At 38.9% G+C, this 72089-nt stretch overlaps 1 protein-coding gene and 1 pseudogene across 1 annotated transcript; one reads left to right on the top strand and one right to left on the bottom strand.

Annotated features, from left to right (window-relative positions):
• Window positions 1-26480: 26480 nt before the first annotated feature.
• LOC100582974 lies at window positions 26481-43408 on the bottom strand (annotated as a pseudogene).
• Window positions 43133-64064, top strand: LOC100583856 (zinc finger protein 658). The gene is given in 9 exon segments (XM_030804300.1): window positions 43133-43193; window positions 45909-45935; window positions 50636-50762; window positions 51044-51061; window positions 51064-51138; window positions 60189-60294; window positions 60296-62351; window positions 62434-63022; window positions 63201-64064. Coding segments are annotated over 8 exon segments (3174 nt in total). The 5' UTR covers window positions 43133-43193; window positions 45909-45920; the 3' UTR covers window positions 63389-64064.
• Window positions 64065-72089: the final 8025 nt, after the last annotated feature.

Raw genomic sequence — 72089 nt, 5'->3', positions numbered from 1 at the left:
AACACTGTTTTGTTCTAAATGTTAAATTTGCTTTAAGTAATTGCTTATTGTTTTTCTTCTAAAATACCATATTCCCAGGGTGTTCTAGGAACTTCTGTTTGGCAAAAGTGAAATCCTTATCACATGAAGAACCTGCACAGTAGGAAAGAAAATTATCTTAAATTTTAAGTTGTCAGTGAATTTGAATAGTAATTCCCAACTTGAACTCATGAGAAGTAGTTAACATTTTAAATTAGAGTTCTGATGAGTTTTTAATATAAGCAATAAATCCCTAATTATTATTACAGAAAGCACAAATTAGGGAAAAATTACAGTCCTCAAAGGCATGGCTAAATCTAAACTCTTAGGTGCCTGGAAATTATTTACTGATAGAAGTAATTAGAGAAGAATCCTGGTGCTTTGTTCCACTAGAGTGATAGCTGTTGGGAAGAAGACACCTCTCGGATGCACACACCTCAGGGAGCAGTGTCTGGAGCTGGGTTCTTGTTTTCTGAGACGGAGTCTTGCTCTGTCGCCCAGGCTGGAGTGCAGTGGTGTGATCTCCGCTCATTGCAACCTCTGCCTCCCAGGTTGAAGCGATTCTCCTGCCTCAGCCTCCTGACTAGCTGGGATTACAGGTGCCTGCCAGCACGCCCAGCTAGTTTTTGTATTTTTAGTAGAGATGGGGTTTCACCGTCTTGGCCAGGCTGGTCTGGAACTCCTGACCTCAGGTGATCCACCTGCCTCAGCTTCCCAAAGTGCTGGGGTTACAGGTGTGAGCCACCGCGCCTGGCCTGGAGCCGGTTCTTAAGACCCATCCAATTGCAGGGAGAGGTAGTAGGTCAGGGTGGCACATGAACACAGTTTGGAAAAGTCAACACAATTTCAGGCAGCTGAAAGTTGAGGTAAAAGGCCAAAATTAAACCAGTCTATTCCACAGAAGAAATGTTCCTGTTGATATTTGAAGTGCACCCAAAAAGTACAAAGTTGCAAATGATTCACTAAATTTACTTCATTCTGCTCCAAGTACCTAAGGGTACAAGGAATTGGAATCTTCTGCCTTCCTTTTTAGGGATGAGAAATAGAGAAAGAGAAGCCTCTGAGAACAGGGGGGTAGAAGGGAGAGCAAAGGGTCTGTTATAAGGGGTGTGGGAGAGAGAGCAGACTTGGAAGCAGGGTACGTCCAGCCCTCTCTGGCCTTCTTGGACGAGCCTCTCTCCTCCCATCTTTGGGACTACAATGGGGATTACCTCATTTTTGTTTTTTTGAAGAAAGCCTGGTTACATTTGTCTTATATAATTTTTAATTTATATGAATTTATGGGTTACAAGTGCAATTTTGTTACATGTGTAGTGGTCAAGGCAGAGCTTTTAGGGTATCCATCACCCAAATGCTATACGTTGTACTCATTAGTAATTTCTCATCATCCCCTCACAATTCTGAGTCTCCACCGCCTATCATTCCACTGTTTACACCCATGCGGACACTTTTTTTAGCACTCACTTATTAGCGATATTTTTCTATATCTGGCTTATTTCGCTTAAGATAATGACCTCCGGTTTCAACCATGTTGCTGCAAAATACATGCTTTCATTCTTTTTGTGGCTGAATAGAATTCTGTCAGGTATATATACCACATGTTCTTTATCCAGTCATCCACTGGTGGACCCTTAGGTTGATTCCGTATCTCTTCTATTGTGAATAGTGCTGCAAGAAACATGAGTGCAGGTACCTCTTTGATATATTGATTGATTTTCCTTTAAGTAGATACCCAGTAGTGAAATTGTGGGATCAAACAGTCGTTCTAGTTTTAGTTATTTGGGAAATCTCCGACTATTTTCGATAAAGGTTGTACTAATTTACATTCCCATCAACAGAGTATAAACATTCCCTTTTCTCCATATCCTCACCAACATAACAGATGGGACATTTTCTCTTTTTAATAATAGCCATTTTGACCAAGATGATATGTTATTATGGTTTTAATTTACATTTCTCTGATGATTAGTGTTGAGCATTTTTTTATATGCCCATGCTCGCCATTTGTGTATCTTCTTTTGAAAAATGTCTATTTATATCCTTTGATCACTTTTAAAGACCATTATTTGTTCTTTTTCTTTTAGACAGAGTTTCTCTCTGTCGCCCAGGCTGGAGTGCAATGTGGAGTGCAATGGTGCGACCTTGGCTCACTGCAACCTCCCCCTCCCAGATTCAAGGGATTCTTGCCTCTCAGCCTCCCGAATAGCTGGGATTCACCATGCCCGGCTAATTTTTGTCGTTTTAGTAGAGACGGGCTATTGCTATGTTGGCCAGGCAGGTCTCAAACTCCTTAAGTGGTCCAGCCGTCCTGGCCTCTGAAAGTGCTGGGATTATAAACGTGAGCCACGGTGCCTGGCCTTATTTGTTCTTTTTGTTGTTGTTGAGTTGTTTGAGCTTCTTCTATATTCCAGATAGTAGTCCCCTATGGGATAAATAGTTTTCAAATATTTTCTCCTATTCTGTGGGTTGTCTGTTTACACCTGGTTATTTCTTTCGCTGTGCAGAAGCTTTTTAGTTTAATTGTCCCATTTGTCTAATTTTGGTTTTGTTCCCTGTCCTTTTAGGTCTTAAGTCATAAATTATTTGCCTAGACCAATGTCCAGAAGAATTTTCTCTAGGTTTTTAGTATTTTGATAGTTTTGGGTCTTATATTTAAGTCTTTAATAGATCTTAAGTTGATTTTTTTATATGGTGAGAGATAAGGGTCTGTGTCCAGATTTGGTTCCTGCCGGTGGGTTGGTGGTCTCGCTGACTTCAAGAATGAAGTCACAGACCTTCACTTCACATGAGTGTTACAGCTTTTAAAGGTGGCACAGACCCAAAGAGTGAGCAGCAGCAAGATTCACTGTGAAGAGCGAAAGAACACAGCTTCCACCGCATGGAAGGTGACCCAAGCAGATTGCCACTGCTGGCTGAGGTGGCCAGCTTTTATTCCCTTATTTGTCCCTGCCCATATTCGGTTTTTGTCCTATCAGAGTGCCCTTTTTTCAATCCTCCCTGTGATTGGCTACTTTTAGCTACTGCTGATTGGTGCGTTTTACAGAGCACTGATTGGTGCATTTTACAATCTTCTTGCTAGCTACAGAGTGCTGATTGGTGCATTTTATGATCCTCTTATAAGACAGAGAGATTCTTCAAGTCCCCACTCGACCCAGGAAGTCTAGCTGGCTTCACCTCTCAGGTTCTGTTTTATTTTTCTGCATATGGATATCTAATTTCCCGGCAGTATTTATTGAAAAGGATGTCCTTTCTTCAGTGTCTCTTCCTGTTAGTTTTGTCAAAGATCAGTTGGCTGTAACTACCTGGCTTTATTTCTGGGTTCTGTATTTTGTTTCATTGATCTATGTGTCTGTTTTTATAGAAGTATTACACTGTTTTGGTTACCATAGCCTTGTAACATAATTTCATATCAGATAATGTGATGCCTCCAGTTTTGTTCTTTTTGCTTAGAATTGATTTTGCTATTTGGGTTCTTTTTTTGGTTCCATAAGGATTTAACATTGTTTTTTCTAATTCTGTGAAAAATGACATTGGTATTTTGATAGGGGTTGCATTTCATCTATAGATTGCTTTGGGCATTATGGTCATTTTTTTTTTTTTTTTTGAGGCAGAGTCTTGCTCTGTTGCCCAGGCTGGAGTGCGGTGGCACGATCTTGGCTCACTGCAAGCTCTGCCTCCCAGGTTCATGCCATTCTCCTGCCTCAGCCTCCCAAGTAGCTGGGACTACAGGCACCCACCACCACACCCAGCTAACTTTTTTTTTGTATTTTTAGTAGAGACAGGGTTTCACTGTGTTAGCCAGGATGGTCTCGATCTCCTGACCTCGTGATCTGCCCACCTCGGCCTCCCAAAGTGGGTCATTTTAACAATATTAACTTTTCTGATCCATGAGCATGGAATATTTTTCCACTCATTTGTCTCATTGACAATTTCTTTCATCAATGTTTTATAGTTTTCCTTGTAGAGATCTTTCACCTCCTTGCTTAAATGTATTCCTAGGTAGTTTATTTTTTGTAGCTCTTGTAAATAAGATTTCCTTCTCAGCTAGTTTGTTATTGGTGTATAGAAATGCAACTGATTTTTGTATATTACTTTTGTATCAATTTTACTAAATAACCTTACTAAATTCATTTATCAAATCCAAGAGTGTTTTGGTGGAGTCTCTAGGTTTTTCTAGACATGTAATCCTATCATCAGCAAACAGAAATAATTTGATTTTCTCTTTTCCAATTTGAATGTCTTTTAATTCTTTCTCTTACCTGATTGCTGTGGCTAGGACTTCTAATACTATATCAAACAGGAGTGGTGAAAGTGGGAATCTTTGTTTTGTTCCAGTTCTTGAGAAAATGCTTTCAACCTTTCCCACATTCAGTATGATGTTGGTTGTGGGTTTGTCATATAAGCCTTTTATTATTTGAGGTATGTTACTTCAATGTCTAGTTATCTGAGGGTTATTTTTAATCATGAAGGGATGCTGAATTTTATCAAATGATTTTTCTGCATCTGTTGAGGTTTTTAATCCTTCATTCTGTTTTCGTGATGTATCACATTTATTAATTTGCATATGTTGAACTATCCTTCCATTCCTTATGTAAAACCCACTTGATCATGGTGTATTACCTTTTTGATGTGCTCTTGAATTCCAGTTGCTAGTATTTTGTTGAGGATTTTTGTGTCTATGTTTATCAGAAATATTGGCATGTAGTTTTCTTTTTTTGTTTCGTTTTGTCTTTGTCTGGTTTTAGTATCAGAGTGATACTGGCCTTGTTACATGAGGAATGAAGAAGTCCCTCCTCCCAGATTATTTGGAACAGTTTCAGGAAGATTTGTATTCGTTCTTCTTTGTACATTTTATGGAATTCAGCTATGAATCCATCAGGTCCTGGACTTTTTTTTCATGGGGGATTTATTTATTACTGATTCAATCCTGCTACTCATTATTTGTCTATTCAGATTTTCGGTTTCTTCCTTCTTCATTCTTAGGAGGTTGTATGTTTCCAGGAATTTAGCCGTTTCCAGGAATTTAGCCATTTCCTCGGGATTTTTTTGGTTTGCGAGCATGTAGTTGTTCATAATAGTCACAGTGAAATTTTGTTTTTCTGTGGTATCACTTGTAAGTCTTCTTTCCATTTCTGATTTTGTCTCTTCTCTTTTCTTGGTTGCTAGCAGTTTATCAATTTTGTTTCTCTTTTCAAAGAACCAACTTTTTGTTTAATTGATCCTTTGAATGTTATTCTTACATAGATGCTATGATAATATGTCCTATAGGCTTTAGAAGAATCTTAGTGCATTGTCAAAGAAACATTTTTAGTTGAGCACATACATTATGAGCAAAGGAGTGGCATTAGATCTTCGTAGTAGAGACAGTTATAATGTTTCTAATACATGAGTTTCTTAGAGAGAATCTAACAACATTGAAAGGGTCTACTCACAAAGGCCACTGTGCAGATAACAGGAAACTCCCCAAAAGCTTATCTTCAAGTTAGCCACATCAAGTCCTGTGGTGCTTGAAAATCTCTCCATTAATACTGACTTGAAGACTAGAGGGAGACCAACAGACTAGACTGTAGGATTAATATGCTTCATCACGATAATCTATAATATTAAGAAATAATTTAAAATTGTTGAACAAATATGTCATGGTGTATGTCCCAAAGGTTCATTATGGGCTACTGAATTAATAACTTTATAAATCTGTTCACATATTACATAAGACATCAAATTATTTTGAAAAGAAACAGTAGAATTTGATATACAAACATCTTAGAACTCGAATTGCCTTGTAAAGACGTCCACATACGATTGGGAAAGAAGGCAGACCTTTCCAGAGGGAGTGAGTAAAGCATCATCAGCAAATAATATAAAAGCTTATTGTTAGGTTTGTAATGTTTGTGACAATATTATAGGAAATATTGCACATAAAATGTTGTATGGAGTATAAACTCAAATGTAACAGAATCATATTTTGAAAATAGTAAATATGTTTAATATTCTTCTTCTTAGTAAATCATGTTCCCTAGCCATCATTTTACCTTATTGCAATACCAATCCAAAAAGAGGAGAATAAGAGGCCTGGTAGTTCCACATCAGCCCAGAAAAGGTGTCCCCTCTTTCTGGTCATGACAGATCATGAGAATGAAAAGGGGATGAAGGCACAAAGTTCAGGAGGTGAGACATGTATCTAAACTCCTCTATCAGAGCTAAAGTCCCAGAAGTCAAGTCTTCTTAGCTACACTGAGGAACAAATGAAGAAGAGATGATGACTTTAATTTAGCTTCCTATTGAGTTTTTGAAAGGAGATCACTTGGCAGGTACTTGTGGTAGCCATTAGTGCTGTTCAGCAAATGTTTCCGGTTCTTTTCCCTTTCAGATACACAGCATAATTGTAATTCCTGTCCACTTGAGGTAGGGTGGAACCATGTAACTAATTCTGCCCAATGACTTGTGAGTGGAAGTGGAAGCATTTGATTACCAGAGCGAGACCATCCAGAGCTCTTCTTTTCCCTCTGGCACAGAGTTTTTCACATCTTTCAAGACAACACATATATTAGCTGAGAATCTGGGTACAGATTAACAGAGGAAATGATCAGGAAGTTAATTGAGTCTGTAGTCAAGGGCAGCAAAGCTACTCAATGCCAGCAATCAGGTAGGCCTCACAATCAGAGTTTGGAGTGCCTGTAGCATCCGCAGAAATGATGTGGCACCCATCAGCAAAGGGCGATGTACTTGTTTCTGGGAGTATGGCCTATGCCAAGTGAATAGCCAGTGGGATGTAGCAACCACAGACTTTGGAAGTTGTGTTAAAAAAACACCTGGGATTAAGTATAGATTAACTATACCTTGGTGATGTCATCTAAGGACCTAAGGACTGAAGGACCTGATCAGTGGAGACCAACACAGATACTCATATGTCCCAAGAAACTCTCTCCACCCACCCAATGCCATGAATTTACATGAGCCCTCATATGCCCAAATTCCACCTTGGAAAACGTCAGTGAGAGGACATGAAAATCTGGAAGACAACACTTACTGGAAAAGATCTCATCTAAAATAGGCTATTCAACCCATTAGAGATTAGGCCACTGACTTATATTTGGGTTTTTCCAAATCTAGGCAAATACTTCTGTATTAGTTTCGACTAAAAATGGAATTACAAGCAGGTAGTTATTTCCTATAACATCTCCAATACTAGAGATTGTTGACGATTCTGAAAAGAAAAATGATTAATTCATTTTCATGACTATTTTCTAGGCTCTAAAGCAGGGATCTTAAAAATCAGAGCAGCCAAACGCTTCTACTCTGTAGGATTAATCTATGGCAACATCTTAATGAGTCTTTTGCTTATCTGGTGCCTATCTTCACACATGTTGCCACCTATACATATTGGGTAAATTATGATATGATAAAGCTAAAAGTGCTGGTCATAGGTAATGATAAATGTCATTTGCACAAACAGATTAATTCACTCAGAATTGACATATCTGACTCCTTGGCCACATTTACCATTGATGCTGTTATGTTTGGCTGCATATATCAGATTCATTTGACATTCAAAATGTCATTTAATACAACTCAGAGGAAAGGGTGAAATAAAAATAAAGGGTCTATTGGTTCTCATGTTTCCAGTAACTATTAGAAGAAGTAGTAAACAGAAGTTCATATCTCATGGCTACAAGCAGAACGTTTCCCTGTACAGTCATACAACTTTATCAATGCTGTATTCCAAATGCCTTTTTATTACATTTGAGTCACTGCACTTAAGATCTGGGAACATTTGACCAGCTCCATCTGGCTGGCCTTTGTATCTGTGAACAAAGTAGAGAAATACACAAGGGTTATAAATTTTTTTGGGGGGGAAGCTGAGAAAAAAGGGTCACTATTATGAAGTTTGAGCCCAAACTTTTTGGATATGTTAACATTAAATACAACATGTATCAGTAAACATTTAGATTTTATTCTATTTTGAGATATTGCATTCTAATAAATAGTGGTGAGTTCATATGGCTAAAAGTGTCATAAATAAATGCTTCGGGGTGAACTTTCCTATTGTAAGTATTTTCCTTGTGTTTTGTAATCTGATTTTAACCTATGGTGATCAATTGTGCACTAATAATTGTATTTCTCGAAGGAAGAAATAGTATAATATAAAAAGTATTTCATAAAGTGCTCAGAATTAATACTTTTTTTTTTTTTGAGACAGAGTCTCTCTCTGTCACCCAGGCTGGAGTGCAGTGGCACCATCTCCACTCACTGCAAGCTCCGCCTCCCAGGTTCACGCCATTCTCCTGCCTCAGCCTCCCAAATGGCTGGGACTACAGGCGCCCGCCACCACGCCCAGCTAATTTTTTGTATTTTTAGTAGAGACAGGGTTTCACCGTGTTAGCCATGATGGTCTCGATCTTCTGACCTCGTCGTGATCCGCCAGCCTCAGCTTCCCAAAACGCTGGGATTACAGGCGTGAGCCACAGCGCCTGGACAAAATTAATTCTTTTATGTGGACACATTAGGGCATTTTTCTGGTTCTACCAACATAAACGGTAACTAGTGTTTTGAGAAAGCATTACTAAGTAGATCAGGATTCCAATGCCGGAGAAATATGAGGAGAAATAATAATAAGTCGTGTTTAGTCTTTCTACCGCTTTTCTGTTTGCAATAAAAAAGATTGTCTTCTAAATGATCCTTTTGACAAAGTTAAATGTTAATAAAACTATCACATCTATTATTTAATTCATTGGACTTTCTATTTGAATGTTTCACTGGCAGCAGGGAGTATACTGCTCTACCAACTTTCAATGAGGAAAATATATTGCTCTACCAAGTCATTAATAAAGGAGTGTTTTGGCAGGCAATGAGAGTTAATTTGAACATTTTCTGGCAAGAGAGAAAAAGAGGGCAAAACAAATACCTATGTCCAATTCGACTATATCAAATCTCTTTGGACCATTCTGTGAATCTCATTGCCACCCCTGTTTACTCACTTCGCACCCTTAGAGAAGAATATTGTGGTTATAACCTTATAGGACATGTAACTGAGAAAGTTCAATGAATGATTAAGATTAGAGACAGAATAATTCCAAGAACAGACTACTGTTTTGACAAAGTGGAGAGTCAGTGTAGTTTACCGTAAACTGTGTGCGTGCACGAGCGTGTGTGTGTGTGTGTATAATCTTGTTTTCTCAGTCTTGTGTGTGAATAATCTTGGAGAAAAGAGTTTTCTTTAGGAGATAATTGGGAAGAAAAAATAGTTTAATTTTATTAGCATTTTCTTCTTTGGATTATATTTCAGATTTTAGTAATCTGGCTTTTTATTGAATGATATTTAGAAATTACAATTTTAGGTTAAATATTAAAGCAATATTTTTGAAAACAAAATAGTCAAATCCTAATTTTGAGAGCTTTACTTTTTTATGGACTTTGCCTTTTTGGAATGTGCTTATCAAACATTTACAAGCCTATCTATCTATTTTGCAAAACTGCATATGCATGCAATTTGAAATGCAGCATATTTACAGTTGTATGGCCGTTTTACTAAATTTATTATCTGGAACTCAACCTTAACCTGGAAGACCCATATGTAAGGATTTAATAATAAATTATTGTAAATCAAGAGTATTTGAATCATACTTTTTGGGTCGAATTTTTATAATGATGTAAAATTCATGTAACATAAAATTAACCATTAACCATTGTAAGTGTATAATTCAGTGGCATTTAGCACATTAACATTGCTGTGCAACTATCACTTCCAGCTAGTTCCAAGGTATTATCATCACCCCCAAAGGAAACCACATATCCTTTAAGCACTTACTCCCTATTTCTGCCTTGCCCAGCTCCTGGCAGCCACTAGTCTGTTCTCCATTTCCGTAGACTTACCTTTTCTGGGTGTTTCGTATAAATGAGATCAAGCAATATGTGACCTTTTGTGTCTCGCTTCTTTCACTTAGCATAATGTTTTTGAAGTTCATCCATATTATAGCATGTATCAGTACTTCTTTTTTTTAGAGTGGAATAATATTGTATTATATGAATAGACCTCATTTTGCTTATCCCATTCTTTCATTGATGGATATTTGGGTTGCCTCTGATTCTTGGTTATTGAAAATAGTACTGCTATGAAATCAGTGTGCAAATATCTCTTTGAGACCCTGTATTCAGTACCTTTGGTTATATACTGTACTAATCTAGGTTATCCAGTTAATATAAGGAATTGGCTTATGTGATTATGGAGGCTGAGAAGCTGAAGATCAAAAGTCGACAATCTGGAGACCCAGGAGAGATGATGGTATAGTTATGGTCTAAGTTTCAAGGCTTCAGACCCAGGAGAGCCAATGGTATAAGTTTCAGTCTAAAGGCAGGAGAAGAACAATGTGTCAGCTCAAAGACAGGAAGAAAGAAGGAATTCTTTTTTGGTCAGCTTCTTATTCTATTCTGGCCTTCATAGATTGCACGAGGCCCACACACATTGCAAATGGCAATCTGATTTACTCAGTTTATCAGTTCAAATGTTAATTTCATGCAGAAACATCCTCATGGGCACATCTAGAAACATTTAACCAGATATCTGAGTACTCCATAGCACAGTGTAGCTGACATATAAAATTAACCGTAAGAAGTGGGATTGTTAGATCATATGGCAGTTCTGTTTTTAATTTTTTGAGGAACTGGCATACTGTTTTCCATAGCAGTTATCATTTTATTTGCATTGGTTTTATTTGCATTCCTCTAATGATTAGTGATATTGAGCATCTTTTTATATGCTTGTTGGCCATTTGTATATCATCTTAGGAGAAATGTCTCCTGAAGCCCCTTTCTCCATTTTTTAATGAGGTTATTTGATTTTTTTTCTTGTTTAATTGTAGTTCTTTAGATTGTCTGAATATTAACCCTAATATATATATATATATAATGCAAATATTCTCTCCCATGTCATAAATTACTTTTATATTCTGTTGATAGTGCCATTGGTACAGAAAACCTTTTAAGTTTGATTTAATCTCATTTGTCTATTTTCACTTTTGTTGCTTGTGATTTTGGAGGCATATCCAAGAAATCATTGCCGAATCTAATATTGTGAAGATTTTCTTCCATGTTTCCTTCTGGGAGTTGTATAGATTTGCATCCTACACTTAGGCTTTTAATCCATCTGAGTTAACTTTTGTATATGGTGTAAGATAATCCCCTACCTTTACTCATTTGCATGCAGATATTCTGTATTTTCCAACACCGTTTTTAAAGAGACTGCCCTTTCCCCATCGAGTGATTTTGGTATCCTTATCTGACATCATCAAATATTTGATTGTTTCTTTCCAGGCCCTCTGTTTTACTACATTGGTCTATATACCTGTCTTTATGCCAGAAATATATTGGTTTTGATTTCTGTAGTTTTATAACATATTATAAAGTCAAGAAAGTGTGAGTCCTTTAACTTTGTTCTTCAAGATTGTCTTAGCTATTTTGGGTCCTTGAAATTTCACATGAATTTTAGAATGGACTTTTCTATTTCTGTAAAAAACATGCCATTAGGATTTTTATAGGGATTGCTTAAATCTATAGATTACTTTGAGAAGTATTGACATGTCAACAATATTAAGTATTTTAATCCATGACCATAGAAGGCCTAAATCATACTCGTTGAGAGATGGTGCTTTTAAGTCATCATTTGTTTTTGTCTGATAATTAGCTTAATCATTACTGTCACTTTACAATTGCTGCCCATTTCTTTGAGGAATCTGAGAGAAAAATTACAGGAAAGTTTGGCTGGAAAACCAGAGATCACAACCAAAGTTCTGTTTATGGAGCCTCGTTTCCTCCACCGGCTCTCGGTGACACTGCCTTCTCCAGGTCCTTGTGCCAGGCCTGCCTCTGACCAGACTTGCTCAATTTTCTTTCTATATCTCTGTCTCTGCTGTGGTAACTACTTCTTTATAATATAGTTTTTCTTAATTTTCATCATTTTTGAGAGTCTGAAACTTAGTGTGCAGTCTAACAAATATTTTCTAGTAGTTAAATTAATGAAGTACCTTAAAATCACAAAAGTAACTAAAATTTAAACTGTTATTCAAGAGTAAGAAAGTGGTTGACGTTATATTTACCAAAACCCCAGACTTATTTATTGAATTTCATCATCACTTTTCTGAACTATGAAGGAGATAGTGATGTTAATTACATATGAAATTCTTGGTTCAGGTTATGATATTTCAAAATTTTCTAATTCTTAGTAAAATTTCTGCAAGTGTAATAAACTCTGGTATATTTTTTCCCACAGTTCATATATTTGAAAGGATTCACCAGATTACACAAAGTGTACATTTCTAAAAAAAAAATGCAAATTATGTGATACAGGAAGAGAAAGAAAAAGCAAGCAAACATTGGGAGTCCAAGAGACATTTTGACACCCCAACTCTCCAGGGCCACCTTCTTTTCACACACAGGACCAGGCTGTGTCTCTAATTTGAACCTCTAAGATCTGGACCAGGAATTTTGGCTTTGTGTGAGTTCAGAGAAGCCCTTATAGGAGTGTTGTAAGTCCCTACAGTCATATAAGCAAGCCATGCTTTTCACCTGGTTATGTCAGTGGCAAACCATTAGTAAAGAAAGTAAGTATCAAAGTCTCCAGGTCAGAACTTAAACAGAATTACATAAATCTTACTGACCCTAGCTTAGCCAAGAGTAAAATACCAGACATCCAGGTGTTTCCAGATTCAAAGAGAGAGGTTTTTCAGCCCAGCTACAAATCCATTTTATCTACATACACATCTTGAAAACCTAAGAAAGTAGGAGGGTCTGTAGTAAAGATTTTTTTTTTTTGACAAGTTCTCACTCTGTCACCCAGGCTGGAGTGTAGCAGCATGATCAGAGCTCGCTGCAGCCTCAACCTCCTGGACTCAAGGGACCCTCTTGCCTCAACCTCCTGAATAGCTGGGAAAATAGGCATATGCCACCACGAGATAATTTTTTATTTTTTTGTAGAAATGGGGCCTATGTTGCCCAAGCTAGTCTTGCCTAAAGAAAGGGCTGGGTTTTACCCTTGGCTTCTTGGAGGTAATCTCTAGCTCTTGGAATATCATGCCTGATAGGAACATCTTTGCTTTCCTGGGGACCTTCAGCCAGCAAGATATTAACAATGTGATTTAGAGTGGGGTTGGAGCTTTGAGTCACAGGCTACCAATTACACGTCCTGTAGGTCTGAAAACTTAAGACAGCCACATGCACAGTCAACTGTCTAGTAATGGATAACACTCTGGACGTCAAGGCTTGGGTGAGCATCCCTGCTTGGCAATACTACCTAAGCAGTGTCACACACTGATGCCAGGAAATGCTATCCTGATTCCACAGGGAGAGAACAATAGGAAGCTTCACATTTGGTACTGTCTTGGGCTTTTCTCTATGCTTCCCTTTTCTTGACTGACATTAATCTGTATTCTTTCACTGTAATAAATCATAACCACGAGTCTAACACCTTTCAGTGAGTTCTGTGAGCCCTTCTAGTGAATTATCAAACCTGAAACTAGTTTTGGGCATCCCTTGAACTTGCAACTGGTGTTAGAAGTGAGAGTGGTCTTGTAGACTGTGCTCCCTTTAACTTTCACAGGAGGTAAAAGAGGTCTTCTTTAAATCCCCCACGTTCTGTATTTTATAAGAACACGGGATTGTTATCCTATATGATAGGCCAACATAGAGATTTCAGCAGGATATGCCGGGGAAGCGTTGGAAGTACAGATTGGATGAATAAGAAATCATAGAATTGGCTCCAATCATGAAAGCTAAGGATAGAAGACTGAAGAGTACAGATGTTTGTTCTTTACCAAACAACTTAATCATTTAGAAGAGTAAAATATCAAAAATATTTACATGATATAAAGTACCTTTGGCAACTTGAAAGAGGAGATCTAAATGCATATAGAAAGTGAATCAAAGAAGAGGATGTTTGAAAAATAAAGACAATTCCAGGGTTTCAAGCCTGAGTGATAACGGGGCAATTATGAGTACGAGAGGAGCAGGTTTTAGAGATTTGCTGCCTAGAAGAGTTTTGTGCTTCTTGAGCTTGAGGTAATCTGTAAGATACCCACATATAGGCTGGGTGTGATGGCTGATGCCTATAATCCAAGCACTTTGGGAGGCCGAGGTGGGTGGATCATTTGAGGTCAGGAGTTCGAGACCAGCTTGGCCAACATGGTGAGACCCCCATCTCTACTAACAATACAAAAATTAGCCAGGCATAGTGGCAGGCACCTGTAATCCCAGCTACTCAAGAGGCTGAGACAGGAGAATCACTTAAAATTGTGAGGCGGAGGTTGCACTGAGCCAAGATCACATCATTGCACTCCAGCCTGGGTGAGAGAGTGAGACTCCATCACACACACACACACACACACACACACACACACAAAGATACCCACATATAAATAATCCACAGTAGCGTCTATTCTGGAGCTAAGAAGAGAAATTGAGCATGAACACATAGCAGCGATAGTTACTTAAACCTGGTAAAATGGATAGAGTTGCCAAGTAGACGATGGAAATGAGAAGTAAAGAAGATAGGGGTAGGATTTTATGAACACCTACATCAGAAATTAGGCAAAGGAGGAGAACTGGGGAGGAGCAGGTGTTAGAGCTGTCATAAAGCCCAGCATAGCAACCTACAAAAGGGAGTCTTAGAGAGGGGTGGCAGAAAATCAACTTAGCATTCTTTTTAAAACTGCATACTTATAAATGCACATTTTTGTTATCATTGGGCTTTTGTTTACTTCTTGAACAAGTTTGAGTCAATAGAGCCTCATGACCCCTTTTATATGCCAGCACGTTTTTCTCTAAAAATCTCTCACAGTACTACTTACAAGTTGTATTATTTGGTTGCCTTCTTCTTTTATAGATTGTAAATTTATTGAGGAAGGGCCCAGATACACAAGTAGCCCATAATTAGTGCTCCAGTTCAAAACATTCCTGTCATAGTTCAGTAGTTACAAAAAAAAAAAAAAAAACTTCCAGTAAAAGGAAGTACAGTTTCTCTGACCAAAAGCAAATCTCTGTGTCCCTTGAGTTACCTATTTTTATTACTAGAATATTTATTTTCAAAGTGTAATTTTCAGAAATTAAAAATATGATGCAGGCCAGGCACGGTGGCTTACGCCTGTAATCCCAGCACTTTGGGAGGCTGAGGCGGGTGGATCACCTGAGGCCAGGTGTTCGAGACCAGCCTGACCAACATGGAGAAACCCCGTCTCTACTAAAAATACACAATTAGCTGGGTGTGGTGGCACAGGCCTGTAATCCTAGCTACTCGGGAGGCTGAGGCAGGAGAATTGCTTGAACATGGAGAAACCCCATCTCTACTAAAAATACAAAATTAGCCAGGCGTGGTGGTGCATGCCTGTAATCTCAGCTACTAGGGAGGCTGAGACAGGAGAATTGCTTGAACCTGGGAGACGGAGGTTGCAGTGAGCTGAGATCGCACCATTGCACTCCAGCCTGGGAAACCAGAGTGAAACTCCATCTCAAAAAAAAAAAAAAAAGTTCTGCTATGTTGCACTCATGAAATGAGTTTGGTTTATATTGTGAGGACTCACTTTACAATCAACAAAGATAAAACTATTATAGAAATGCCAAACTATTAATAACTTGTTTAATTTCATTAGAAGAAAATATGGCTTATCCTTGAAAATAATTTGTAAAATGTGGTGGCAACATTTTGAACTATTCTTGTTTGAGTACACAGATTGTTTACCAAATACTTTCAACAAATTAAACAAAATGTGAAATTGCAATTTGACCTCTGCAACTGTCTTTCTCATCTATGATTTTATCACTTTTATAAGATCCTTGATAAGATTTCTCATGGAGCATGTGGATCAGCAAAGAACATTCTTGTTTTTTCCACTTCCTTGTTTTTTTCCACTTTGTCATAGATTATTTCACTTTCTTTAAGCTATGTCCTCTAGCAGGCACAGCATTGGGGTCACCGCTGAGCCTGTTGGCATCTGTTAACATGGCTGTGGGATGTGATGAGTTGTGGATTGTCCTGGGCATTACACAGTCCATTGACTTTGGATACAATAATATGTTCTTGTTTTATGTTGGCCGTACTGTGATATTACTAAAAGGAAGGTGTTCCTTTCTTTATTCCAATAAATAAATTTCATTTCCATTTTGTGAGATCTATCTTTGTAGTTCTTTGCCTCCTTTCTCTTCCCATGGTTCTCCTTCATATTCTAGACTTTTTTTTATTTTTTATTTTTTTATTTTTAGCCTGAGGCGGAAGGACACTTCTTTGTGGAAAATAAGTAAATGACATAACACATTAAGTAATTCAAACTTGGCTCAGTTGAAGTGTTTACAGTCACAGAGTCTTGTACTATCCTTAACCAGAGTAATTTAAATTATACCCATGTTAGTATTTAAGTAACTAAAATATTACTCCCTTTGTGAACATCAAATCAACATTTTACCTGAATTCTGAGATTATCAGGATACAAAGCATTTCAGACATGTTACAGGTTATTTTTTTAGCAATCTCATAAGTCTTTTTCCTACTCCAAAATTTGACAGTATAAGAGAAGCCTTTTTCTGTGAGATTCTTTAAGATCAAATATATGTCAAACTCTCAGATAATATCTTCTAGCTAGAAATAACAAACATTACAGATCAGTACAATATAACCTTAGCTGTTGGTGAGACAATGTCTTTGATATTGAGAAAGTTTGAAAGTATGTCATACATCAGTGTAAGAATAGATGCTCCCTGGTAAGGAGTAGTAGAATTCTGGGTAAATTGTACTTCTAATAGGTTTTTGTGATATTTTTAGCGTTCTCTACATGTATGATCATATAATCTGAGAAGAGAGATGATTTAACTTTCCCCTTTCCATTTTGGACATCTTTCTGAATTTCCTTTTCTTGCCTAATTGTTCTGGTTAAGGACTTTACGTGCTATGTTGAATAGACTGGCAAATGTGGACATCCTTGCCTTGTTCTTGATCTTAGAGAAAACCCTTTCAGTCTTTCAACACTGAGTGTGATGTAAACGGGGGGCTTTTTTTTTTTTTTTTTTTGAGACAGATTCTCGCTCTGTTGCCCAGGCTGGAGTGCAGTGGCGCAATCTCGACTCACTGCAAGCTCTGCCTCCCAGGTTCACGCCATTCTCCTGCCTCAGCCTCCCGAGCAGCTGGGACTACGGGCGCCCGCCACCACGCCTGGCTAATTTTTTGTATTTTTGGTAGAGACGGGGTTTCACCATGTTAGCCAAGATGGTCTCGATCTCCTGACCTCGTGATCCACCCGTCTCGGCCTCCTTAAGTGCTGGGATTACAGGTGTCAGCCACCGCGCTCGGCCCCTGAGCTTCCTCCTTTTTCACAGTTGTTCTAGCTAAAGGCTTGACAATTCTGTTCATGTTTTACATAATCAACCCTATGTTTCACTAATTTCTCTATTGTTTTTCTAGTCTCAATTTTGTTTATCTCTGCTGTAATCTTTATTGTATCTTTTTGTGTGCTAGATGTGTGAAGTTTCTTCTTTTTCTACTTCCTTAAGGAATAAAGGTAGGTTGTTGATTTAGTTCTTTTATAGTATAAACATCTACAGCTATAAAATTCCTTCTTAGTATTACTTTTTCAGCATCTCACAAGTTTTAGTATACTGTGTTTACATTTTTATTTCTCTCAATATATTTTCTAATTTTCCTTGTGTTTTTTTCTTTGATCCATTGGTTACTTAAGGATTTGTTGTTTAATTTCCACATATTTGTAGACTTTCTAGTTTTCCTCCTGCTATTGATTTCTAGTTTCATTCCATCATAATAAAAAAAGGTACCTTAATGATTTTAATCTTTTAACTATATTAAGACTTTTTTGGGGGCTTAGCATATGGTCTACCCTAAATTATGCTCCATGTATACTTCAGAAAAAAATGTGTATTCTATTGTTGTTGGGTGAAGTGTTTTGTATATGTCTGTCAGTTTCAATTGGTCTATAATGTTTTTCAAGTCCTCTATTTCTTTATTGATCTTTTCTCTGGATGTTCAATTATTGAAATGTGATATTAAAGTCCCTATAATTCTTGTACATCAGTATTTTCCTCCTTTCAATTATGTCAACGTCGGTTTCATAAATTCAGGAGCTCTGATGCTTAGTGTGTGTGTGTATATATATATAATAATATATATATTTATAAATGTTATATCTTCTTGTTGAATTGACCCTTTTATCATTACATAGTGTCCTTCTTTCTCTCTTGTGACAGCTTTCAACTTAATATCTCTTTTATCCAATATCAATATAGCCACTTGCTGCTCTTCTTTTAATATTTGCGTGAATTATCTTTTTTCCGTTCCTTTCCCTTCCGCAGTGCATGTCCTCGGATTTATAACAAGTCTTGTGTAGACAGTATATAGTTGCATCTTGCTTTTTTACCCATTCTGCCAAAATATATCTTATGATTAGAGATTTACTATTGCCATTTTGCTAATTTTTTCCTCTATGTTTTATCATTTTTTTCCCCTTATTTCCTCGCTTACTGCCTTCCTTTATGTTCAGTTGATTTTTTAGTGACATTTATTTGATTTTCTTCTTATTTCTCTTTGTGTACATTCTCTGGATATATCTTTTGTGTTACCATGGAGATTACATAAAACAGTTAAGTTAGAAAAATCAATTTTAAACTGATAGCAACTTCAATCACATACAAAAACTCTACCCCTTTATAACTCTCTTCACACTTCCACTTTATGTTATGTCACAAATTATCTTTCTATATTGTGTACCCATTAATATAGATTTATACTTATGCTTTTTAAACTTTAAATCCTGTTAAATAATTAAAAGTGGCATTACAAATGAAAATTATAATAACACAATTTTTAAATATTTGTCCACACATGTATCTTTACCAAAGAACTTTATATTTTTACAGGGCTTGAAGTTACTGTGTAGTGTCCTTTGTTGTAAGTTGAAGGACTTTCTTTAACATTTCTAATAGGAATGGTGTATGGTTACTATCAAGCAATTGACATCAGTTGTCTATCACCAGGAGTGAAAACCCTGACACTTCTGCCTACTGCATCTTGGTATTGGAGTTGCCAAGGAAAACACAGTACGGCCAATTGCTGAATAGATTAATGCTTTACTCACATAGGGTAGAGGCAGAGCATGACCAGCTCCACTAGTGGTCATGGGTCTCCCATGGCCAGCAGGTCCTGCCCAGCAGCTGACACAGGACAATTTGTCTGTACATGCCTCTCTTGTGCTACAGAAGGACCCTTCCCCTCCCTGCAGGGGGCAACTATAGTGTCAGGTTTGGCTAGGTGCCATAATATGTGCAATTTTAAGCCAAACAAAGGAATACACACTGAGTCTGAAACAGGCTAAAATATTCCCACACAAGTGATAATCCCAGTACAGGATATGAAGGTTTTCTCAAGATAAAGAAGTGGTCCAGACCCTAGGCCCATTGTCACATGGCCAAGTGAGGGTCAAAAGATTGCATGCACAAGACTGCCTTTTCCAGCAGTAACAAACTCCTCAGTTTTTATCTAGAAATGTCTTACTTCTCTTCATTTTTTTGAAAAACAGATTTACTGAATATAGTATTCTCAGTAGATAGGATTTAAAAAAATCAGTTAAATATATCATCCCACTGCCTTTTGGCCTGCAAATTTTCTGATGAGAAATTCACTGTTAATATTATAGATTTTCTTGTACATACTAAGTCACCTATCTCTTGCTGCTTTCGAGATTCTCTTTGACTTTTGACAATTTGATTATACTATGTCTTAGTGTGGATCTTTGTGGATCCATCCGATTTAAACTTCACTGAGCTTCTTGTATTTGTATTTTTTTTTTTTTTTTTTTTTTGAGATAGTCTCACTCTGTCACCCAGGCTGGAGTGCAGTGGTGTGATCTCGACTCACTGCAACCCCTGACTGCCAGGTTCAAACGACTCTTGTGCTTCAGCCTCTCGAGTAGCTGGGACTACAGACACACACCACCACACACGGCTAACTTTTTTTTGTATTTTTAGTAGAGACGGGGTTTCACCATGTTGGCCAGGCTGATCTCGAACTCCTGACCTCAGGTGATCCACCTGCCTTGGCCTTCCAAAGTGCTGGGATTACAGGCATGAACCACTGCGCCCAGCCTGTGTATTCATTTCTTTCCTCATACTTGGGAACTTTTCATCCATTGTTTCTTCAGATAAGCTCCCTGTCTCTTTATCTCTTCTTCTTATGGTAATTCCATAATGCGTATGGTTCACTGGACAATGTCCCATATGTCCCTTAAGCTCTGTTCACTTTTACTCATTCTTTTTTCTTTTTGCTCCTCAGATTCAACAATGACAAATATCTTTAAGTTTACTGATTCTTTCTTCTGCCTGATCAAGTCTCCCTATAGTAAATTTTTCAACTGAGTTATTCTGTTTCTCAGGTTCAGAATATTTGTTTGTTTTCTGTGATTTTAAAATTATCTCTTTGTTAATATTCTCCTGTTGTTCATAAAATATCTTCCTGAGTTTGCTTGTATGTCTGTTCATGTTCTCCTTCAGCTCATTTAGCATACTTTAGACATCTTTATTGTTTGAACATCTTTATCAAATAAGCCCAAGCTCTGCTGTTCTTCAAGATCAGTTACTGGAGATTTATTTTGTTCCTTTGAAGGGGCTAGGTTTTCCTGTTCCTTTGTATGTCTTGTGATCTTTTGTTGAAAATTGAGCATTTGAAAAACGTAGCTTTGTCTCCTAGCTTTTTGTGGACTGGCTCTGTGCAGGGGAAGACCTTTACTAATCATCCTGGCATAAAGGTACAAGCTCCTTTCATACCTTTACTGGAGATGTGTCTTTCCTTGCCTTGTGTGTATGCTTTTGTTCCAGTTCCCCATATACAAGGCTGCTTTAATTGTCTTAATTTCCCCAAGAGGCATATTGCTGCTGCTTCTTAGAGGTCAGGGAATTTTTATTGTATTCCTTTGTCTATAATCTGTGCCACCAGGGGTCTTCTGACTGCTTGTGGCTCTTAGTCACCATGGTGCCTGTCTGTTTTAAATGACCTTGAACCTGCTATTCAAACTATGCCACCATTTCCATCAGCTTTTTAAATCAGGCAAGATAGAAATAGTCTTCCAGTCAATCTCCAGATAAGCTCCTCTCTTATTCTTCCAGCTTGAGGCCGGAACTTGGATTGGGCAAATTCCTCCTGATCCTATCACACTACGTGGAAGAGGAGGTGGGTTAAGGGCAAGAAAAATGCCATGAAATTTCATACTGTTTCCAATGTGGCCTTTTTTTCAGTTAAGCATTTGCTTTGTTTCTTAGCTAATTTTAAGAGTTCTTACAAAGTGACTTTGGTCTATATATTTTTTATTTGGCATTTTTATGGGAAAATATGGCCCTGCAGCTTCCTAGTCTGCCACTTGCTGATATATCTTTAATGAATGAAATAAATTAATAAAATCAGAAATAGAACATATTTTATAATATAAATATACAATATCTTAAGAAGAACAATTTGGATGATGGCATGAATGTTAATCCTTCTCTTTTAGCAAAAATGTTTCCACATTATTAATAGTGCTCCCTCTCTCAGGGAGTGCCAAAGTAGTGTTCTTTTAGTATTGGAGACCCAGCTCTTAGTGTTTAGGTTTATGTACACCTGCTCTGCTTCTGAACAGTACGTTACTTCAGAGTTAATCATTTATTACCTACTTCTAAAAGAAGCAGTAGCTTCTAGTTGGTGTAGTTGTCAACTGCATACATTTAAAATAATACAATGTAATCGACTGTCTGACTGTGATAAATGCCTGTGAGATTTGCCTCCAGATGCAGGCATTGGTACCCCCTTGATCGGCATCCTCCTCTCATACCCTGTTCTCCAAAGACCCTCAAACCTTTTCTCCCCATGGAGGAGTATATTAGTCTGTTTTCACACTGCTGATAAAGACATACCCGAGACTGGGTAATTCATAAAGGAAAGAGGTTTAATTGACCCACAGTTCCACATGGCTGAGGAGACCTCAGAATTATGGCGGAAGAGCAAAGGATGCCTTACCCAGGCAAAGAGAGAAAGAGAACCAAGTGAAAGGGGTTTCCCCTTATAAAACCATCAGATCTCGTGAGACTTATTCACTGCCACAAGAACAGTATGGGGGGAACCGCCCCCATGATTCGATTATCTCCCACTGAGTCCCTCCCACAATATGCGGGAATTATGGGAGCTACAATTCAAGATGAGATTTGAGTGGGGACACAGCCAAACCCTAGCAAGGCATTCTTGTAAAGGAGTGGCATCAGATCCTCCTTACTTGCTCATTGTCATGATCCTGCATTTAATTGATGGGGCAATTGCACATAGTACAGCATCCCTGTAACTTTGCAATTCCCCTGAATATAAGAGCATCCAGGTGAAACTGTAACAAGTCTCCATTAAAAGAAGAAGACAAAATAACAATTTTAAAAGTGTAAGAATGAAAATTTTTGTTTTCTCAGCCATCATATAAGCATTTGTATTATATAAACTTGTAGTCAAATATTATGGAGTCATGTTTGTTAGAGATTTAAAACATGATATAATCATAATGTATCATACTTAAGCAAGTAAGTGATTCTGTACCAGCTACTTGAATTGGACATATTTGATTTTTTAATGCTAAGTTGTAAATAATTTATACATTTTATAAATATGTAGTATCAGTTTCAACTCAAATTCTTTGAGAACAATTCCCTAAATAGAAACATTAAAAATCATGGAATGCAATAAAAAGGAAATTACCAAAAACACCTACAAAACATAAAGATGAAATTCAAGTGGTCCAATGGATAGGAAAATGTCCTGGAGTTGAGAAAATTAAGGACCTTAAAAAATTATTGATCAAGTGGCTTCATCCAAGATTACCACTTTTTAAAAAACAGGATATGAGAAGATTTAAATGGTGTAGTTCAGAACCCTTAGAAATGTATCTCATGGCCTTAAACAGGATAGACTCTTAAAAATAAATGGTCAGATTAACACCTGATGCTGTCCTGAATCCTACTGAAATGGGATTTCAAGCATTTATGAGCACACCATGGTAGTAAGAAATTGGAAGAAACTGCAACCTTTAACATGAGGATGTTTGCAAAATGGTGCAAAGTTGGAAGAGGAATAGAAATTTCAGAAACATCTCTCTATAGCATTATAATTGCTAAATGTGTATATTTAGCACTTGATTTTATAGATGAAAAATTGAAACTTAATTTAAGAATAAATGTCTTTATTATTTCTATTTATAGATAGAGAACAGGAATGGAGAATTCAAATGACTCACCAAAGTCACATGATAATTTTAAGTGTTGAAAATGTGACCCAGATCGGACTCCAATTTTGCGGGTCTCCTTATCTATGTTCTGCCTTTCAGAATCAGCAATAGTCCCTATTGACTCTCAGTAAAAGTGGTGAAAATGCTAAAATACAAGGTCCTTAATGTAGATTTGAGATTTCCTAAATAAGTTACCTTTTTTTTTTAGAAATAATTTGACAAAAGTGACATTCATTTTTTTCAACAGATGTTATTTGAGTGCTTATTTTGTGTCCCTGGGTCTGAATATTTTCTTCGTAGTTATTTAAAGTAATGAATTAACAGAAGCAGATATAGATTACCAATTTACATAAAGTAATGTGTTTGTTAATGGGTGTACCTCTAAATTCATATACTGGATTCTTTCAGATAAATATCATTTCACTGTTTTAATAGATAAACAGATGAACTCTCTTAGAGGTTAAATAATATTGCCAACGTCATACAGCAAATAGTTGACCCAGACTTGGAACCCAAGTCAGCAAAGATTGTGAATCCCTTAATTTTCAGTGATGTCACACTAAGTGATAGGACCTCACAGTTTCACTAACAGAAAAGTTGTTGACTTATGTAAACTCTAAATTTAATTGTTCATAAAAAACTAACAATTTACATGGATTTGAAATGAATCAGGCATCTAGAAATAAAATGTACTTAAATATGCAATGATGGTCATTTTGAGGACAAAGTAAATTTAGTGGCTTACCAGCCACTAAAAATGGGTTTCTGCTGTCTAGAGATGAGACTCAGCCGTGGAATGGGCAGGAAGATTTTAAATGAATGTTCCCCATCCTGTGCATTGAACGCGAGACCAGAGCACTTCAGGCAGTTGCATAATCCGTTACCCCTGGCCACTCACACAGATGAAGTTATGAAGGGACAAAAAAGTGTGGTATAGAGAATATGGTTTCTGTACTCAGAGACATCTGGATATGAATTCCATTTCCCCCACTCACCCACTGTTTCTTTGAGTAAGTAATGCTAATCCTTATTTTCCTAACTTGTAAAATTTGGATAGTAAGAGCTAGGCCATAGTGTTATAAAATAATATATATGAAAGTCCTACACAGAGCCCAACACACCATAGGCACTCAGTCCAAAACCCATACCCACGGTGTTCCAGATGCTTAGCTCACTCATTTCCTTACAGGCATCTGGAGATGGAGAGCCCCTCATAATAAAAGCTGACTTTTTTTTTTTTTTTGAGACAGAGTCCAGTTCTGGAGTCACCCAGGCTGGAGTGCAATGGCGTGATCTCGGCTCACAGCAACCTCCACCACCCGGATTCAAACGATTCTCTTGCCACAGCCTCCCGAGTAGCTGGGATTACAGGCATGGGCCACCACGCCCAGCTAATTTTCTATGTTTAGTAGAGACAGGGTTCTCCACGTTGGTCAGGCTGGACTCTAACTCCCAATCTCAGGCGATCCGCCCACCTCGGCCTCCCAAAGTGCTGGGATTACAGGCATGAGCCACTGGGCGCAGCTGGCAAAAGCTGACTTCTATTAAGGGCTTAGGTTCTCCAGAAAAGTTTTTATAGTTTCAGGAATGGCATCTCAAAGGAAAGATAATTCTATGAGCTTACCACAGTTTGTTTAACCATTCACTATAGGAAAACATTTGGGTTATTTCCAGCTTTTGGTTAATACAAATAAAGCCACTAAGAACAACTGTACACATGTTTTCATGTGAACAGAAGTGTTCATTTCTCTGTAATACTGTAATGCCTAAAACTTTTATTGCTGGGCTATATGATTGATGTGTGTTTAGTTTTATTTAAAAAACCACATAATTTTATGAAAGCACCATCTATTTTATAAACACCACCTAGTCTTAAGTCTTGAAGACTTTCTCCTATGTTTATGTTTCTAAAATATTTGTAGTTTTAGGCCGGGTGCGGTGGCTCACACCTGTAATCCTAGCACTTTGGGAGGCTGAGGAGGGTGGATCACCTGAGGTCAGGAATTACCAAGACCAGCCTTGCCAACATGGTGAAACGCCGTCTCTAGTAAAGATGCAAAGATTAGCCGGGCGTGATGGTGGGCGCCGGTAATCCCAGCTGCTCGGGAGGCTGAGGCAGGATAATTGCTTGAACCCAGGGGGTAGAGGTGGCAGTGAGCCAAGATGGCGCCACTGCACTCCAGCCGGGGAGAATTTGAGATCCATTTTTAGTTCATTTTTGGTAAGATGTGAGGTTGAATGTAAAGTTCATTATTTTATCCATGGATGCATAATAATTGTCCCAACACAATTTATTGAAAGGTTATCCTTCCTCCATTTAATTGTTTTTACAGATTCATTGGGCATAATTGTGTGGGTCTATTTTTGGATTTTCTACTCTGTTCCTGTGTTCTAGGCATCTCTGCCTGTGCCAGCAATACATTGCATTGTTTTCTGTAGACATATAGCAACACCAGGCACAGGGATTCCTCTCACTTTACTCTTTTTGAAAATTGTTTTCACTATTTTCAGTCCTGTGTCTTTCCATATGCGTTTTAGAATAAACTTGTTTATGTCTACAAAACACTTTGTTGGGACTTTGATAAAAATTGCACTAAATGTATAAATCAACTTTTGAAGTATTGACATCTTTAATATGTTGAAATTTCCAATTCATGAACATGATATATATCCACTTATTTAGGTCTTCTTTGATTCCTTTCATCAGCTTTTGTAAATTGTAAGATACAGATCTTTTATGTATTTTGTTAAACTTTGTACATAATTTTGTACTTAAATATTTCCTTTTCTATGAAATAATTTTAAATCATATTGTGTTTTAAAGTCCATCTCCACATGTCTGTCATTAGTATGTTTTTGTGTGTTGATCTTATATCCTAAAAACTTGCTGAATTCACTTCACTAGTTATACTCAGAAAATCATGTCATCTACAAACTGGGAGTGTTTTAATTTTTTCTTCTTTCTTTTTTTTTTTTTAAATAGAGAACCTACAGTTTAGTTTTATTAAGAGGAAAAAAAAAGAAACTTTCAATCATACTAGAAGAAACTTAGCCGTACACTTGGAAACTACTCAGATTGCTCATGCAATGACGACAATATTCTGCTAACAGAATTTATTTGCTGCTGGATTTGTCTAACGTTAGCAACTGTAAACAGAGCAGTACAACTAGTGTTTGGAACTGTCTTTATAGTGTTACAGTGTCAGACACATTTTGCTTCTCATCACACCACAGTTCTCTTAGTGCACCTCGGCTTCCTTCTCTTCCATAAAGTCATTTTGATATTGAAGGACTTGTCAGTTTCCTTAGGAGTTTTCCCCTTGATCATATTGGCAAGAGTGTTGTATGTAACATCAAGGAAACTTTTGATGTCTAAGTAGTCTGCAGCCAGAATAAGTTTAAAAAGTGCTCCTTGGTCAACTTTAAGGAATTCCTGATCCCAGACAGTAGTATGGTCTGTTCCCCTTTCTTTGTTCTCATCACCCTGGGGAGGAGGAGGGTCATCCTTGTGGTGAGTGCACCACCGAATGACACTTTAAATATTGCTGCATTAACATTTGGTAGAGGAACTAAGTCATTATCTCCATCATTCATCATCCACTCAAAATCTTCCAACATGGTCTTGATAATCACAGATTGTTTGTCAATTTCCATATCAACTTCAAATATCTCTCCATCAGAACTCCGCATCACGAATAGGGCAACTTTTTTCTTTTTTGTTTGTTTGTTTGTTTGTTTGAGACGACGTCTCGCTCTGTCGCCCAGGCTAGGGTGCAGTGGCACGATCTCGGCTCACTGCAAGCTCCACCTCCCGGGTTCACGCCATTCTCCTGCTTCAGCCTCCTGAGTAGCCGGGACTACAGGCGCCCGCCACCGCGCCCGGCTAATTTTTGTATTTTTAGTAGAGACGGGGTTTCACCGTGTTAACCAGGATGGTCTCGATCTCCTGACCTCGTGATCTGCCCGCCTCGGCCTCCCAAAGTGCTGGGATTACAGGCGTGAGCCACAGTGCCCGGCCACGAATGGAGCAATTTTCCAGAAGCTGCAACTTCTGTATCAGGAACATACTGTTCTTTGTAAAAGGCGACAGTTTTTTCTTTGCCAGGGGGATCCAGTGATGTGATTCTACCTACATTGTTTCAAGAAATGTTACAAGAAAAATCAAAGCAACACCCTCAAATTTTGGGGGCTTATCAGTTATTCCTGCTGATGTGCAGCCAAGGACCCTAATAAAGATTTTTAACTTGCAACTAACAAGACATCACTCCTACAGCATAACATTTGACTGTTAGAGGGATTTTAAAAAATACTTTGTAAGCACTTACAGTTCAACCATACAACATATTATTCCAGTTACACATTTTTACAACAATATATGCAGTGAGTCAGCTCAGAGCCTCATTCACAAAATAATTTACCCTCTTACTCCTTTAGGATAAATTTTACCTAAACCTTTGTTAGACATTTTTTAACAGAAACACTAACCAAGCACTTCATACAGGCGCTTCAGGAGCTACTCAGTAGCTGCTAGAACATCCTTTCTACTCAGCTAGAAGCTAAGGGGTTGTTGGGAGAAGTGACGTGGTGGGAGGCAGATAGAAAGAGGAAGCAGCTCCTACCTGTCAACAAAGCATTGTATTTACTTTCAGTTTTAAGTGGCCATTTTCTAGGTCTCACCAAATGCACTTTTTTTTTTTTTTTTGAGACTGAGTCTCGCTCTGTCACCCAGGCTGGAGTGCAGTGGCGCAATCTCGGCTCACTGCAAGCTCCGCCTCCCGGGTTCACGCCATTCTCCTGCCTCAGCCTCTCCGAGTAGCTGGGACTACAGGCGCCCGCCACCACGCCCGGCTAATTTTTTTTTGTATTTTTTTTTTTTAGTAGAGACGGGGTTTCACCGTGGTCTTGATCTCCTGACCTCGTGATCCGCCCGCCTCGGCCTCCCAAAGTGCTGGGATTACAAGCGTGAGCCACCGCGCCCGGCCTTCCAAATGCACCTTTTAATGACAATATTTTAAATTACAAATATGCAATATTCTGCTTAAACCTTAAGAGGCTTTTATGAAAACCGAAGCATAACCTTGTTTTCATGGTAAGGGGGATTTTAAATTTTTTTTAAAGCTACAATAAGTTGAGACACATATGCAGAGACACATGCACACATATATTCAGATTAATGAAGAAATCATATTGCGAAGTCTCTAATATCAGAGGCCTATTTTTAGTGCTAAGGTTAAACAAATAATAAGTAGTTTTCATCTTATTTTAGTTCTGAAGTGTATATGCTCTTTTAACCATGAATACCTTGAAGATCAAAGCGTTACCTAGCATGAAGGGAAACTTTGCTCATCTGTTAAAGATGTCTTCAGAATTCAAGTGAACTCTATCTTGCAGTCTCTAGGAGGAAAATAACTTGAAAGTGGGCAAAAGAAAGCATGAAAAATCAGACAGGGTAGAGTGGCTCACGCCTGTAATCCCAGCACTTTGGGAGGCCGAGGTGGGGGGATCACTTGAGGTCAGGAGTTTGAGATCAGCCTGGCCAACATGGTGAAACCCCCATCTCTACTAAAAATACAAAAATGAGCCTGGCGTGATGGCAGGCGCCTGTAATCCCAGCTATTCTAGAGGCTGAGGCAGGAGAATTGCTTGAACCCCGGAAGCAGATGTTGCAATGAGCCAAGATCATGCCACTGCACTCCAGCCTGGATGACGGAGCAAGACTGCACCCCCTGACCCCCAATAAAGAAAGCATGAAAATTCGGGCAGTCTGCATAGATCCTATGGAAAAGAAAGACTGGATGCAGGCCAGGTTTGTTTGTTTGTTTTTCCCAAAGTTCAATTATTTATTTATGTATTTATTTATTTTTACTGTGGTGAAATATGGATAACATAAAATTTGCCACTTTCACCATTTTAAAGTGTGTAATTAAGTGACTTTAAGCATGTGCACAATGTTACACAAGCATCACTGCTATGTATTACCAGAAATTGTGGATAATCCCAAACAGAAACTGTGTAGTCATTAAAGTCCCCATACCCCATACTCCCAGCATGGAAGTTGAGACTTCCCTCTTAGAGGGCTTCAGAGACAGGATAAAAGACTCTTTACATTACTCCTCTTGTCATTGGTATTACCCAAGTGAAAACATGTAGAGATCTCTGGTGGTGGGTGGGGTGCAGACCCATATATCATGGTAATCTGCGTTCCACTTTCTGTTTCTGTGAATTTATCTATTCTAGACACTTCATATATGTGGAATCATAAAATATCTGTCACTTTGCCTCTGCCTTATTTCACTTAGCATAGTGTTTCAAGGTTCATTCATGTTGCAGCAAGCACCAGGTATTTCATTCTCTTTTTAAGGCTGAATCATATTCCACGGTGTGAACATGCTGTGTTTTGTTTATCCGTTCATCTGTCCACACACTTGGGTTCCTTCCGCCTTTTCTTTATTGTGATGAATGCTGTTGTGCACGATGTTATACAAGTATCTGGTTGGGTCTTTCTTTGGGGTCTGTATCTAGAAGTGGAATTACTGGATCATATGGTAATTCTAATTTTTTGAGGAACCACCAAACTATCTTTCACAGAGGATGCATCATTTACATTCCCCCCAACAGTTGCACAAGGATTCCAACTTCTCACCAACACTTGGTATTTTCCATTTTTTTCCAATAATGACCATCCTAAATGGGTATGAATTGGTTTTTAATTGTGGTTTGGCTTTGCAGTTCCCTAGTGACCAGGTATGTTGAGCATGTTTTCATGGGCTTATAGGCTGTTTATATATTTTTGGAGAGATGCTGATTCAAGTATTTTGTCAATGAAAACATTCAGTTAGTTTTATTGTTGTTTTGAATTGCAAAAGTTGTTTATTATCTATTCTGGATATTAAACTCCTATCAGATATATGCTTTGTAAGTATTTTCTTCCTTTCTGTGAGTTGTGTTTTTACTTTTTTTTTTTTTTTTTTTTGAGACAAAGTCTTGCTCTATTCCCCAGGCTGGAGTGCAGTGGCACCATCGTGGCTCACTGCAAGTTCCGCCTCCCCAGTTCATGCCATTCTCCTGCCTCAGCCTCCCAAGTAGCTGGGACTACAGGCACCCACCACCACACCCAGCTAATTTTTTGTATTTTTAGTAGAGACGGGGTTTCACTGTGTTAGCCAGGATGCTCTCAATCTCCTGGCCTCATGTTCTGCCCACCTTGGCCTCCCAAAGTGCTGGGATTACAGGCGTGAGCCACTGTGCCCGGCCTTTACTCTCTTGATAGTAGCATCCTTTGATGCACAATTTTTTAATTTTAATGAGTCCAGTTTCTCTACATTTTTCCTTTTGTTGCCTGTGTTTTTGGTGTCATATCTGAGAACACTGACAAATCTAGTATCATGAAGATTTCCCCACAGTTTCTTCTAAGAACTGTATAGTTTTAGTTCCTAAATTTGTGTCTTTAATCCATTTTGACTTAATTTTTTTTATGTGATGTAAGGCAAAGGTCTAATTCATTCATGTGCATGTGAATATCCCAATTTTCCACACCATTAGTTGAAAAGACTGTCCTCGCCTCACTGAATAGTCTCAGCACCCTTATTGAAACTCATTTGATCATGTATGTGAGGGTTTATTTCTGAGTGCTGTATTCCATTGCATTCATCTTTGTGTCTACCCTTATGGCAATACCACAATATTTCATTACCACAGTTTGTGGTAAGTTTTAGAATCAAGAAGTGTGAGAACTCCAACATTGCTTCTCTTTTTCAAGATTGTTTTGGCTATTCAGGTTCCCTTGAGATTCCACATGAATCTTAGAAAGGGTTTTTTGTCTTTTAACCATGAGCATGGAATGTCTTTCCATCGGTTTAATGTCTTCATTAATTACTTTCAGCAATATTTTGTAGTTTTCAGTGTACAAGTCTTTCACTTCCGTGATCAAATTTATTCCTGGGTATTTTCTGTGATGCTATTGTAAGTGGGATTGTTTTTCTTATTACCTTTGCAGGTTGTTCATTGTTAGTGTGTAGCAACACAACTGGATCTGCTGATTGATTTTTTACCTGTAACTCTGCTGAATGTGTTTGTCAGATCTAATACTTTTTCCTTGTTTGTTTTTGTGGAATCCTTAGGGTTTTCTACATAAAGATCACCTTAGTGACCAGATATAACATGACTTCTTACTTTCTAATTTCGATTCCTTGTTAAATTTTTTTCTTGTTCATTTACTCTGGACAGAACATCCAGAGTTATGTTAATTGAAGTGGTAGGAGTGGGCCTCTTTATCTTGTTCCAGATCTTAAGAAAAAAGAAAGTTCAGTCTATTAGCATCAAGTATGATGGTAGCAGGGAGTTTTCTTAGATATATAGTGTTTATTATGTTGAAAAAGTTTTCTTCTATTTGTAGTTTACTGAGTTATTTTTTTTACTTATGAGAGGATGTTGATCTTTTTCAAATGCTTTTCCTGAATCAATTGGGATGGTCATATGGTTTTTTCCCCTTCCTTCTTTTAATTCAGCTTGCTAGTATTTTCTTTTTCCTTTTTTTTTCTTTTTTTTTTTTTTGAGACAGAGTCTCACTCTGTTGCCCAGGCTTGAGTGCAGTGGCATGATCTCAGCTCATTGCAACCTCCGCCTCCTGGGTTCAAGTAAATCTCCTGCTTTAGCCTCCCGAGTAGCTGGGACTACAGGCCTGTGCCACCACGCCCAGCTAACTTTTTATATTTTTAGTAGAGACAGGGTTTCACCATATTGGCCAGGCTGGTCTTGAACTGCTGACCTCGTGATCCACCCATCTCGGCCTCCCAAAGTACTGGGATTACAGGTGTGAGCCACAGCACCTGGCCATCAGTTTGCTAGTATTTTCTTGAGGATTTTGTGACAATATTCCTAAGGGATATTGGTCTGTAGTTTTCTTTTCCTACACTGCCTTTTTCTGGCCTTGGTATCTGGGTAATGCTGGCTTCATAGAATGAGTTAGGAAGTGTTCTCTCCTCCTCCACTTTTTGGAAGGGTTTGAGAAAGTCTGATGTAAATCTTTCTTTAAAATGTTTGTTAGAATTCACCAGAATAGCCCTCTGATCCAGGCTTTTCTTTGTCAAGAGAAATACTTAACACACTTAAATGTAAGGCACAAGTTGGTAGCTGGTTTCAATCCCATCTCCAGCTGCCTGACTCCAAACATGTATCAACAGACAGCATATGCTATCAGATCCCAGGGAGTCTTCTCATATTCTCTAACTTGACCCATACAGGCCCTAAAAGGGTAGAATAGGATTTGCCTGACCCTTAGGAGAGGGCGTATGCAACCAGATTTCAGCAATTTTTACATCATCCCCTAACTTGTCTCATGCAATCCCATGTAATACTAGATCTTAGAGAGTCTTATCTCTCCTAAACTGCTCCATTCCATGCTTTGTTTGGAGAGCTTGTATCACCCTCCCCTTTTCTCCCACCATGTAGGTGAGAACCTGTGCAGGGAATCTGTCTTATCCCCAACCTTGTCCACATGGCCCCATATCTTCCAGAGGAACACTGAAGCTGTATTGGCCCATGTAGGGTGGAGTCAGGCACACACAGCAGGCAAGGCCAACAGCGAAGTCATTTGGTCTAGAAAGACACACCAAGTTGCTTATAGATTCAAAGAGTTTTTTACAGAGACAATGAAAGGAAGAGTAGCCAAAGGTGACAGCTCCCAGCCCTTGTGCCACATGCCTAAAAGGGCACCACTAATGTAAAAAGGGTCAGATAACTGCAACATAACTCGTGGGAGACCACATTCCTGAGGAACAAATTCTAGATGACAGTAAGGGGTATTATGGTCTGTAGCTAAACCCTAGGTAGGAGTAGAGCAGAAAGCATCATTCCACATACCAGCAGGTAATGAGCAACTGTCTTATGCCAACCTCCAAAGACGGATAGGGAGGCAAATGGGTGATGGTGTTGAGGCAGCTCCTCCCAGGCCTTTTTCTTATGTTCCAGGAGAATTGCAGGCTGCTATGGCAAGACTCAGATTAGAGGCAGTTCCATTCTTTTTTTTTTTTTTTTTTTGAGATGGAGTTTAGTTCTGTCATTCAGGCTGGAGTATAGTCCAAAGTGCTGGGATTACAGGTTTCACCGTGTTGGCCAGGATGGTCTCGATCTCCTGACCTCATGATCTGCCTACCTCGGCCTCCCAAAGTGCTGGGATTACAGGTGTGAGCCACCGTGCCTGGCCAGCAGTTCAAATCTTTGTTGCTTGTCCTGTAGGGATACATATAGAAAGGCCACCATGTGGCTTACACCTGTAATCCTAGCACTTTGGGAGGCCGAGGTGGGCAGACGGTGAGGTCAGGAGATTGACACCATCCTGGCTAACATGGTGAAACCTCGTCTCCACTAAAAATACAAAAATTAGCTGGATGTGGTGGAGGGTACCAGTCGTCCCAGCTATTCGGGAGGCTGAGGTAGGAGAATTGCTTGAACCTGGGAGGTGGAGGTTGCAGTGAGCCAAGATCTCACCACCTTACTCCAGCCTGGTGACAGAGTGAGACTCCGTAAAAAAAAAAAAAAAAATGTCACCATAATGAGACTCTTCCCTTATACATTTCTATTTACTTTTACTATCAATCGTTGGCAAAAGAGTGTTGAGATCTCTACCCTTTAATTGTGGGTTCGGCTATTTTTTCTTTTTGCACTATAGATTTGCTTAAGGCATTTTAAAGTTCTGTAATTTGGTGCATAAATATTTAGGATTTCGGTGGACTCTTTCTGAATTGTCCCCTTTATTGTTAAGCAGTGTCCCATTCATGCCTGGTAATATTGCTTTATCTGAACTTTATTTTATTTGATATTGAAGTAGCTACTCCAACTTCATTATGTTTAGTATTTTCATGTTGTAATTTTTTGCATTCTTTTACTTCTGAAGTATTTCTGTCAAAATAGTATAGTTTCTTTTAGATAGTATATTGTTTGAACTTTTATTAAAGTTTAATGGACTCATTAAAGTTTAATGTCATTTAGGCTTATGATTCAGGGGCGTCTACAGTGATTGATCCCATTTAGGTAATGGAAAGAATACTTTTGTTGTCAGTTTTGCCCAAAAGAAGTTAATATGAGGATTTCATTTGATTAAATCTCAAATTGTCTTTTCTTCTACCTTCAGAAGCATTAAAATCCATGTGGCTTGTCCACATTCTAAATTATTTTTCATTTAAATTGTACTGCACTACAAAACCAGAAGTGATCTTCAGGTAAGTTGGAGCAAAGAGAACCTCCATTGTTCCTTTTTTTTTTTTTTTTTTTTGACAGTCTGGCTCTGTTGCCCAGGCTGGAGTGCAATGGCACAATCCTGGCTCACTGCAACCTCCACCTCCCTGGGCTATAGAGATACTTCTGCCTCAGCCTCCTGAGTAGCTGGGACCACAGGCACGCACCACCATGCCTGGCTAATTTTTGTATTTTTTGGTAGAGATGGGGTTTTGCCATGATGGCCAGGCTTGTCTCGAGCTCCTGACCTCAGGTGATCCACCGCCCTCTGCCTCCATTGTTATTAGAGGAAGTGTGTGAACAGAAAGGCCCCAGGCGTTATTGATTACCATCAAAAAGTATCCAGGAGGAAATCCTAGATAATCGGAAGTGGGCACTTGAAAACATTGCTCTCAAGACTCTGCTTTTAGAGAACTTTACTTTGGGAAGTTTAGAAATGATGTATCTAATGTGGGAGAGTAAGGTGGAAAGTAAGGTACAGAATATAACTAGGCACCAGCAATATTACTTAAAGCTGACAAACTAATTAGTAAAATTATAATTAACATTACAAATATAAAAACTAAGAAACACAGGAAACTAAAATTGGAGGTTGAAGAATGAGTTGAAAGATAAACATACTGAGGCCGGGTATGGTGGCTCACGCCTGTAATCCCAGCACTTTGGGAGGCCGAGGCAGGTGGATCACGAGGTCAGGAGATTGAAACCATCCTGGCTAACCCAGTGAAACCCCATCTCTACTAAAAATACAAAAAGTTAGCCAGGCGTGGTGGCGGGTGTCTGTAGTCCCAATTACTCGGGAGGCTGAGGGAGGTGAATGGCATGAACCCAGGAGGCAGAGCTTGCAGTGAGCTGAGATTGCGCCACTGCACTCCAGCCTGGGTGACAGAGCGAGACTCCATCTCAAAAAAGAAGAAAGATAAACATACTGATTTTGTCATTGGTCATGCCGTAAGAATTACTAAATAATGTTTAAACAAACATTGTCCTGTTAAAATTGCTCCAAATAATGGGAATGTTCTATACTTGCATTTTCAGCACAATAGTTACTTGACACAAGTAGCTATTGGGCACATTAAATGTAGCTAAAGTGTCGGAAGAACTGATTTGTTGTTATATTAAATAATAAAGGCAAATAGTTACATGTTGTTCATGACTCTCATCAGGCCATGGAGCTCTAAATAAATAGATAATTATGGAAATTACATAAGATTCTAGTCAAGAATTATAAAGGGCATGACATTTTACCCTATATGCAAGTTAACATGCTTGCCAAGTTTCATGGATTCTGGCAGGAGATACAAGACTTCTGGGTCAAAGACAAAGGATTTTATTGCTCACAGCCACAACCATATCCAGGGCACCAGCATTTTTTTGTGCTGTGATGGCATGCAGGGTACACTTAGGAGAAGCTTTCAGCATAAAATTATTTTTGGAAACAAAACATTTAAAAGGATTAACAGCTTGTCTAGACTAAAGCAGACCACACTACGGACTTGTAGAGTGGTAGTGTGAACACCAAATGTCCATGCAATTGAGGTAAAACTTTTGTCTTCAGAATGTTGCCTCTTAATTCTTTCATCTACTAGTATCTTAAGCAGTGATTTTGGGGCCATATTAGGTTTTACAGGACCGGCCTAACATTGTTGCCTGGAACGTGGGTAGCAGCAGGATGATAACAGTCGAGTACACACAAGAATTTGTATAAGAAATAAAAACTAAAAACTCTAAGGAGTATGTCTAAGGCTCTTAGAATCAATAGAAACTAAATATCTTGAAAAGTAGGTGGAAAATGAGTTGAAGATGCATCAGGGAAATGACTGTTTTGGCAAAAATAAGTGAACAGATGGGAAAGAGGAAAATTGTAATTTGATGGTGAGGAAGATCACTGTTGAACAACACTGACATCATAAATAGACAACGGAGCCAAGATAGAGTAACGAACCCAATCCAGAGAAGTGGAAAATGACTTTTACTCCCTCCAGTTTTATACTTCTGCTTGTGCATTTATATCTGTGATGCGATAGGGATATTATAGCTTGGGTTATAAGTCTGTTCTTTAAATATAGGTAACTCTTGACATCCTAAATTTATTTTCATGATGAGTGGAATGGAAAAGAGAGAAATCCAACCGGAAGTATATGGACTAATGAGTATCCCACCAATGTAATTTATACTTGACAGTTGGAGAATCTGGACCCTGTTATCCCTCTCTAATCTAAACCCTGTCTCCGATATAGTCCTGACAATTTTTGTGCACAGATTTTCCTTTTTATTCTATTTACTCTTCACATTTCTTGTTTAATTCACCATGTTATCTGATTTTCCAGTTCCCAGAATTAATCTTAAAGACTATTGTTCTCTATTCACTATTTCTTTCCTTTATTTCTCTTTACCACTGAGTTTTGAAAAATCACATTTTAAAATGCCAAAATACTTGTGTACATTCAATGCCAGTTTCCCAAAGAGAATTTTTCTGAACGTATTTTTTTCCAAATATAGAAAATATACACTTGGAATCACTTTATTCTGTGGATAATATGCCAGAAACCAAAATATCTAATCTGTAATAAGGCTCATGTATATGTCTTATTTTATAAGAAAGGATTAAGGACCTTATTTTTTCTTATTCTCAGAGGACCATCAACTTGATAACATCTTAGAAAAGTGTAAAGAATTTAAAAAACTATTTATTTCAGTTTTATTCACAGCTTTGGGGAGTATACTTGCTCCCTAAAGAGCAAAGGTATGTTTCTAGGAAACTATGAGATCTGGGCATAAATATATTTTCTTGAAGAAAAATGCCCTGTAAGTATGCACTGCAGGCCCTCATAACCTGAGTATGAATTCACTGGCCTTGTGTTATCAATATTTAAGAAAAAGACATGGCTCTGCAATACTAAAAATCACAGAAAAAAAAACTGGAAAGATATCCTGTAAGAATTGTCAAAACTTGAAAGCTCTCAGAGCTGTTGAGTGACGCCAGGGAAAACGGTAAGGTAGAAGGCATCAGGGCTCATCCTTCACAGAAACACACACACAAAATCACAACAAAATCTGTCAGAATCAACTTTGTCAGAACTCTGAAAAATAGTCACAGTTTACAGCAACTGAGCAAATGCTCAGCCAAAACAGAGGCAACTGAAACATGTGTTTAAGGAAATCTCTGTCAAACCACTAGCTGACCACAAGATAAAGGAACAAAAACTTCAGAGACTATCTTAGTCCATTTGGGCTTCTGTAACAAAATACAGTAAACTGGGTAGTTAATAAACAGCAGAAATTTATTTCTTATAGTTCTGGAGGTTAGAAAGTCCAAGATCAAGGTGCCAGCCTGCCCTTTAATAGACAGTGCCTTCTCACTGTGTCCCTACATGATGGAAGGGGCTACTTAACTCTCTGAAGTTTCTTTTATAAGGACATTAATCCCAATCACGAAGTATCAGCTCTCAAGATCTAATCATTTCCCAAGGCCTCACCTCTTCATACCATTACCTTGGCGGTTAGGATTCCAACATAGGAATTTTGAGGGAACACATATACCATAGCAGGTGCCATGAAAAACAAAGAATACAGTCTTTAAAAAAATGGTTTATAAAAGTCAGTATACAAATAAGCAGCTACAAACCATGGTGAACAACAGTAACAGAACTTTAAAAGAGAAAAACATATTTTCAGAGTGACCACATTATAACATTTAAAATGTCCAGTTTTCAACAAAATATTCTAAGTCATGCAAAGAAATAAGAAAAAAATGGCTAATTTACAGGAAAACAGAAAAGAGAAAGTATCCTTGAGCAAGAACAGACATTGAACTTTACAGACAAAAACTTTAAATCAAATGTCCTATAGATGCTCAAAGATCTAAAGGAAACCATGGAAAAGTAACAAAAGGAAAGCAGAGTGCAATGTATAAAAACTAGAAAATATCGTCAAGGAAGTGGAAACATAAAAGGAACAAAATAAAAATTTAGGAAATGAAATGTACAATATGCAAGATGAAAAGGTCACCAGAGGCTTTCAACAATACATTTGAGCAGGCAGAAGGTAGAATTAACAAACTTGAAGACAAGTCATTTGAAATTCTTCGTTTGAGAAACAGAAAGAAAAAAGAGTAAACAATAATGAACAGAGCTTGAGAGACCTGTGAGGCATCATCAGACATACTAATATATGCATACTGAGAGAGAAAAAGGAGGGAAAGAAAATGACTGAAACTTTCCAAATTTGATTTTTTAAAATGAATCTACCTATCCTAGAAGCAGCAAAATGGTGCTGGAAAAGTAGATATCTACATGCAAATGAATGAGCTGACCCTTACCTTACACCATATACAAAAATTAACTCAAAATGGATCAGAGACCTAAACGTAAGTGCTAAAACTCTACGACTTTAGAACACAATGGAGGAAACTCTTCACAACACTGGATTTGGCAATGGTTCTCCAGATCTGACATAAAATGTACAGGCAGCAAAAGAAAAATAGGTAAATTGGAATTTATCAAAATTAGTAAACTTTGTGCATCAAAACAGTCTCAGCAGAGTGAAAAGGTAATCCACAGACTGGGAGAAAATGTTTGCTAATCACTTATCTGATAAGGGATTAATTTCTAGAATATATAAATAATTCCTACAATGTGACAACAAAAAGAAACAATCTAGCTCGAAGATGCGCAAAGGACATGAATAGAGACATTTCCCCAAAGAAGATATGCAAATGACTTAGAGACACACGAAAAGATAGCCAACATCACTAGTCATGAGGGAAATACAAATCAAAATCACGAGATACGACTTCACGCTGATTAGAATGGTTATTAATTAAAAAAAAAAAACAAGTGTTGGTCAGGATGAAGAACAATTTGAATGCTTGCACATTGCTGGAATGCTATAGCTGCTGTGGGAAACAGCATAGCAGCTTCTCAAAAACTAAACAGAGAATTACCATATGACCCAGAAATGGCACTTGTGGGAATATATCTAAAGAAATTGAAAGCAGGGACTTGAACAGATATTTATATTCTCGTGTTCCTAACAGCATTGTTCACAACAGCTAGCACATGGAAGTAACCCAAGTGTCCATTAACGGATGAATAGATAAATGAAATATGGCATATACATGCAACGGTACATATTCAGCCTTAAAATGGAATGAAATTCTGATAGTTGCTATAACATGAGTGAACTCTGAAGACATTATGCTAAGGGAATGAAATAATCCAGTCATAAAGGACAGAAATTGTATGATTTCCCTTATATGAGGTATCTAAAGTAATCACACCCATAGATGCAGAAATTAGAAAGGCGGTTGCCAGGGGCTGTGGGAGGAAGGAAGAGGAAGTTGCTGTTTTTAATGGGTACAGATTTTCAATTAGGGAAGATGAAAAAATCATGGGGATGGTTGCACAGCAATGTGAATATTCTTAATTCCACTGAACTGTACACTTAAAAATGGTTAAAATGATAAACTTTAGTTAATGATAAATTTTATGTTATTTTATCTTAAGAAATTCTTATTAAGCTATCATGAATGGATTTAGCAGCTGCTGCTGATGATTGCCTACAACCATTATTTCAGGTTGCACGGTGGTGACAGTCTTTTAATCCTTGTGAAATTATTAACTCTATTTCTTCCTACAAAGAAGGCCTTTTCCTCTTTAACTCTGTTACCCTAAAACAGTTTGTACTGCATCATTTTTAATAATAGTCATGATTTTGTAATGATAATCAGTTTCATGCAGTTTGAATGAGTGTCGGGTGATATGGCTTCAAATTCAGAATATTTAAGAATCTCTGCTATTTGAAAAATGTGTGTAATATTTGTGAACTGAGAAAAGAACCCAAAGTAGCTTCAGAATAACAAGAAAATAGTTATTCCAGGCCGGGCGCAATGGCTCACGCCTGTAATCCCAGCACTTTGGGATGTTAAGATATTAGTTCCTACCAACTTGATCAATAGATTCAACACAATCTCAATAAAATATCAGCAAGTTATTTTGTAGACATCAACAAACTGATTCTAAAGTTTATATGGAAATGCAAAAGATCCAGGTAGTCAACTCAAAATTGAAGAAAAACAAAGTCAGAAGACTAATACCACCTGGCTTCAAAAATTACTATAAAGCTACAGTGATCAAGGCAGTGTCATATTGGTGAAATAAATGACAAGTATTAATAGATCAATGGAACAAAATAGAGAACCCAGAAAAACACCCACACAACTATCAGCAACTGATCTTTCACAAAAGAACAAAGGCAATACAGTGGAGAAAAGATAGCCTTTTCTACAAATGTTGCTGGCACAATGTGAAATAAAAAAAGCTGTGCTCCAAAGTTGCTTCCACATTTTCAGGTATCTTCATAGCAGTACCCCATTCCTGGTTCCAATTTTCTGTATTAATCCATTCTCACACTGCTATAAACAGCTACCCGAGATGGGGTAATTTATGATGAAAAGAGGTTTAATTGACTCACAGTTCTGCAGGCTTACCAGGAAGCATGACTGGGAGGCCTCAGGAAACTAACAATCATGCCAGAAAGTGAAGGGGAAGCAATCACATCTTTACCATGGCAGAGCAAAAGAGAGAACGAAGGGGAAGTGCCACACACTTTTAAACCATCAGATCTTGTGAGAATCCACTATCACCAGAACAGCAAGGGGGAAATCTGCTCCATGATCCAGTCGCCTCCCATCAGGCCCCTCCTTTAATTTGACATGAGATTTGGGCAGGGACACAAATCCAAACCATATCAGGCAGTGAAACTATTTTTTATGATACTGTAATGGTGGATATTACATCATTGCATTGGTGGAAATCGCACTAAAAGACATGCATTTGGCAAAACTCAGAACTGTAGAGCAGACAGAATGAAAGCTAATATAAACTATGTATTTTAAATGTACTAAACTAATGCAATATATTAATAATAGGGGAAACCGTGTGTGGGTTGACGAGCGGAGGTATATGGGAACTCTGTGCTTTCTGCTCAATATTTCTGTATACCTAAAACTGCTCTGTACATCTATTAATATCCCAGCACTTTGGGAGGCTGAGGTGGATAGATCGCTTGAGCCCAGTAGTTTGAGACCAGCCTGGGCAACACAGTGAAACCCCATTTCTACAAAAAAAATACAAAAAGGCCACGCACAGTGGCCCACACCTGTAATCCCAGCACTTTGGGAGGCCGAGGCGGGTGGATCACCTGAGGTCAGGAGTTCGAGACCAGCTTGGCCAACATGGTGAAACCCTGTCTCTACTAAAAAATGCAAAAAATTATCTGGGCGTGGTGGCACAGGCCTGTAATCCCAACTGCTCGGGAGGGTGAGGCAGGAGAATCATTTGAACCCAGCGGGCGGAGGTTGTGGTGAGCCAGGAACTGCACTGCATCCTGGGCAACAAGAGCGGAACTCCGTCTCAAAAAAAAAACATTAGTCAGGCATGGTGGCCCGCACCTATAGTCTCAGCTACTCAGGAGGCTGAAGTGGGAGAGTAGCTTGAGCCCGGAGACGGAGGTTGCAGTGGGCCGAGATAGTGCCACTGCACTCCAGCCTGGGCAGCAGAGCAAAATCCATCTCAAAAAAAAAAATAAAATAAAAATAAGAAAAGTCTATTAATTAAAAAAAGTTATAGTACCTATCTATTCCTAATTCTTTAAACAGTCAAATGGGTATACACGTTTCAAAAAAGGTTTCGTCATGAAAATGCAAGGTTGATATAATAATCATTTTCATATTTTGGGTTGCATATGTTTTCACGCGTTACATATGTATTTTGAATAGCTAGCTTCCTCCTCCAACCCCCATAAACCCTGCTGATCACAGATGTTATTCGTTTATGTTTTCTAGTATTTGTTCTATTTCACAACCTTATTCATAAAGCTATTTTTATGTACTTTTACTTCCCTTGGCAACTTTGAGTTTAACGGCATACTTCCGAAGGGATAGTAAAGCCTCTCCACTCCCCCTGCACTGCACTGCCCCACACGTCTTTTACTGAGTATGAAAAAAAAAAAAACCAGACCCTCAGAATAGTAGAAAATAGTAAAATGAACATCATGTGCACGTATTATGCAGATTTAACAATTCTTCACTTATTACTGTATCTGCTTTCTCTCCTTGTCTTGAGAAATTATTTTGAAAGTATTTCAATTAAACTACAAGCATACAATTGTAAATGTTTCTGTACATATCTTTTAAATATAAGAACAATGTCCTACATCGTCTAGCTATTATTCTTAAAGTAACGGTAATTTTCTTTAATATTTCTAATGTCCTGTCGATAGTCATGTTTCCCCAGTTGTTAATGTCTGTTTCAGGTGCTTTTTTCTCCAACCAGGATCGCATCGAGAACCACGCTTCGCAGTTTGTGGTCATGCTGACAACTTCCGGGAATTTGGGAAAACCCTGGGCCCCGAAGGTGCCTCCCAGCCGGTCAAAGCAGCAGAAAAAATTATAATACTTCCTTCGGACGCATGGGCTCACGGGAATTGTAGTTTTCAGTGTTAACGCGCCTACCGCGCAGCACTTTGGGAATGGGGCTTCGGCGCTCGCTCTGCGCATGTGTAAACTCAGCCCCACCTCCTGCCGTCCGCACTCGCCCGCCTGAAAGGGACACGGTGTCCGAGTCTTTAGGTCTGCGGGGGAGCCGAGGCTGCGCACCTGGGGTGAGAGCGTCGGTGACAGGGCTCCGCGCGGCCCAGAAACCTGGGGACGGGCGGGCTTGTGTGCGGGGGACAGTAGCAGGCAGTCTCAGGAGTCCCCAGGATGGCCCTCCCCTCTCCTCCCCGGCCCCGTCCACCGGCCCGGGCCGAGTCCTGTCCGCAGGTGTAGGGGCTGCCGGGCCCTGCGGGGTTGCGGGCGCGGGAAGAGGAATGTGCATGGATAAGGTTGACGGCGAACAGGAGGAGGTTACTAGTAACTCGTGTTCCTATTCTGAGAATTAAATAAGTTGTCACCTGTAAAGCATTTTGTCAGGTGTCTGTAAATAGTCACTGTGTGAAGTGTAAGCTGCTCTCACAATTATGAGACACTTATTCTCATCGTTTGGTATTTCACCTAACCCTCACAACGACCCTCCTTGGTATAAACGTGCCATTTTAAAAAATGGACGAAAGTTCATGGGGATGGGTACCCCAGGGCACACACTAGTAGGTGAGAGAGGTGAGATGCAAATGCTGAGAGATGTGACTCCCTGTCCTGCTCTTTCTAATATGCTGTCTGCCTGAAACCCAGACTTGCCAGTAGCTGCCTAAAGCCTTCAGAGCGCTTATGCAGAGTGGCCTGTCACCAGATCTGTGTAGATGATTGTGAAGTAAATGTGGACAGAATCTCACCAAGTGGTAATTACATTCTGCGATTTATCAGGTCTCTACAGAACCTGATTCAGGCTGAGGCTCCTGAATCCTCTTGTACTGCTCCCGCTGTCTCCTCAAAGGCACAGATTGATATTCTAGTGCTGTGCTGTCCAACAGAAAGATAAGGCAAAACACAAATATAAATCAGAATTTTTGGCCAGGCGCAGTGGCTCACTCCTGTAATCCCAGCACTTTGGGAGGCCTAGGCCAGTGGATCACTTGAGGCCAGGAGTTCGACACCAGCCTGGCCATCATGGCAAAAGCCCATCTCTACAAAAATACAAAAATTAGCCGGGCATGGTGGTGCACTCGTGTAATCCCAACTACTTGGGAGGCTGAGGCACGAGAATCGCTTGAACCCAAGGCGGAGGCTGCAGTGACCTGAGATTGCGCTGCTGTGCTCCAGCCTGGGTGACAGAGCGAGACTCTGTCTCAATAAAGAAAAAAAAAGAGTCTAGAATTTTTCAGTAGCTACAGCAAGAGAAGAGGCATGCAAAGTCAGTTTTACTGCTTTATTTTACTTAACTCATTGCATCCTAAATATTCGACTTGTGGCACTGGCCAAACTTCAGGTGTTCAATGGTTCCATGTGGCTGATGGCTGCAGTGCTGGATCGCACATTTCTAGTGAATCTCAAGAGTCAGGTTTAGGGTATTAGGTGAAGGTTTCAATTGAGTTTGTTTCTCAGACCTAAGTCCCATCCCCTCTGGAGCAAAGCAGCTCCTATGAGGCAGTAAAGAGGGAGTCCTAGGGACTACTGCCATAGAAGAACAGCCCATATGACGGAGACCTCTTCTAGAGCATCAGAGCAGAGGCAGAAGATTCTAGAAAGGAGCAGGTCCTGATTGCTTCCCCAGAGGCAGTTCTTGATTCCCTATATAATATATGCGTCAGATTTAGTGATGTCGCCACATCCAGAAGCCATCACAGACCGTGTGACTTTGCTGTGGACTAACTTGCAGGAGGCAATTCCCTGGGGTTGAGAGGGATGAGTGACTGTCACGCTGAGTGGAAAAAGGCACTTTACTGGAGGGCTGGTTAGGTCGTGATATCCAGGGAAGACATAATCAGCTGTCCAGATCCCAAACAGCAGCCTATTTGCCTTTCTGCCTTCACTTCTTCCACATTCTGAGTCCCTCTCACACCGTGTTTATCACCACATGTGGCATTTAGAGTGATACTAGTGTTCCCTCTTCCTGGTAGTAGAGGAAGAATTTCCTATATTGGAAGCCCAAAAATATTGGGCCTGAAATTCCTTGCATAAAACATCCCATCTTTATTTTTTCCATGGAAGCGCTAATTCTGGGTGTAAAGACAGTAAGAACTTGATTAATAAGTCAGCCTGAGTAGTTCTTTTTTTAAAAAAATTATTTTTAAATTTATTTATTTTTTATTTTTTTCTATTTTTAGTAGAGATAGGATTTCGCCATGTTGACCAGGCTTGTCTGGAACTCTTGGCCTCCAGCAGTTCACCCCGCTCGGCCTCCCAAATTGCTGGGATTACAGGCGTGATCCACCACACCCAGCTGAGTAGTTCTTTGACATTAGCTTTAATGAAGGTAAACAGCTTCATCTCTGTGTACCTGAACTTGCTTAATCCTTTGTTTTATTTTTACTTTTTTCTTAGTCAAAAGGGAACATAATTGTTAATAAATCAATAAAAACAGTATTTACTCAGTGAAAATGTAAGTTTAAGCGCATATAATCTATCAGAGATGCACATATTCAGGTGTGGCTATCTTTGAGTGGTCCTTCCTGTCCCTTTTCTAGAGTCAAAGGGACATTCTGCATTGGGAATCCTTTTCTCCAGCTGAGTGCGATGATATTTTTTTTTAGGCACATGAATATGATTACATGCTCCTTGATTACAGTGGGGTTATGTCACAGTAAAACCATTATCAAGTCGAACCATCTCATGTCAGGGACCATCTCTGTAAGAACTGTGAGGCAGACCAGGTCTCTCATGACCCCATTGCTCTTTCCTCCTCCCCAGCTGAACCTCCACAGTTCTCTACACTCTTCCAGGAGCAGCAGAAAATGAACATGTCTCAGGTGAGTTCGGTTTTTAAAAACCAGTTTATTTTACAATAGGTTTTGTAAGGGTTTATGTGTCTGTACATTAACATGGAAAAGTAGAAATAGAAATGGATCAGACACATTCATAGAAGATGTAGAAATGCAGATGAATAGCAGAGCAAAGTGGCATGTGGATAGATGCAGATCCTCCGATATACAAATTTACCAAATTAAGCTTCAGATTTATTTCTGAGGTTATTGACAGCCATGGTGGAGTGTCAGACAGATAATACTTAAAGGTTTACATTGATGAGCAAGATAAAGCAAACTGATTTATCATGGAATATAAACATAAAGATAACAAAATGTATTTATTGTTCTTCAAGTAGGTGACTTAGTTAATAAATTGCCAAATAACAGAATATTACTTCTTCAATAGAATTAGAAATTGTAATGCTAAATTGAACACATTCAGTACTATTTTTCAAGTACTCCAATGCAAGGGTTGAATTTAACATTTTTCTGATGAATCAACTGAATGTCTTTAAAATCACTCTCCATAAATATTTTGAGGACCCATGATACTCAGGTTGCTCAGCAGATGGTCCAAAATTCTGTTCTCTTTCAGGTATTTCCACACTTAGCATTTAACGTCAACTCTTCATGGGATGCCTTGATTTTTTCTTGCCACTTGCCTGGGACCTCCAGTGTACCTACCCAGAGTATCATCAAATCCAGTGGATGTGGTCTCTTCCTTAACTTGCTTGGCTTTTCCGCAGCACTTGCCTCAATGTCTCACTCTGTCCTGGAACATTTCCATTAGTGATACTTGCCCCTCACCGGTCCTTCCCCCGCTGATGTCTTCATGGAGCCACCTTCCTTGTCCTTTCACTCGGCTCAGCCTCAGTTTCTGTCCTTGGCTCTTTAGTCTTCTCTGTTGTCTCCAAATGATTTTGTCTTCCCTTGTTTTTTTCTTTTTTTAAAACCGCTTTTTTGAGATTCAATTCACGTATCTTACCATGTACCCATTTAAAGTGTAGAATTCAGTGATTTTTTTTTTAGTATATTCTCAGATAATGTGCTAATATCACCGCAGTCAATTTTAGAACATTTTTATTGCCTTAGAAAGAAGCTGTGTACACCATAATTACCACTTGATTCCCTCTGAGCCCCAAACAACCACTAACCTACTGCCGTCTCCATAGTTTTGCTGAACCACTCCCTCTATTATTTCTTATAGGCAGTCTTGCCTGTGATGAATTCTCTCAGGTTTTGTTTACCTGGGAAAATTACAGTTTCTCTGTTTTTCCTGGATATAGAGGTTATTGGTTGACAGTCTTTGTTTCAGCACTTTGAATATGTCATTCCATTGCCCTCTGTCCTCCATAGTTTCTCATTAGAAATCAGCCTGTAATATGATGACTTGTTTCTCTGTTGCAGCTTTCCAATTGTCTCTTTGTCTTTTTAACACTCTGATTCTCATGTCCAGGTGTAGATTTCTCCTTTCTTCTTTTTTCTTTTCTCTTTTTCTTTTCTTTTCTTTTTTTTTTTTTTTTTTTTTTTTTGAGACAGTCTCTCGCTCTGTCACCCAGGCTGGAGTGCAGTTGCATGACCTCGGCTCACTGTAACCTCCACCTTCCGGGTTCAAGCAATCCTTGTGCCTCAGCCTCCTAAGTAGCTGGGATTACAGACATTCACCACCATGTCTGGCTAATTTTTGTATTTTTAGTAGAGATGGGGTTTTACCATGTTGGCCAGGCTGGTCTCGAACTCTTGGCCTCAAGTGGTCTGCCCGCCTCCTAAAGTGCTGGGATTACAGGCGTGAGCCACTGTGCCCAGCCAGTGTGGATTTCTTTCTCCAAGTTTATCCTACTTAAAGTTTGTGAAGCATTTTGGGCATGTAGATTTATCATTTATATCAGATTTGTGGGGTTTTTTGGCCATTGCTACTTCTGATATTGTTTTAGACCCTTTCTGTCTCTGTTCTGTTAGTCTATTTGGCATATGTTGATAAGCTTGGTGCTGTCCAAGAGTTCATTTCTTGTGATTTTCCTTCTGTTTCTCACTGCGTAATCTCAGTGGGCATGTTGTCCAGTCGCTTCATTCTTCTACCTGTTCAGACCTGCTGTTCAACAGGTGTCTTTGGTAAAATGTTTGTTTTAGTTTTGTACTTTTCAACTTTAGAGTTTCTATTTGGTCCCTTTTTATAGTTTCTGTCTATTTATATCCTCTATCTGGTGAGATACTATTCTAATACTTTCCTTTAGTCCTTACATATCATTTCCTCTAAGTCTTTGACCATATGTAACATCGTTGATTTAAAGTCATTGTCTGTTTACGTCCAATGCCTGTTTCCTCATGAGCAGTTTCTGTTGATTGTACTTTTTTCCTGCATATGGGTCTTACTTGGTTGTTTCTTTTCTTGTTTTGCATTTTTTTGGTTGAAAACTATACATTTTAAATAAAATAAGGTGGCAACTCCAGAAAACTTTCTCGATTTGCAGGGGTTGTTGTTGAAATTTGTCTAGTGACTTTTTAATTGATTCAGTGGAGCCTGTGTGTATTGTCACGTGTGGCCGCAGAAGTCTGCAGAAATTTTCTTAAATGCCTGAAACCTAAAGTAAGGCTCTCAGTCTTTGCCAAAGAGCCTCATGAGTGCTGGGGCATTCCTTCAACAGACATCCAGGCAATTTATAACCCCATGTTAACCTTCACTTCCTTCACTTCCAGTTCACCCCAAACCCTAGGGTCACCCAGCTTAGGGCCTTCTCACATCTTTCCAGAGCATAATCACAGCCCTAGGCATATGCTCAGCTCTATGCATGTAGGTGACCTAGAGTCTCTAGAATCTATAGGAGCTTTTCAAAAGCTTTAGGAACATCCCATTCTCCAGTTTTTCCTTTCTAAAAAGCTTTTCAATTAGGCTGTTACTTATGTCAGGTGTTGTACACCGCCTCAGGTAGCTGCTAAGTTAAACAATTGCCTTTGAATGTTTTTGGCAAATGCCTTCAAGAATAAGGCTTTTCACACTGGGGAACTCTGACTTAATTCAGACAATCAGCCTTGCAAGTCAGCTCTTCCAGGGAACCACAGACTAGGTCAGATAATGAGGGTTTTCTGGGAATGAGCCTTTGGCCAACCTGTGACCCAGTCTGCCTCATCCAGTGGATACCAGGCTGCTGGATTCTCCTGTTGTTTCAGACGTTTCTCAAAGCTAATGCCGTGTGGGAGTGAGAGGGATGGAAATAGGGCAGGTTGAAATGACACAAGATCATTGTTCTTACTGTGATGCAGCTGTTTTTCTCATACCAATGTTCCACAGATTGCTATAAGCCTTTGGTAGCTTCTAGAGTTCTGAAAAAGTTGATTCTGCAGTTTTTGCCAGTTTCTCATTGCTTTTATGGAAGAAGGAATTTTCTTGGATCTTCAGTATCTTCACTGCCATCACTTGCTAATTTGAATTTGAAGTCTTCTTGTTGTGGAAACTTTCTCTTTTCTCAATTTCTAAGACTCTGCCCCCTCCTGATTCTGTTGTTATTTTTTGGAAAACATCTCTGGCTTTGTGGCTTATACTTTTTCTGCTTTGTGGTTCCTCAGGTGTTGTTTTTGGTTCTTTTCTTTCTTCAATCCCTTTGTGCTCAGGGAGCTGTCTGTCTGTCTCTGCTAACTTTACTCACTACCTGAATTGCTAGTGACTCCTAAATGCTTATCTTCATCCCCATCTTACCTTCTGTGCTCTAAAATCATGTGTGTCCTGGTTGAAGGAACAGTTCTAGCTACATATCAACATGAACAGAACTCTCACTGAATCTTCTAACACATGTTTTCTTCTTTCCCAAATACCAGTTTTGGCACCATTAAGCAGAAATATACGTTACATTATTTTTCACTCTAGTCATCATCCTGTGCAATAGCTCAAAAACTATTCCTCTTATGTAACTGAAACTCTGTACCCTTGGACCAGTGTTTCCCCATTCCTCACCCCTCACCCCTCACCCCTAGCTTCTGGTCAACACCATTCTACTCTCTACATCTATGAGTTTGAACTTTTTAGATTCCACATATAAGTGAGATATAATATTTGTCTTTCTGTCAATTAAAAACAAAATTTTTTTAAAAGGAGCTTCTCATACAGCTAGCTGAGTAGCTGTACAGGAAAGTATTGTATTAAATGGGTGTTGCTTCTCTTCTGTGATTTTATCCCTATTCTTACATCCATTGCTGTGACCTCAGTGTAGGAAGTGTTCTTTTGTGCCAGTCTCTTCGGTTACAACTATTGTAGCTGTTCTCTGCTCTTCACCTGCTCTACCCTTATATATTTCTATACATTTATTTATGCGTAAGTTTGGTGAGGGTATCTCCAGACTTCACATATATCTCTTCCTTAGCCGCCAGAATTTACAGTGATGATGTCCAGGGAGGGTGTGAATGTCCTAGAGACTACCCCAGATAATTTGCGGAGATGTGGAAGGAGGAAGGAGGTGGTTGGAAGGAAGTTGTTTTACATTGAATTTTTTTGTCTTACAAAAACCTAGAATTCATAAATATATAGAGAAATTATGGCAAGTTAAAAAATGTTTTAATTAAGTTACATATGTTAAGACAATTTTGGGTCTAAAATAGGCCTTTATAAACATTCATTTTAGTAGTAGCTCTCAAAGATATTTTCTGTGTCACCCAATTCTGAACTCTTGAACAAACCGTTGTTACATTTGTTGTGATAAATATTGTTACAGGCATCAGTGTCATTCCAGGACGTGACTGTGGAATTCACCCAGGAGGAGTGGCAGCACCTGGGCCCTGTCGAGAGGACCCTGTACAGAGAGGTGATGCTGGAGAACTACAGCCGCCTCGTCTCAGTGGGTGAGCACAGCTTACCATGGGGCTCTCTCGAGAATATATGTCCCTTTTTAAAAAGTATCAAAACACATGGACCCTTTATAGAGATTAAAGGGCTTTGGATTAAAAGGTCTGAAGTAGTTGAAACCTTTACAGAAACAAAAGCAACATGTCATTACTTTCCCATTAAAAATTTCAAATGAGCAGCCTCAGTTAATGCTTTGCTGTCATATCTTTTTTTACCTTTGGAAACCCAAAAGCCTGTGAATCTGGTCCATGTATACCCTCAATTATTTTGTTTACAGGATATTGCATTACTAAACCCAGGTGATCTACAAGTTGGAGCAAGGAGCAGAGCCATGGTCCTTAGATGATGAATTCCTGAACCAGAGGTACCCAGGTGAGTGGGCGTTAACAGAAGGAGCCCCCGGGGGTATGTAGACTTTAGAGGGAGAGCACCTTTGAAAGTTTTTTTGAAACAGCTTTATTGAGATATAATTCACATGCCTGCAATTCACTCCTTTAAAGTGTACAGGTCAGTGACTTCAAGCAACCACAGATCAAAACTATTCAGGGATGAAATATTGCACTTTCATTCAACATGTATAGACATTTTTTTCCTGTCACTATTCCCTGAACGATACAATGTAACAACTATGTACATGGCACTTACATTGTATTAGGTAGCATAATTAATATGGTGATGATTTAAAGTGTACAAAAGGGTGTGCATAGGTTGTATGCAAATACTATGCCATTTTGCATCAAAGACTTGGGCATTTGTGGATTTTGGTATTTAAGAGAATCCTGGAACCAACTCCCCATGGATACCAGGGGATGACTGTATATGCAGACATCACCACAGTTAATTTTCATCACCTCAAAGAGACCTGTACCCTTTAGTTATCACTCTCCCATCCCCCCTGCCCTCTGCAGCCCTAGATAACCACAGTCTACTTCTGTCTCTATAGATATGCCTATTTTGGACATTTTATATAAATTGAATCATATATAATATGTGGTCTTTTGTGATTGGTTTATTTTGCCTAGCATGATGTTTACGACTGATATAAAATACATGTTTCATTCTTTTTATGGCCAAATAATGTCCCATTGTATGGATATACCCCCTGTTTATCCATTTATCAGTCAGTAGATATTTGGGATTCCACCTACAAATAATGCTAATATAAACATTTATTTACAGGTTTCTGCATGGACAATTGTTTTTATTTCTCTTGTGTATATTCCTAGGAGTGAAACTGCTGGGTCATATGGTATCTGTGTCTTTATCTGTCTGAGGAACCACCAGACTGTTTTTCTAAATGCAGCATTTTTCTGTTTCTAACAACAGCATATGGGGGTTCTGATTTCTCCACATCCTCACCAATACTTGCTATTATTTGACTTTTTGATTCCAGTCACCCCAGTGGATGTGAAGTGATATCTCACTGTGGTTTTGATGTACATTCCTGTATTAGTCAGCTACGGCTATCATAATAAAATACCATAGGCTGGGTAGCTTAAACAACAGAAATTCTCATGATTCTGGAGGCTGGGAGTCCAAGATGAAAGTACTAATAAGTTGGTTTCTGGTGAAGCATCTCTTCCTGGCTTGAAGACAGCCACTTTCTTGCTGTGTGTTCATGTGGCCTTTCCTCTGTGCACATGCAGTGGGAGAGAGAGAATACTCTGGTGCTTCTTCCTCTTCTTATAAAGATATTGGTACTACTGGATTAGGGTCCTTCCCTGTGACCTCATTTTTACCCTTTTTGCCTCCTTGAAGGCCTTGTCTGCAAATACGGTTACACTGAGGGTTAGGGCTTCAAGATACGAATTTGGGAAGGACACAAATAAGTCTTCCCTCGTCACTAATTCCCTGGTCACTAATGATATCAGGCATCTTTTTATATGCCTATTAGCCTTTGTACAAATAAATGGTTCCAGAAATCTTAAAATGTTATAGTTTTCAGTGTCATTTTTAGAATAAAAAAGTAAAATCATCTTATTAGAAGTGAAGCACAATTAAGGTTTCTGTTTGAAGCCATACCAACAAATAGCATCACATAAAGATTGACATAATTTAGATCAAGTATGTTGCTGAGTCACTAAATGTAAATTATTGGATCATATTGATTGTCTAAAAAGGATATCCCCAAATAAGTAACATAGATCATTATAAAAGATCAGTAAAGTTGGGCCGGGCACAGTGGCTCACGCCTGTAATCCCAGCACTTTGGGAGGCCAAGGCGGACGGATCACGAGGTCAGGAGATCGAGACCATCCTGGCTAACACGGTGAAACCCCATCTCTACTAAAAATACAAATAATTAGCTGGGTGCGGTGGTGGGCACCTGTAGTCCCAGGTACTCGGGAGGCTGAGGCAGGAGAATGGCGTGAACCTGGGAGGCAGAGCTTGCAGTGAGCCGAGATAGCGCCACTGCACTCCGGCCTGGGTGAAAGAGCGAGACTCCATCTCAAAAAAAAAAAAAAAAAAAAAAAAAGATCAGTAAAGTAGTTGAGTCAATAAAGATAAAATAATGTAGGTTTCATGTTCTATATCATGCAGATGTGAATTCAGGCAAGAAATTCGTTAAAGTAGGAAAAGCTCTCATTCAAGAGCACAGGGAAATGAAAACGTTTAAGGATTTGAATGACTGCACCAAATAATATAATATCAATGTTTCCAAAACATAAAATAATGGAGTTCTAAGAACTTAAAACTCATTAGAATTAGGACATCATAATATGTCTCATCTGATTAAACAGTAGGTACAATGGACGTTAAATAAATATGCCTTGAGAGGGTATAAATTACATTTGTATTAAAGTGAACCATACATTTGTGTATATGTATGCTAATGCAAAAAACAAAACTTTCATGCTTTAATGGAATAATGATAAAATAGAGTATACTATTAGTCTAAAGAGAAAACCTCAATAAATCCAACAAATTAGAATAAACACAAGCAGTATTCTCTGAACCTAGTTTGGTAAATCTAGAAATTCATAATAAAATGAAAAAAATCACCTGAAAAAATTCTAAAGTTATCTCTTTTAAACAATATACAAAAAAGTGTAATGCAATTTTGGATTTGATTTCCGTAATGAAATAATTGTAACTGCAAGTCAGAAACCATCAGGTATAGCTAAAGTAGTGGACAGAAGGAAGTTCATAGTCTCATTAATAAATTAAGCAAGAACAGCATCAAAAATACAATAGTGAAAACAGAAGAATTTAAAAGTAAAATTAGAAATTAATAAAATGGAAAACAGAAATGGAATGTTTCTTACAAGAAAAATAAAATGAATTAAACTGCAGCTAACCCTATCAAAGATAAAAGAGAGGAAACACCTATATAATAAAGTCGGGATACATTTGTAAAGAGGTAACGCTATACCAAACACAATCCCATTCATAAAAACAAGTGATACAGGAGGATTTGCTGCTCTACCAGATATTGAGGCTTTATGTAAAGTGCGGTGTAGCTAAGTAGCATGGAGCTAGGGGGTGGGATGATTTCGTAAATTAGTGAAACAGAGTAGAAAGTTCAAGAAAAAACATGAGGCCAGGCGTGGCGGCTCATGCCTGTAATCCCAGCACTTTGGGAGGCCAAGGCAGGTGGATCACAAGGTCAGGAGATGGAGACCCGTCTCTACTGAAAATACAAAAAAATCAGCCAGGCATGGTGGCAGGCGCCTGTAGTCCCAGCTACTCGGGAGGCTGAGGCAGGAGAATGATGTGAACCCGGGAGGCAGAGCTTGCATTGAGCCGAGATTGCACCACTGCACGCCAGCCTGGGTGACAGAGCAAGACCCCGTCTCAAAAAAAAAAAGAAAAAAGAAAAAACATATACTTGATAGACATCTTAGATGACACTGGAGAACAATGAGGAAAGGATCTTGAGGTATCCATATAGATCAAAACAAAACAAAAAGTCGAATTCGGTTGACTTAAGACCTAATTATCAAAGCAAAAGTAGAAATATTCTAGAAGATCATATAGAATAGGTTAATGACTCTTCTTAGGGAAGGATTTAATAAAATACGGAATGCATTACCCAGGGGAAGGATGGGGTAAATGTATTCCTTTCTACTCTACCCACTATGTGCAGCTAAATATCTGCATATAAAGGCATGCCTCAGAGATACTGCAGTTTCTGTTCCAGACCACTACAATGAAGCAAATTTCACAATAAAGCAAGTTACACCCAATGTTTGTTTCCTAGGGCTTATAAAAGTTATGTTTACACTATAGTCTTTTAGATGTGCAATAACATGTCTAAAAAACAGTATGCATGCCTTAATTAAAATATTTGTTTGCTAAAAACTGCTGAGTCAGACACAAAGTGAGCACTTGCTATTGGAAAAATGGCGCCAACAGACTTGCCCAACTCAGGGTTGCCACAAACCTTCAGTTTCTAAAAAATGCAATATCTAGCCAGGCACAGTGTTCACACTTATCATCTCAGAACTTTGGGCGGCCGAGGCAGGCAGATCACTTGAGGCCAGGAGTTTGAGACCAGCCTAGCCAACATGGCAAACCCTGTCTCTACTAAAAATACAAAAAAATTAGCCAATCATGGTGGCTTGTGCCTGTAATCCCAGCTGCTTGGGAGGCTGAGGCACGAGAATTGCTTGAACCTGGGAGGTGGAGGTTATGGTGAGCCAAGATCACACTACTGAAGAGTGGAAAGAAGAATGAAGATGCACTAGGGGTCTTGGCATCTGACAAAATACAAGGTGGTTAGTGTCATCAGAGTCCTTGTGGGGCTCCTGATCTTTCACCCATGGGTTAATGTAGAAGCCTCAGCTGGGCCTGATGGCGCACACCTGTAATCCCAGCATTTTGGGAGGCCGAGGTGGGCGGATCACCTGAGGTCAGGAGTTCGAGACCAGCCTGACCAACGTTGCAAAACCCCGTCTCTACTAAAAGTACAAAAATTAGCCAGGCATGGTGGCGGGTGCATGTAATCCCAGCTACTCAGGAGGCTGAGGCAGGAGAATCGCTTGAACCCGGGAGGCAGAGGTTGCAGTGAGCCGAGATTGTGCCACTCCATTCCAGCCTGGGTGACGAGAGAGACTGTCTCAAAAAGAAGGAAAAAAAAAAAAGTAGAAGCCTCCTCTTCCACCCCCAGGGCATTAGATCAGTGGGGGGCTGGACTTCCATCCCCACGTAGCAGGCAGTGATGCTGCACCTCACTCCCACTAGTGTAACTTCGGAGGAGGCTCACTAAAACTGAATATTAATTTTGATAAAGTCCAACTTACTAATTTTCTTTTACAGAACCTGCTTTTGTTGTTCTGTGTAGAAACTTTGAAACTCAAAGTAACAGATTTAGGAATCCTGTTTTCTTCTAGAAGTTTTACAGCTTCAGTTTTTACACTTAGTTGATAATCCATTTTGTGTTAAATTCTATAGAAAGTTTGAGTTATGTGTCAAGCTTAATGTTTTTGGAACAGGGAGTGCAGTTATTCCAGCAGCACTTTTTGAAAAGACTGTTACTTCTCCACTGAATAGCACTGCCACCTTTCTTAGAAAACAGATGGCTGTACATTTGTGGGTCTATTTTTGTAGTTTCTATTCCTTTTCATTCATCTACATGTCTTTCCTTATGCCGATACCACATTAACTTGATTACTCTAGCTTATTAAGTTTTGAAGTCAAGTACTTCTCCAGTTTTCATCTTCTGTATAAATTTTGAAATGAGGTTCATAATCTTTACAAAGGAAACATGTTGGCATTTAAACTGGAGTGGCATTGAATCTGTAGCGCTTAGGAGAATTGACATCTTAACAACGTACAGTCTTCCAATCCATACACAAAATTTCCCTACTGATTTATTTACTATTTCTTCGATTTCTTTCATCAATGTATTTTAGTTTTTAGAACACAGATAACAAGGCTTTAATTTTTGTTTTTAATTTGGTTTTGGTGCTGTGATAAATATTGTTTCTGTGATTTAAAATTCCAATTCTTCATTGTGTGTTTATAGGCATAGATTTGTATATTGGCCTTAGATTCTGCCCTTGCTAAAAACGCTTATTAGTTCAAGGAACTTTTTTGATTTTAAATTATTTTCTGTGTAAATTTACTCTGTATCTTTGTGTTTTTATTCTTGCCTTTTTGCACTGGCTGGTCCTTCCAGTGCAGTCTTGTGTGAAGGTACTGGTAGTGGGCATCTTTGTCTTTTTCCTGATCTTAGAGGGAACACATTCAGTCTCTCTTGAGTATAATGTTAGTTATAGGCTGTTTATAGATTACTTTTATTAAATTAATAAATGGATTTTGAATTTTGTTAAAATTTTTGGCATTGATGTATTGTGTGATTTTAGTTCTTCAGACTACTGATAGGACATTACATTGACTAAAATGCAGCATAAAAACTGTGGTTTTTACAGTATTGCAGTGTAGTGACTGTTTGGCATTTTTGAGGTAAATTTCACTGATATATTATCTATGTTTATATATTTTGATGTACTTTTTGGGACATTTTTGCATTTATGTTATGGGAGATATTGGTCTGAAAGTTTCTTTTCTTGAATAGTATTTGCCTAATCTTGCTATGAGGATGAGGCAGGCCTTATAAAATAATTTGGGAAATATTCCATCTTTTATTTTCTAGAAGACATTGTGTAGGATTGGTATTATTTCTTCCTTGGGTGTTTGGTAAAATTCACTATTAAAACCATTTGGTCCAGAAGTTGTTATTTGGAACTGCACACACACACACACACACACACACGAAGATTTCATTACATTCTTAAACCTTATTTACATATGCAAACATAGTTAAAATTTGAGTAAATTAGACATTCAGTTAACATATCCTCCATCATAATGAAGTAAGTTAATATGCTATGTTTTCATAAATATGCTTTTTACTGACAGCACCTTTAGAAAAAAATGTCTTTTAGATTATTCTGCCATTATGTTTTAACATTTGACATAGAATATATTCTCTGTGGTTACAATACACATTCACCTGCCCCTTCCTTCCACTTAGATTGTCCAAATAAAGTTAGTTTGCTTTTATAGTTAAAAAAAAAAAGAGAGATTAGAATGCTCTTACAAAACGACGTCAGAGCTAGCTACTTCACTTTTCACCATGTAAGGATATAACAAGAAGTGAGTAGTCTGTAACCCAGAAGAGGTCTTCACAAGAACACAGTCATGTTGGCACCCTAATCTCGGACTTCCAGTCTCCTGCACTGGGAAAAACAAGTGTTTATTCTTTAAGCCATTTAGTCTATGGTAATTTGTTGTAGTAGCCCGAACTAAGACAGAGTTATTGTTAGTGTTGTTTTATTATCTCATGAATGTCTGTTAGTAGTTAGTCCTCTCTTGAATTTTTGGTATTGATAATTTGTGTCTTCTCTTTTTTCTCTCTAATGGTTTTTATCATTAAAAAAACTTTTAAAAAAATTAAGCTTTTGGTTTGACTTTTTTGTCATCGTTCTACTTTCTTTCAATTTAATGTCCTGTCTTTATCTAGTTTCCTAAGGGGGAAACAAGCATCTGACTAGAGATCTTTCTTTTCAAATACAATTTTTTTTTTAAAGACAGAGTCTCACTTGTCACCCAGGCTGGAGTGCTGTGGGGCAATCTCAGCTCACTGCAACCTCCACCTCCTGAGTTCAAGCAATTCTCCTACCCCAGCCTCCTGAGTAGCTGGGATTACAGGTGTGCACCACCGTGCTCGGCTAACTTTTGTATTTTTAGTAGAGAAGGGGTTTCACCATGTTGGTCAGGCTGGTCTCAAACTCCTGACCTTGTGATCCACACGCCTCAGCCCCTCAATGTGCTGGGATTACAGGCGTGAGCCACCGCACCTGGCCAAAAAAATTTAAGCCCCAAATTTATCTCTGTGTACTGCCTTAGCTGCATCCGCAAATTTCTGTATTCTTATGTTGTTTTGTTTACATTCACTTCAAAATAATCTCATTTGAGAATTCTTCTTTCACCCATGGGTTAATTAGGAATGTGTAACTTACAGTTCTTTTGTATTTCTCCAGATAACTTTGTGTTTACTGATTTCTGGTATAATTTCTCTGTGGCCCAAGATCATGCTCTGTATAATTTATTTCTTCTATATTTGTGAAGGTTTGTCTTACAGTCTAGAATATAGTCTGTTCTGATGATTGTTCCATGTGCATTTGAAAAGAATGTGAATTCAGCTGTTGAATGCATTGTGTCTTCAGGTTTGAAGCCATGGTTATCGCAAGTGCTACTTTAACTTATCTCTTCTGCTTGAGTATTGGGCCTACTGTGTATTCCTGCCTCTGCTCTTACTTCTGTACTTCTTTTTTTCTTCTTTCCTTCCCATAGCTGCTATGAGTTCCTGTCAGTGCCCTAAAACAACTTATTATATTCTTGCCCTTGCAGATTAAGACATTTGTTCCATAAATTAGATAATAATTTGGTTCTAGGCAGAATTTTGGTAGTGGCTGCTGTGACCATCTCCCAGCATATCCCAAGAATGGAACTTTCTCAGGATTCTTCATGGCTCATGGAAGAAAACATATAAGAGCATGCAGATCCTGTGTATCTACAGCAGGGAACATTAGCTCCCTGCTCAGCCTCCATGGAACCACAGGAGTGTATCATTTTGGTGTGGCCTGAGCATGAGAAAACATCAAAAGTGTTTCCTATTCTGTTAGAACACCATTTTCTCAGACCTCTGGCTGGAAGGAGCAGGCTTTTCTTTGTGCTCTTTTTGTCTGTGCCTGTCAGTGTAGGATTGTAGGTTTCTTCAGCACCCAGTCTAGGATATAGAATAGCCTTAGAATTCCCCACTGTGTCATTTCTTAAGTCCTGAAGTCCACTTTTTTTCCATTTTATAGGCTTTGTATATTTGTATATTTGTTAATTTTTTTTGTGTTGTTTTGTTTTTTCTCTAGGGATTTTTAATTGTAAGAGGGAAGATATGGGAGGAAAGGGGTTACTACTCCACCTTGACTGGCCCTGGAAATAATTCCTGTTTTATAAACAGCATGGATGAGGAGAGAATCTGTCTGTGTGCATGAATTATTTAATATTTGGAAACATGACCAGAAACAATAGAATAAAATACATAACATAACATGGGCCGGGCACAGTGGCTCATGCCTGTAATCCCAGCACTTTGGGAGGTCAAGGCGGGAGGATCACTTGAGCTCAAGAGTTTAAGATCAGCCCGGGCAATGTAGCAAGTCCCTGTCTCCACTAAATATAAAAAAAATTAACAGGACGTGGTGGCATATCCCTACAGTCCCACCTAGTAGGGAGGCTGAAGTGGGAGGAGCACTTGAGCGTAGGAGTTCAAGGCTGCAGTGAGCTATGATCACGCCACTGCACTCCATCCTGGGTGACAGAGCAATACCCTATCTCAAAAACCAAAATCAAAATATAAGTTCTTCTCCATGAGAAATGTAAGATTTATAGTATATTTTCAGTTTTTCTCATTTTAGGATATTTTAAAGTTGATCACATCAAAGGGATCCGGGAAAAACAAGAAAAACCTCTGTGGCAAGAAATATTCATCAATGACGCTGACAAAACATTGAATAAAGAAGGACAAAGTTTTAGAAAAACCATTTAATCTGGAAATAGCTCCAGAGTTTTCAGAAAAAATACCCTGTAAATGTGACTCACATAGAATGAATTTGCCAATTGCTTCTGAATTAATTATAAGTGAAACAAAATATTCAAGAAAGAAGACTGAATACATGAATGTGTGTGAGAAATTGCAGCTTGATATTAAGCATGAGAAAGTTCATGCTGGAGAGAAATCTTATGAACATGGTGAAAATGTGAAAGCTTTCAGTTATAAGAAAGATCAGCATTGGAAATTTCAAACTTTGGAGGAATCTTTTGGATGTGATGGATGTGGACAAGGTTTACATGATAAGACAATTTGTATTATACCTGAGAGTTTTCTAACAGGAGAAAAGTCCTGTAAGGATGATGAATTTAGAAAAAACTTTGATAAAACCACTTTATTCAACCACATGAGAACTGACACAAGGGGGAAATGCTCTGATCTTAATGAATATGGGACATCCTGTGACAAAACCACCGCCATTGAATACAATAAAGTTCACATGGCTATGACACACTATGAGTGTAATGAAAGGGGGATTAATTTCAGTAGGAAGTTGCCCCTCACTCAATCTCAGAGAACTATTACAGGATGGCGTGCTTTTGAAAGCAATAAATGTGAAGAAAATTTTAGCCAGAGCTCAGCCCATATAGTACATCAGAAAACACAAACTGGAGATAAATTTGGTGAACATAATGAATGTACAAATGCCCTCTACCAGAAATTAGACTTTACAGCACATCAGAGAATTCACACAGAAGATAAATTCTACCTTTCTGATGAGCATGGGAAATGCAGAAAATCCTTTTACCGGAAAGCACACCTCATTCAGCATCAGAGGCCCCACTCAGGAGAGAAACCTTACCAATATGAGGAATGTGCAAAATCCTTTTGTTCAAGTTCACATCCCATTCAGCATCCTGGAACTTACGTGGGATTCAAACTTTATGAATGGAGTGAATGTGGGAAAGCTTTCTGTCAGAATTCAAACCTCAGCAAACATCTGAGAATTCACACAAAAGAGAAACCTTGTGATAACAATGGCTGTGTGAGATCTTACAAGTCACCCCTCATAGGACACCAGAAAACAGATGCAGAGATGGAACTCTGTGGTGGCAGTGAACATGGGAAGACATCACATCTCAAAGGACATCAGAGAATTCTCGTGGGGGAGAAATCCTATGAATGTATTGAATGTGGGAAAACTTTCTCCAAGACATCACATCTCAGAGCACATCAGAGAATTCACACAGGTGAAAAACCCTATGAATGTGTTGAATGTGAGAAAACTTTCTCTCACAAGACACACCTCAATGTACATCAGAGAGTTCACACAGGGGAGAAACCCTATGAATGTAATGACTGTGGGAAATCTTTTACCTATAACTCAGCCCTGAGAGCACATCAAAGAATTCATACAGGTGAGAAGCCCTATGAATGCAGTGACTGTGAGAAAACTTTTGCCCATAATTCAGCCCTCAGAGCACATCATAGAATTCACACAGGGGAGAAACCTTATGAATGTAATGAATGTGGAAGGTCTTTTGCCCATATTTCTGTTCTCAAGGCACATCAAAGAATTCACACAGGGGAGAAACCCTATGAATGTAATGAATGTGGGAGATCTTTCACCTACAATTTAGCCCTGAGAGCACATCAGAGAATTCACACAGGTAGAAAACCCTATGAATGTAGTGACTGTGAGAAAACTTTTGCCCATAATTCAGCCCTCAAAATATATCAGAGAATTCACACAGGGGAGAAACCCTATGAATGTAATGAATGTGAGAAAACGTTTGCCCATAATTCAGCCCTTAGAGCACATCAGAACATCCACACAGGGGAGAAACTCTATGAATGTAGTGAATGTGGAAAAACTTTTTTCCAGAAGACACGCCTCAGTACACATCGGAGAATTCATACAGGGGAGAAACCCTATGAATGTAGCAAGTGTGGGAAAACTTTCTCCCAGAAGTCATACCTCACTGGACATGAGAGAATTCACACAGGGGAGAAACCCTATGAATGTAGCAAGTGTGGGAAAACTTTCTCCCAGAAGTCATACCTCACTGGACATGAGAGAATTCACACAGGGGAAAAACCGTATGAATGTAACATGTGGGAAAACTTTTGTCTATAAGGCAGCCCTCATAGTGCATCAAAGAATTCACACAGGGGAGAAACCTTATGAATGTAACGAATGTGGGAAAACTTTCTCCCAAAGAACACACCTCTGTGCCCATCAGAGAATTCATACTGGGGAAAAACCCTGTGAGTGTCATGAATGTGGGAAAATGTTTGCTGATAATTCAGCCCTCAGGGCACATCACAGAATTCACACAGGGGAGAAACCCTATGAATGTAATGAATGTGGGAAGACTTTCTCCAAGACGTCACATCTCAGACCACATCTTAGAACTCGCTCAGGGGAGAAACCCTATGAATGTAGTGAATGTAGGAAAACCTTCTCTGAGAAGTCATACGCTAGTGCACATCAGAGAGTTCATACAGGGGAGAAACCCTACGAATGTAATGTATGTGGGAAGCCATTTGCCCATAATTCAACCCTCAGAGTACATCAAAGAATTCACACAGGGGAGAAATCCTATGAATGTAATGATTGTGGGAAAACGTTCTCCCAGAAATCACACCTTAGTGCACACCAGAGAATTCACACAGGGGAGAAACCCTATGAGTGTAATGAATGCGGGAAAGCTTTTTTTTTTTTTTTTTTTTTTTTCTTTTTCTTTTTTTTTTATTATTATACTTTAGGGTTTTAGGGTACATGTGCACAATGTGCAGGTTTGTTACATATGTATCCATGTGCCATGTTGATTTCCTGCACCCATTAACTCGTCATTTAGCATTAGGTGTATCTCCTAATGCGGGAAAGCTTTTGCCCAAAATTCAACTCTCAGAGTACACCAGAGAATTCACACAGGGGAGAAACCGTATGAATGTGATGAATGTGGGAAAACTTTTGTCCGTAAGGCAGCTCTTAAGGTACATCACACCAGAATGCATACCAGAAAGAAAACTCTAGCATGTAATGTATTTGGGAAGTCCTGAGGGAATGCACACCTTACCACGTTTAACACGTAGTGCAGAAACTCGTGACATAGGCTAAGAACTTGTTTCCCTTATCCATTTCCTTTTTCATTAGGCTCATAGCTTGTCAAAAAATCCCAATATGCCATTTATTCAGGTGGGGCTGACCATGGGATGTGGTGCTAATGATATATATTAGATTTACTCTTGGCCCTTAAAAAAAAAACACCTCACAGTCTTCCTGGTTCATAAGATGGATTGGAGGTTATTTCTGCAGCAAACTTGGGTCCTGTGTGATGAAAACCATAGAGCACAAGGTCAAGGAAGCTAGAGTCTGAAAAACGAACAGAATTATCTTCCAGGTCTTCACCAGGGTTTTGTTTTTGTTGCTTTAAAGCAAGAGTTAAGTTTATAGTCTGTTAAGCTCTTACAAGTTTGGCTTATTAGTTAAATGGACATAGTTTAGCTTAAACTTTCTGTTAGAGTGAGATGAAACCCTATGAGTATAATCAGTTTTAGAAAAACTGTAATCAGTTTATTGTGCATCAGAGACGTCACATGAAGAAGAAAACTTGTCAACATCCAGGATGACCAGGACCCTTCATTAAAACAGAAATTTTAGGGAAAACCACAAAAGCCTTCATAAAGTGAATTGCATTAAACATCAATTATAATAAAATTTCATATTTTGAATAAATGACATTTTTCCTAGGTAATTTTTTCTGAGGAAATATGTCAGTTTTAGAATTGGAGATAAAATATTCACCTAGAACTGATGTACCAAGCTTCTGTTTTGTAATATCAAAAATTTTATAGAACATATATAAGAAAACATTTACCTATAGAAAAACTCACTGTAAAATGTGAAGTTAAAAATGGAATAATTTCAATTCTGTGGAGAATATGAATTAATGTGAATAGTCTGAGCTCTGTGGAAGATCTTTTAGTCTGTATATAAACGTTATAAGTCACTGGTGAGTTCTAGTGGGCGCCAACAGCCAAACCTGCACTGGGCATGTCCACTTCCTTTTCTGAGTGACTGTGTCCTCTGTTGGCTTCCCTCAGTGCTGTTAGATTTTGGGCTGCCTGCTATGTCTGGACATTAGCCTTGTCCTAAAACTAGTCTTGCCTGTTCTTCTAGGACCTTGGAGATAGCTGAGATTTCCCCAGTCACCTTGTGTGTTTGTGTGTTTGGAGGGGGGGGTTGGGGAGGACAGGGTGATTCTTACATACTTTTTGCTTGCCTTTATTTTTATTTTATCCCACTCCACTTACTCATTTTGCACAGGATGATTATAAAGCAAGTGGTCTCCTCTCCTCCGTTGTATGCGTATAGCCTCAGCATCCTGTTTGGAATATCTTCCTCCAACATCATGATGCCTCCTCACACTGCATCACAAACCGGTGATATTTCTACCAAACTAAGACAGCAGGTTTTGGAATTGGAATGAAAAGGGCTACTTTGTCCCAGAAGTACAGTCCTGGTACGAGAAAGCAGACTCACTTTTGGTAAAACAATAGAGTGTGGCATAATATTAGCCAAGAAAGCATTTAGTTGATGTGCCATCATTTTAGCCTGTGGTTTGATGAGCGCAGAAAAGAAAGTAGACAAAACCATTTTTAAAACCTAGACCAGTAACAATTTTTCTCAGCCCTGAGCATCTTGCTTTCTGCAAGTTTGATCTGATAGGTTGAGCATGAGGACAATAAATCAGTTGACCCGAGAAGAATGTCTCTAATTCCCATCCCTTGTTATATTGTGGGCAAGGATAGTGTGAGGGAGAATGATGGTATCTTTAGAATTAGAAGACAGGTATTTCCTTGACACTGTTGTTAACAGTTAATTGAGTAGCATCACTGCAAAGATGAGCCATGAAAGAAGAGCCCACCATCGGACGAGGACCATCTCAGCACCTCCAGGGCTGGCACATCAGACACTGAGGGGCTACTTCGGGCAGCTCATGATGAAAAAGGGAGGGATGATGAAGGAGTTGGTGTGGGACTGGCCCTGGCACTGCTTAGCTTCCTCAGGTACTTACCGCTCCTGGCAGAAAGGTGCCATCTGTTATGGAAATATGTTTCCTTCTTTTTTATTCTTAGTCTCTGATAGCATGATGCTACTTGAGCTTACTGCACAGTGCCCAAGGGAATTGAGGGTCAAAAAGCATGCCTTTCTGCATGCTTAATTTTCAGAAAAGTATAGATGAGTACTCTTTTAAAAAAATTATTTGAGAATGTATTTACAGAAAAATTACAATGATAGTTTGTATATACTCCTCACCCAGTTTTCCTTAAGGTTAGCATATTACTATGGTATGTTTTTGTAACTAAGAAACATTGATAACATTATTAACTAGACACTTTTTTTTTTCAGATTTCACTAGTTTTTCCCTATTGTGCTTTTCTACTTCATGATCATGTTTGGGCTCAGAAAAGGATACGCTAAAGTGAAGGCCTCAGAAGCTACATTTTCTCTGTCAGTTATGGACAGGTAACTCCCTAGGCAGTGAAGCAAGTGACACCTTGAGAAATGGCCACAAGGCCTAAAACTACAGAACTGCCACATTACAAAAAAATGTGGTACTTTAATAGTGGCAATTAAACAAGAGTCAATTGCTAAGGAAGGCTCACAAGGCTCAAAATGACAGTGCTTAAATATCTACCATTTATTAAGGGAAAGGGTACAATATAGCAATACCATTAAAGTCAGTATTTACATCACAGCCAAAGGCTGCCTCACAGCAAGGGGTCTGGGTAAGGGCCATGCACGAACTCCATTTTTCCTTGTGCAAGTGTTGTATGGACACAATTTCACTATCACATAAGGATTCAACATGTACACAAAACACATCAGAAACTCCAAAATGGATTCTCTGCTGGTGTCTCTTATACCCTGCCGGACACATAGGCGTATTCTTGCTAGGCAACAAGCCCCAACAGCAGAGGACTCTGAAGTTTCCAATGAGACCAGGCATAAATCATCAGTCTCACTGTTAATGGTAAACACTGCTGACGCACTGTTAAAACCTGCTCCCAAACATCTTGGACTCATGGATGAAAAGCAGCACTATTAATCAGTATGTTTTATTCCTTGACCAATGATCAGTGATATGCAAACACTTCAGTTCACACTAATTCCAGGTCTGCTAGGCTTACATTTTACAGCAGTCCACTCCACCCCCATAATTTTTGGTCAGAGCCTTTTACAGCAAAACAATCACTCTTAGTTTGACAGAATCATTTGGCTTTCAACAGCATATAATCAATAGGCAATCAAAACGCACATACAGATTTGAAAGAATTGTAATCACCCCTGAGGGGTTGTGAATTTAAACCATCCTGTAATGCCAGCAGGAAGTGCCACATATTTTATACATTTTTTTCTCCCTGATCTTCAGTTATCTGTATTGTATGATATACATCAATTGAGATTTATACTTCTATTAGTATACATTTATACTAATTGAATTCTCTGTGAAACGGGAACCATATGAGACAGCCACATTAGTATTGTTTCACCTAGTCATTGCCTGAGCTCCAATCTGTTTATTGATTAGAAGGACATAGATCAATAGTGGAAGTATATTTATTAGATTGGTCATTTTACAGTTTCTTCATTTTTTTAAAGTGGAGAAAGTTTTGGCAGTCTTTTGCCCCAGGGGGCATCTGAGTCAAAGCTAAGAGAGCATATTATTCACTTGTTGTAAACCTCTCTTAGGACACCAAAATTATCTTTGATTTTTCCCTTTTGTAACACACTGGCTCTCTTCTCTCAGCCTGATTCACTTTTCTCTCATCATTAATTTTAAAACAAACCTTTCCTCCCGAAGTCAGTAACTCATTTGGCTATAATGACAGTAGCAAGATGAGACATGCCAGGACTTCTTCATTTGTCCATTCGCACACATATGGGGATGGATTGGATAAGTACAGAGAAATAATGGCTATTCCACCCAATAGGCAGCACAACATTTGCACAGGCAGTCCCAAGCTGCTGAGATGCAGGCAGAGGATCATCCACCCCATTAATCTCTTTGGAATTCTTGTCATTAGTCAAAGTAATAGGCATACTGTCTGGTTTTGTAATATTACCAGACACTTGGACCTTAATTTTAGCCCCATTATAGGGACTTCCAGATCCAGCATTGGAAACAACAAAGTTGTTGTGAAGCAGAGAAGAGTTGTATATAAATTCCCTTTTATTTTCTACCTTCTCCAATGCCACCACAAAAACATACCCATTTATCCAACCAAGACCCATCCTTAGTCCTCTCATGGTGAGTTGAAAAACACCATACTGGAGATTCATAGATCAGCCCTCGGCTCTCCAATCCTTTGTCAGATCTCATAGTTTTAAGCAAATATTTTAATTACTCATTTCGATTGTTTATCAAACCATTACTTTGAGGTTAACATGGAATACAGTATTTCTTTCCACAGCACTGCACTGCATGGGCAGTCAAGTGAGTAACTTCATCTGAAGAAATGTAACAAACAGGATAAACTGATACAGAATATTTTGTACTGGTCCTTTGATAATATTCAAAGCATCCAGTCATTGGGTACTTGAAGCTAACCCCAGAAAATGTATCAAGTTCTGTCAATATCCAATTAACTTCATTCAGAACAATCAATACTCATTTAACTATACCAAGAGTAAGCAATACTTAACAGTTAGTTACTAGAACCTCCAATGAAAATTTAGGTGTTACTCTTGCTGGAGTTGTCTTATATGCGATGAGCCATTTTTCTCTTACTTCTTTCAAAATTTTCTCTATGTAGCATTCAACATTTTTACTATGATGTGTCTTGGTGTGAAGCATTTTGTGTATATCCTACTTGGGGTTTGTTGAATTTTGTAGATTGTTTTCAGATATTATATCTTTAAATACATTTTTCTGCTTTTTGCTCTCTCTCTCTTGTCCTTCTGGTAGTCTTTTCTTGCATATACTGGTGTGTTTAATGGTGTCCCACCTTCAAGGTCCTCTTCATTTCTCTTTGTTGGACTGCATACTTTCTATCCACTTATCTTTTAAGTTTTCTGACTTCTTTTCTTCTGCCAGTTCAAATCTACTGTTGAGCCACTCAAGTGAAACTTTGATTCAGTTAATGTATATATTTTTTTTTTTTTTTTTTTTTGAGATGGAGTCTTGCTCTGTCACCCAGGCTGGAGTGCAGTGGCGCGATCTCGGCTGACTGCAAGCTCTGCCTCCCGGGTTCATGCCATTCTCCTGCCTCAGCCTCCCAAGTAGCTGGGACTACATGCGCCCGCCACCATGCCCGGCTAATTTTTTTGTATTTTTAGTAGAGACGGGGTTTCACCATGTTAGCCAGGATGGTCTCAATCTCCTGACCTCGTGATCTGCCTGCCTCGGCCTCCCAAAATGCTGGGATTACAGGTGTGAGCCACGGTGCCCAGCCAGTTAATGTATATTTCAACTGAAAAATTTTTGATTCTTTTTGTAATTTCTCTTTATTGATACCCTCTTTTTCATAAGCTATTGTCATCATATCTTTCTATACCTCTTTAAACCTGGTTACTTTTAGTTCTCTGAATATTTTTAAATTTTTAATTTTTGTGGGCACCTAGTAGGTGTGTATATTTATGGGGTGCATGAGATATTTTGATACAGGCATGCAATGTGAAATAAGCACATCATGGAGAATGAGGTATCTATCCTCTCAGGCATTTATCCTTTGAGTTACAAACAATTCAGTTACACTCTTTAACCCATTTTGCATTTAGGAAAAAAGAAAGTTGCAGCTTACTGCCAGTGCAGTATTCTTGGGGCAAATGGGAAATGGGTTATTTTAAAACATGCTATTAAGTTATTATTGACTGTACTCACTCTGTTGTGCTACCAAATAGCAGGTCTTATTTATTCTTTCTAACTATTTTTTTGTTTGTACTCATTAACCATCCCAACCCTCACCCCACCCTCCCATTACCCTTCCCAGTCTCTGGTAACCATTAGTTCTCTGAACAAAATTTATAACTGCTTTGAAGTCTTTGTCTGCCAAATCCCACATCTGGGCCTTCTCATAAGCAGTTTATATTACCTGCTTCTCTTTTCCTACCTATAGGTAATACTTTTCTATTTTCTTGCATGTCTTATAATTTTTTTGTTGAAAATTGGATATTTTAAATAATACATTTTAGCAACTCTGGATACTAATTCCCCTGACCACGGGGCTTGGTTGTTTTGTTGTTAGCTTGGTTATTGAGTGACTTGGATGGACTATTTTGGTGAAATCTATTCCCTAACAGTAGTAAGCCTCTAATGTCACTCCTTACAGGGCACAGCTTTGGGCACTGGCACAGTCACCTTGGGATGACAGTAGTTTTAGCAGAACTCATGTAGGATGTCCCTTTTCCTGTTCTCTCTGTTAAGCTGTCTGACTCTGTTGGTCATACCCAGCTGTTAATGTTCACTAATTTCCAATTGATTTCTTTCTTGTGCATGACAGTATCCTGGGCCATAAGTTCTCCATGTTTAATCCAATTAAATTTGGGTTCCTTTTCAGGGGTAGATTTTGAAGTTTGTTCTGACCCCAGGAGGGGTCTTTGTGACTGGCTCTTTACCTGGTCTTCCTAACTAGCTGGCCTATAGTTTGGCTTATTATCATGGAGCTGCAAGCCTCCTCTTAATTGCTTACCAACAAAAGCTCCATTGTTTTCAAGAGTTCCCTTAGAGTGGAACTCCCCCTAACTCTGTTTTAAATAAAGTCAGAACCTTTGGGAAGAGCATCAGAGCTCTCTGTTTTTATAACCTCTCCTCCAGGAAAAAAATCTCTTTGCCACTTCTCTAGAGCTGGGGCTAGAGACAGTGGCCCATTTTTCTCAAAGTGACACTGCTGTTTTTGTGGGTGGAAGGTGCTGGTGAGGGCAGTAGTCTCTGAACTTCTCAGCTTACCTCTCTGCTCTGGAATCTTTCCCTCTGACCAAGCTGGGGGTGAAGGTATCAAGGTCTCAGCATTCTCACCCTGCCATGCATGAAATGGAGCCTTTGAGTGGGGGATAGAGGAGCCTCTGAGTGGGGGAATAGAGGGAAGCTCCTGATCTCTTGGCTACATTCACCTGGAATTTAGCCTCTGTGCTAAGGAGTTGGGAGAATGAACTATGCTGGTGGCCTTACCCTCCAAAGGAGCCATCATAGCTCTTGACTGAAAGCTGAGGATAGACAGAACTCCATCTTTGTGGCCATACCTATCCAGAGTAGAGATTGTGTTACACTGAGCAGTGGAGAGGGAGTAGAGAGAGGGAGTAGGTCAGGGCCCAAGTCTCCAATTCTTACTGAGAATTTTATGAAGAAATTTTTCACTTTCTCTATCCTCTTTAGTTGATTTTCAGAGACTTTAAAAGATTGTTATTTTTAAGATAATTTAAACCAGTTATAGTTGTTTCACTGGAGAATATTTAAATAAAAATATTCAGATACCAAAATTCAAAATGTGTGATAGCTAGTGAAAAATTACCAAGAATTCAAGGGACAAAAATGTGATCCATAATGAGGATAAAATTAATCATGACAGAAGACTCACAATTAACACAGATGATAGAATTAGTAGACAAGAACACTTAGAAAGCTACTGTCGAACTTGTTGCTTGAGCAGCAATGTGTAAATAGATTGCAAGTTGTCACTTCAGTTCTTACAATAAGTAGAGCCAGAAGAAACAAAAAAGCGTTTCTTTAAAGCCATCACAGAACTGAGGTCACAGGGCAAACTGTTACCCAAAAATCTAGAGAGATAGGCACTTCTAGAGATATACAACTGAGACCTGCTTACCTAGAGCAGAGGCCACAAAAACCATAAGCTGGTAGAAACTCTTCAGTGGTAATTTTGATGCATTATTGGAGGCTTAGTGTGAATATGATAGGGACAGGAGGCAGAGAAATTCTGGGCAGGAGAGGGTGAGTCCTTGGCAAAAACCCCACCCTGAAGCCAAAAAGCCTAATACCGTGGTCCAAAGTGAGAACTTACATCCGTTTTCCCACTCGAATGTTGCCTTTTCCAAAACCACCCATGGCCTGCCTCACCACCCCATTCTGTGCCCATAAAAACCCCAGGCTCAGCTAGGCGTGGTGGCTCACGCTTGTAATCCCAGCATTTTCAGAGGCTGAGGCAGTGGATCACGAGGTCAGGAGATTGAGACCATCCTGGCTAACACAGTAAAACCCTGTCTCTACTAAAAATACAAAAAATTAGCCAGGTGTGGTGGCACACACCATCTGTAGTCCCAGCTACTTGTGAGGTTGAGGCAGGAGAATCACTTGAACCCAGCAGGCAGAAGTTGCAGTGAGCCGAGATCATGCCACTGCACTCCAGCTTGGGTGACAAAAGCGAGACTCCATCTCAATTAAGAAAAAGAAAAACCCAGGCTCAGCCAGCAGACAGAGGAGAAGAGAAGAAGCAGCTGGACTTTAGAAACTATGGTTTGATGTTGAAGAGAAGGAGTTTGACTTCAGAGGGACAGCTTGACAGCATAGCTTCAGAGAGGAGTCTGGCCTGGGATGGCTGGACTTCAGTGGAGGAATACCTTCCCACTCTGTCCCCTTTCCAGCTCCCCTTCCTGCTGAGAGCCACTTTCATTGGCAATAAAATTGCCCACATTTACCATCCTTAATTCATTTGTGCAGCTCCATTCCTCCTGGATGCCAGACAACAACTCGGGCCACGAGTGCGGGTATAAAGGCTGTCTCACTGAGCCTCCACTGAGCTG

The sequence above is a fragment of the Nomascus leucogenys genome, chromosome 22a (assembly GCF_006542625.1).
Source record: "Nomascus leucogenys isolate Asia chromosome 22a, Asia_NLE_v1, whole genome shotgun sequence".
NCBI classification, from domain to species: Eukaryota; Metazoa; Chordata; class Mammalia; order Primates; family Hylobatidae; genus Nomascus; species Nomascus leucogenys.
Note: the sequence above shows the minus strand (reverse complement) of the source record. Positions and strands in the feature narration are given on the sequence as shown.